This window comes from Pholcus phalangioides, unplaced genomic scaffold (genome assembly GCF_987345545.1).
Source record: "Pholcus phalangioides strain wild (caught in Gottingen) unplaced genomic scaffold, Ppha-v1.0 ptg000015l_1, whole genome shotgun sequence".
In the NCBI taxonomy this organism is placed as follows: Eukaryota; Metazoa; Arthropoda; class Arachnida; order Araneae; family Pholcidae; genus Pholcus; species Pholcus phalangioides.
This window is the reverse complement of record NW_028301608.1, coordinates 59781305-59853393: the sequence shown is the minus strand read 5'-3', so window position 1 is coordinate 59853393 and position 72089 is coordinate 59781305. Positions and strand designations below refer to the sequence as shown.

The 72089-nt window shown below is 34.4% G+C and overlaps 3 protein-coding genes across 3 annotated transcripts in view; 1 reads left to right on the top strand and 2 right to left on the bottom strand.

Annotated features, from left to right (window-relative positions):
* The first annotated feature begins 14396 nt into the window (after positions 1 to 14396).
* On the top strand, positions 14397 to 27417 carry LOC149076335 (uncharacterized). Its single transcript, XM_089245525.1, has 3 exons — positions 14397 to 14450; positions 16925 to 19300; positions 26506 to 27417. Exons 1-3 carry the CDS (start codon positions 14439 to 14441, stop codon positions 26566 to 26568), a joined length of 2451 nt encoding a protein of 816 aa, XP_089101651.1. The 5' UTR covers positions 14397 to 14438; the 3' UTR covers positions 26569 to 27417.
* A 4288-nt stretch (positions 27418 to 31705) lies between these two features.
* Positions 31706 to 41919, bottom strand: LOC149076334 (uncharacterized). The gene is made up of 4 exons (XM_089245524.1): positions 41825 to 41919; positions 35305 to 35641; positions 34473 to 34677; positions 31706 to 32346 (listed from the first exon to the last, which is right to left on the bottom strand). The coding sequence occupies exons 1-4, from the start codon at positions 41834 to 41836 to the stop codon at positions 31908 to 31910; spliced, it is 993 nt and encodes a 330-aa protein (XP_089101650.1). The 5' UTR covers positions 41837 to 41919; the 3' UTR covers positions 31706 to 31907.
* A 27307-nt stretch (positions 41920 to 69226) lies between these two features.
* Positions 69227 to 72089, bottom strand: part of LOC149076333 (uncharacterized) — a 15470-nt gene continuing 12607 nt past the window's right edge. Inside the window, exons 2-3 of the mRNA XM_089243911.1 lie at positions 71511 to 72089; positions 69227 to 69685 (exon numbers count right to left, since the gene is read on the bottom strand). The exon at positions 71511 to 72089 is cut by the window's right edge and continues 1607 nt beyond it. Of these exons, the coding sequence (XP_089100037.1) occupies positions 71534 to 72089 (556 nt within the window). The 3' untranslated portion in view covers positions 69227 to 69685; positions 71511 to 71533. The remainder of the gene's footprint in view (positions 69686 to 71510) is intronic.

The window sequence follows — 72089 nt, the reverse complement described above, 5'->3', positions numbered from 1 at the left end:
AAATAATGAAAAGTGGGTTATGGTGATAACGTGGCAAAAAATGCCGAAGAATTTTGAGAGTGTATATCTACAATGTGTAGTCAATAGGGGCATTCAGATTCCCTTTTTAAGTGGAGTTTTGTCAGCTTTCTAAATACCTGGTCGTGAACTGTTGATCGGAATGGCTGGCATAAATATTTGTATATGCATATATGTCCTATGCACATAAATGATTTCATTTGGTCATTTTTGTCGCACCACGGTCATTTTCTGCACACGAGTGCTAGTTTTTCTTTAGACCGGGACCTACAATTTATTGCCGATTCCGAACGGTAGGCTTGTCTTTATACTCATCGAGAGGTTGGCACGCTAACCCCTTCGATGGGCACTCCCTGCGGTAGCAATTTTTTGCTGCGGTCATGTAGCCAGTTCTGTTGTACCCCTGTGTCAGGAAAGTTTTCTGACAAGGACGAACCAGGTATCGAACTCGCGACACCTCTAAACATCCTTTGATTCTTTAGGCGAGTATCTTATCGACCTGGGCTACCGCGCCCAAATGCTTTCTCATTCAATGAAAGAACGTAAAATAATCGTTATAAACCACAGGAGCACTAAATTGCTGCTGGTGAGATGTTAATTTTGCCTTCTAGGCTAAGATGTAAACTTGAATTTTTTCCCCATTTTGGAGAAAATAAATGATCCCTTCGGGGAACCCCGTATGGCGATATATCTTTGCCAGGACCTGGGTTAGTATATCTTAATTCATTTTACATTGATTGTTTTAGGAATAACTTTTTTTGATTTACTTAACATTCGGTTTACGAATGGACTTCCGGAATGAATTGAGTTCGTGAACTGAGAATTGACTGTATGCGATTTTTTTTCTAGTTGGACGTGAGATTGTTGGCTAATCTTAGAAATATTTATATCAGCTTGATGACCACGCCAAAATATATAACCCGGATGTTTTGTTGATATTCATTACAAAATATGGATGAAAAAAAACGCAGATTATGTATGGAACTATTTATAACTATTTCTTTATCATAAGACTTATTTTTCGAATACTGTACATACGGTCTCTGGGACGATTTTTTTTACAATAATTATACTTATATATGAGTCTAATACAAGAATTCCAATTACGGATAGTTTGTATTTTGCTTAATCGATTAAGAAAGGCCTATTTCCCGGTTCACTGCTCTCCTAATCAGTTGCTCTATTGTATTGTGCGCTTAGACAAGAAAAACTTTAGTTTTGTGCTTCCGCTTCAAAAGAGAACTTTTTACTAACGGGCACAATTGAATTTATTTTTCATATATCATTCTTATTCAGAAACATCTGATAAAAAACACTCAATCATATTTTGAAAAAATTGATTTAATTTTATTAGTAATTACAACTAATTAATTTAATTTTATTATCGTCAACAATTCTTAAAAATTGAAAACTTTATATATCATAGAAATTCATGCCGCTTCTTATGAAATGATGCAGATATATTGATAAGATATTATAATCTATCTAGCATACAGAGAAAGTTTGGGTACTTTTTGATCTAGAAGATTTTGGATAGCGTTTCCATGTAAATTAATTGAAAATCTAAGATGAATCGATCATTTTCAAAGATGAATCGATCCCAAAAAAATCGCTGCACATATTTTTTCAGCACGAAAGTTTATTTGTGTGTGTATGTGTATTTTCTATTCAAATCTGTAATTTTTGAACCGATCTCCGTCGAATTCTGTGTAATGGACCAAACAGGATCCGTAATGGAAAAGCAATGAGCCATTGTTCGTTACTTTTCCATTACGTACTTCGGAACGGTCGAATATTCAACGCATCAACGGAGAAATCCGTGGAGCTCAGGGTATTTCGGCTAATAAATTTGTCTAGATTTTATCCATACTTAGAGTAATTAAAGAAGTATCTTACGGTTTTCGACTAATTTCATCAAGTAACCCGATCTTTGACCACAGTCTATAAGTCCATGATAATCTAGCATTTATTTTGGAAATAAATCTACTATCTTGAACTTTGCTGACTTAACTCAAACGGTAAGCTAACATAAAGTTTGAAAATATCTGAAATCGGCAAAACCGCTTACGAAATATACTTAACTAACTCAAAAACCATGGATTTTTCTCAGAAAATCGCGTAAATCGGGGTAGCATAAGTCGAGTTATGACTGCATAAAACGGGGTGCACAACCACTGTCTCACGGGCCAAATGCGGTACGCGAAGGAGTTTCAACCGGCCTACAACATGTGTTCTGGTAGAAAAGTATAAACGCACACACAACGCGATGAATGACTAATCTGACAATATTTTTTTCATTAAAAAAATCAAGATCAGGCTACGTACACGATATCGCAAGTTCTTGTCAATTCTTGTACTTGTCAAATGCAGATGAAATTACCAATTACAGATTATCAATTACAAATTATATTTGGAATAATAGATTATTACAAATTATCGACGGCAAGTTAGATTGCCAGTTACAGCCAAAAAAAATTGTCAAATGCAAGTAAAGTTTCCATCGGACGCTAAAATTGCTGAAATATCGCCAATGGCGAGGAATAGAAGGTAAGCTATCATAATGTAATTTGCGTCACGAAAATCTATATATATAAAATTGATTTTCTGTGTGTGTGTGTGTGTGTGTGTGTTCTCTATACAAATCTACAATTTTAGATCGATCGTCGCCAAATTTTGCATATATACCAAATGGGACCCGACTTGAACGATAGGCTACTTTAAAATTTCGTCAGACCAGGGCAAATGCCCCAAATGGGCAAAAAACCGTAGGGCAACAATGGTTTTTGGGCCTCAACAATCACTTTCCGAACGTTTACTTTGGTTACCGTGGTTCCCTAGCAATGCGTTTAAGACGTGTATATGCCTTTACAATGGTTTGCCGTTTCTTTAATGATGTACGTATATGTATAATATTTATGCCTTTATAATGGTTTGCCACTTTATTCAATCCTCCCAGTAATGAGAGCTTTTTGAATAGACACCATCATCAGCATCACTTTGAGGGTAAGGCAAAGGATGATGCCCCACAGAAATCAGTGTTAAAATTGCCGATTTTACTGTAGAAATGCTGAAATTTTGTGGAGTTTTCTGTCACATACATAATTTTAAAAATTGTGTTGAATTCTAGATTTCTGAAATATTGAATTTGATTAGAGATATGCGAAGCCCAGGAGATCAAATATGAAGTAATTAGCCGGACCTACTTTTGAGTTGGACATTCATGCAATAACATTGATTTAAACTTTTTATTTATATCTTCTCAAGCGAAAATTAATGTCTCTGTAGTGTCTTTTGATATTCAACTGCATAAATTCATAGTTTAGGATGTTTTAAAATTAATTATGGGCCCGTAAAGTACATCGAAGAAATTCCACAGCTTCAATTAAGCATTTTTGAAAGCTGAAACAGGCAGATGGAGAACTTAAAGTTCGGGGGGGGGGGGGATCGAAATACCTAGCACCCCTTAAAAAAGAAAAATATATATATTCGTTTCTATGTTCCTTTAAATCTAGATTTGTTTATATCATGAAGTCGCGCAGGAAGTCGTCATATTGGTTAACTTAGACACGGTTTGCATGTCCCTCAAAGAAAGAGGGAGATATCGCATGATCCAAAAAGCCTCATTGAAGAAAACCCGGGCAACGCCGGGTATTGTAGCTAGTAGTCTTATAATTTTCGATTGCAAAAATTAAAGTGAGTCTTATTAAAAAAAAAACGGGAAACGGGACATTTCATAAAAAAGTTGGGACGGCCAAAATTACAGGAATGTCCCGTAAAATGCACGTCATATGGTCACCTTCCCCTGCATAGAAGTTTCTGGCCCGCGAGCGGCAGGAATACCGCATATTTGACCCGCGGACTGAAAAGTTTGTGCACATCTGGTATAAAGAAAACCCGCTCAGCGTGTCGTATTTTCAGCTAGCAAGATCATATCATATCATATCAGATATTTATATCACAACGAAAATATTATTGATTGCGCGAAACATACAATATAACAAACAGTAGTGAAATAAAATTTTCGTTTACATTTCGCTTTCATTCATCTGTTAATCGAAACTGCGGGTACAGTTTCTATTCGTGGTATTAAATTCTATGGTCATGAAACAGAAAATAAGTCGAATTTATTTATAATCATCTTTCAATAACACTCAAAAGAGATTGTATCTATGCGGTAGCTATAAAAAGGTACCAGAAAGGAATCACGAATGCCCGGTAGAAAAAGATGGATGTTCAATTCTCACTTTCATTGCGTTGAACGTACAACGAACCGACACGCCAAAAGAAAGCACTGCGAGTGGAAAAAAAACAAGTGAAACGTAATGGATTGTTCGATATTTTTCATTAATGTTCGGAATCAAATAATGGGAGAATCTTTCTGATCCGATTTAATGGTCGATCGCTCTTCTTGTGTTGGTGGCCTCGATTCAGCCTTCGAGAAGACGTTTGTTCCGAACACATAAGTGCGTGATCTCTCCCATATTGTGTTTAATGAGTCCCATCCATGAGCAAATATTAAGAAAAACTCTTTAATTCTTTCTCTCTCTCCGTCCCTCGATTCTATAATCCATTGTTCCATTCTAACAATGCGAAATCGGATTCCACGTTAGATTTTCAAATGTTTTCTTTAAACCCAGTCAGTTCGTTGTCTCTTACTCTCATTTCTCTTTGTAATGTGTGTTTTCGTTTGTGTCACTGCGTTTTTGTGTACCATTGGGGTAGCGAGTGAATACAATAATTGTACTACTACTACTAAACCACACATGTACCTCGTTCATATTAATAATTGTACTTGATTTTCATAAGTATGTGAAGTTTATGAAAATAATGCAGAAAAAGAATTAAACTTTCATCAATTTATGAAAAGAAAAACAACTTGGCATTCAGTAAATATTCTTCAGATATCTACTCAATTCAAATTCAAATAAATGCATATTTTACTGCGAGATCATGGGGTTTCAATAAAATGATCCATATCACAATGCATGTGCTATTTAATAACTGAATCTTTTGTTTCTGAATATATGAGCACTGTGGAAATTCAAGAACTAAACTGATCGCTCAGTGACATTCAGACGTGAGTGACAGAATTTCAGTTATATTGGGTAAAGTTGACAACTCGCTATAAACGAAAAAAACAATATTCGCTTTCAAGTATTAAAAAATGATTTTATTCCTATATGATATATGCACAATATGGTAGAAGGTTACTTATTTAATCAAATTCGAGATTTCGACAATGGTTGAAGCCATGATGCAAATACTACGACAAAGGCCGTAACCGGCAAAGGTTCAACCCTAGAAATGCGTAGCTTTGCATATGTGCAAAGGGTTCTTTCAACGTTCATTTCTGCAGCCAGTTTCGAGATAAAAATTCAAAATGGCCTTTAATGCTGCAGAGCATGTGTGGCTGCGATTTCAGTGATTTGTTAAAATGTTTTGTTTGCATTTATTTTCACCTTAAAGTTTGATATTATATTCTATATTTATATTATAAATATACATTATGAACAAAAAAAATTTTGTCGAAAAATTTAAGCTATGTGAAGGCCAGGAAATGCTCTCAGAAACGTTCATTATGCCAATGTCAAGGTGCTCCTCACTGATGAGAGCCCAAGACATTGGCTATGGCTTTTTCCCTTTTTGAATTCCTTTTTGAATTTTCATATTTTGCTATATCTTTCCAGTTAATATAATTAATTAATTTGTTTGCAGTATTTCATTTAAAATATAGAAATTATATATATATATATATATATAATTTTTCAATTCGAGTTATATATATATACGAATTTTTTTCTTACTGTAGTTTGAATAATAATGAAGTTGATTATATATTTGGAAATATTTGGAATTAATAAGTTCACTTCAATACAAGTATTTTATGTACATGTTTTGAGGCTTTGCAGGTCTTCAATAAGACCCTGAATAAGGTGTACGATACGAAACAGATTTTTTAATGGTTTTTCCGGCTTTTTATACGTGTTATTAAGCATGGAAAAAAATTATCAACTCGAAAGAGAATTGAGCATTTAAGGGTTAAGAATGTGCACTTAATATAAAAGTGAGCTAAATGAAAATGGTTGTTTTTCTCCACTAGTACTGTATTTGAGAATGACAGCCATTTCGTATATGAACATTGTTGATGTACATACACTCATGCATTCATATGAAGTCTCATCTACGGCATCCCGATATACGAGAGAAGGATCAAGGTTCAAGTTTTCCTATATGGACAGTTTTCTGCTATCAATCAACTCGCTGAACTTGATGCCTTTTGTGGTCTAGGTTTTTGCGTTTGTGTCATTACACGACTTTTACTATGGTAAAAATAACAAAAATACTATATATATAAACGAATTTAAATTTTATACAAACATCAGGTTTTGATCATCATTTGATTCATCACTGAACGTCTTTCAAGGGCTATTTATTAATTGCGTGACAATTCTGAAAATTTACGGTAAATAAGTAGCATCTATAAAAATAATAATTGCAGAAAACAGTTTTTTTTTGGAAACGCTGCGGCTTTTCCAACCCACCACAGCTTCGTATAAACCGTGCATAATTTATATTCAAGAGCTAAAAAAAAAACAGCAACATTGTAAACCGGGGTAACTTTGAGACTCTGTAACTTTGGAATAGTGGATTATTTCCTGCTTTTGAATTTCCAGACAATGCCAATGCGTTTTATCGGTAGGGCTGAACCGATAAAACGCATTCATTGGCTAGATATGCGAAAGCCGAAAATAATCCTCTGTTTTAAAATTGTACCCTCAGTCCCAAAGATACTACGATTTACGGTTACTCTAACTTTTCGACGTTTTAACAAACAATAAGCCTGCTTTCAAATGTTTTATAACACATCACTTATTATCGATTACCATTTTTTCTTTCAGAAATTTCTTCCCGTAAGTTGCGAGAAAGCCTGGTAATATACGGGTTTACACCCGGTATAATACGGGCCCGGTCATCCCTTATTAAACATTAGACATTGTCCTGGAGTAATGAATTAATTCTTGACCTGTAAAGAAATGCATGAAATTGTTTATAATTGTTTACAATGCTCACTATAATGAACTTAGAATGAACAATACAATTCATTAGAATGCTTCAGAATTTCAGGAAAAAAATGTTTATTCACTGCGCCGTGGATTTGAGTTAACCACAAGAGCTATAAAAATTAACTTTTAACAATATACATATACAATATAATTTGCGGCTTTATAACGGGGAAGTACGGTACATTCATTCAAGGCAGAATTTAAAAAAATTCTAACTTATCAAGAGTGTAACGCGTATAATCTGAATATATTAAATAAATTTATTTCCTATTCAAATTGACAAGAAATGACTTGATTTGAATTTTTATCACCTAGTCTCTCAGTCATTCACCTTATAAAATGCTCAGTTCCAGTTTTTTTATTTGTATTTCCGAAAAGATGACCATACTGGACACCATTAATGTATACGTATGGTATTACAGTATAGTCGTAAACCATACATAATGTACGGATAATGCTAATTTCGAATATGCGTAGTATAAGTGGTAAAATATATCACCTTTAACTGAAAATGCACACAACTTCCGTACAAAAAAAAAGAAATAAATTTCATTGCTAGTTATCGTCATGTTCAAAAGCCCCGTCAAAATTTATTTCACCGTAGAGTCAATGACCATCTCAACCGTAGGCGTGTTTACAACGATGCGTACGCGTACGCCAACGCATCAGACGACTTACGATATATGTAAATCTTCGTGGCATCAGCAACTAAAATTTCGTTGTCAAACTGATAACGTATATATTGTTCATTTTTTCCCATTAGTTGTCCAAAAATAACATCACCACCCACGTCCATCCAATCGACGTTTCCGACGAGAGAAAGTAAATTCATCACATCCATTCGAGCATATCCAAATGAACCAATACTCAAATCAGAATATCTAAGACAACAGAGAATTAAAAAAAGATATCCGTAGGGTAAAAAATACTGTGAATGCTTACGGTACTAAAAAAAATAAATAGAACGATATTATATAATATATACGAGAACGTTTTTACGAGTGGGAGAAAAAAAAATGGCATAATGGCGTAAAAAAAAAGGAAAAGTGATGCCAGAATGGTTTCAGTATTGGACGAATGTTTCAGTTCCTGCTCCATTTTTTAATCTGTTTTCAGCCATGTTTTCTCCAGGTGATATAGTAATGTTTTTTTATATCCTTCCTTTTCCCAACAAACGCGATCTTTTGTTTGGTTTGTTAAAGGCTCTCGCTCTCTCTGCGGTAGAAATTCTTTTCAGAAGCGTAATAAGTTTTGCCTTTTGTTCTCCAGCTTCTCTATTCATTTGCAAAACTGCCGATCGCCTTCAATAGATTAGGAAGTAGGGTTTATTTCGCTCCATACACAGTGATCTATGCTTGTGTGTGAAGCGGGTTACCGTAATGTAGTCCAAAAAAGATCGAAAGAGTTGTTTTTATTATTTTTATTATACTCCTGCTGCTGGTGCTTGTCAATACGTGCTATTGGTCATTTAAGAAACGCGTGAAATTTCTCACTCTTTTAAAACTGATTATGGTCTTAACTTATACACACACAAAAAAAAATATTTTTTAACTGATTATAAGTCTTAGAAGTTATGTGAGACTAATCAGCAAATCTCAATTCCAGACCGTGGAAGCCAAAATGAGGCAAAGTCCAAACCCTGTTATATGAGGCTAAAGCAAAGTTGAGCAATGCACTTGGCCCAGTGGTTAGACTTCTGGTTAGAATGAGCATGGTGTTGTTTTGCATGATAGAGATTGCTCACGCAATCTAATGATCATTTTTTCTAGATGGTTTGCAGCTGACATTTCGTAAAATAATAATTGAATTTTTCTAGGCTATGCTATGGAGATTCATGGCATTCAGTTACGAGAATATCATATACATTGAGAGAGAGAAAACGATATTCTTTCAATTTCTTTTCCCTCTCAGAAGTAATTAAATAACGGTAGTGCATCAGAATTCAATGCTAAAATTATTCCGAACTGCGAACGTATGAAATTGCTAAATAGACGGAAATAATACTGAATTTTCAAGGAAAATTACTGTATACAAGATGTACAAGAAAAACATTGTCTCAGTATCAGACATTTTTCGAAAATTGGTTAGTTTAAGTTGCATGACGAAAATTGCGTATTCAAATTCACATTCTATGTTTTGTTACGAAGAAAAAACTGCTTATTTTTAACCACAATTGATATTTTCTGAAAAGAGTTTTCTAGAATATCTTGTTAGGCATAGGATAAAATGGACTACATTTCAACCACTTTTCATTTTCGAGAAAATAAATTTTTTTCTAAAATACGTTGAAAATATTGGTTATAACTTCAACTTCACAATCGTCTTGCAAAAAATATTTTGACATTTTATCATATACTGCTCGATATAACTTATTGCTATTCCCCCCCCCCGTAAATCTTTAAAAGTGGGTAATGCTCGCAACAGATAATTGGCTGGCAATAAAAAGTGGGAGGGTATGGAGCTTTGTCTCTGTTATATCTAATTTCATTCGAACATGATGAAAAATACAAGCCATAAATTTCAATTTTTTTTATTAATATGTTAGATGAATGATAACAATGCATTAGATTAGTGAAAACCACCAAGGAGACACCAAGGTCCCATACTGGTTGTTACAATGAAGTTAATTCAATAACATTTCAATTATCATACAGTGTAAAATAGTCACTATGTACTGATTTTTGAGATTGAAAACGAAAAATCATGAAAAAAACATCAACAAAGTAGGAAGGGGGGTTGGGGGAAATGTGATTACACAAACACATATAATACATAAAATACAAATATATATAAATAATGAATAATGCAACGGTCACAGGGGGGTGCTTTAGTGATCATAAAAAAAACAACTATAAATCAACATATAATTATGTATGAATTGGACTGGCAGAGCAGAGTTGACAGCAAGGGTATTTTAATGAATAATTCGACAGCTGGAGGTGAAAAGACAGTAATACACACACAACAGGGAGTGATTGAGATTCCGTGGATGAAATCAGAAATAATTTTCAATATTGAAAATTTGTAGCATGTGTTTTTTGAGGTTTTTTCTGAAAATTGAAAATGAGGGGGACTGTATGAGATCATTTGGACGGCTATTAAAAAATTTAAGAATGAGAAAGCTAAAATGTTTTTTGAGGATACTTTTATGAACTGAAGGCATTGAGTAAATAAAATTGTGTCTATCAGATGTTCTTGACGAGTTCAGAGGTAAAGAGAATTGGTTTTTTTTAATTATAAGTATGGATCGGTAAAAGTATAGATGTCTTAAAGGAAGGATGTTTAATTGAAGAAAAAGTTCATTTGTTGGAGTGATGTAATTGCTTGCCAAAATTCTAATAACTTTTTTTTGTAAAGAAATAATGGGTGCAATATTGGTGACATAATCACTTCCCCAGAGTGGCAGACCATAAAGTAAGTGTGAATGAAACATTGAATAATAATTGGTTAACAAGAAAGATCGGTTTACATATGGTTTCAGGTTGAAGAATTTGTATAAAATGAAACGAAGTTTTGATTTTAAATGATTACAATGAGATATCCCTTTTAGATTTTGATCAATATAAATACCTAGATATTTTATAGAGGATATTTGTTCTATACGTTGACAGTCACATGGATTATTACTAGTACAATTTGGTTCATGGAAAATTATGTCATAGTCAATATGTGGAATATTGTGTAAGGAAAAATTGATAAATTTACTTTTGGAAATATTGATATTAAGATCATTAGCAATAACTCAATTACGAACTGTTAACAGATCGGTATTTATATTGTGGATAAGTGTTGGGTAGGCATCTCCTGAATAAAGAATTACAGTATCATCTGCAAACGTGATGATTTTACCATTGATATTTAAATTACATAGATCATTGATAAAAATTATAAATAATAATGGTCCTAAATTAGATCCTTGTGGGACTCCTTTGATTATCTTCATGGCCTTACTTAAACAATTATTGCATTTAACTTTTTGAGTTCTATTAGTGAGATAAGAATGGATAAAATTAAAAGTATTTCCTCTAATTCCATAGGAGTACAATTTTGAGAGCAAGATTTCATGATTCACGCTATCAAATGCTTTTCTTATGTCCAGAAAGATACCTATTGTTTTTCTAGATTGGTCAATATTCTTGTAGACATATTCAGAAAAGTTTAAAAGAGCAGATTCAGTATTTCTATTTGGTAGGAAACCATGTTGATTATTGAAGAAGAAATTATTGTTATTTAAAAAAGAATAAATCCTAGTTTTAATAAGTGTTTCAATTATTTTCTAGGTAGGTGACAATATTGAGATGGACCTATAGTTGCTGAGGTTATTCTGATTACCATTTTTAAAAATAGAAACAACTATGGCTGATTTGAGTGATTCAGGAAATTCACCCCTTTCAATGCAATTATTAATTAGGTCAGCCAGTAGTTGATACATGCATTCAGGAAAGTTCTTTAAAATTTTAGTAGCCAAGGTATCATAACAAGATTCAGTGTCTTTAAGAGATTTTGCTATTTTGTACACTTCAGTTCGATCTGTGGGGGCCAGAAAAATTGATTTGTCACTGCGAGTAATATACTGCTCAAAATTTCCGTATTCGTGGGTTTGTTGTGTAATATTTATGAAAGGGTTATTAAAATCATTAGTCAGTACATGCAAATTAGTTTCCAAAGGCAGAGTGTAGTTTTTTTTATCACATCCAAGTATTTTGTTAATTAGTTTCCAACATTCGGATGATGTAGAGCAATTCGAAAAACAAGTAGAGTAATAATTTTTTTTTATCGCTCTAATTTGTTTTTTCAGATATGTTGCGACGTTTTTGTAAGCATTCTTGACTATTATGTCAAATGGGTATTTTTTTGTTTCCAAAAAAAGTTTTTGTTTAATCTTGGTTAAGTCAACTATGTCAGAGGTAATCCAAGGTTTATTTTTTTTATTTTTCGGTTTGATCTGTAAGTATGATGTATGATTGTTAATTATGGTTTCAAGTTTAAACCATGAATTCATCAAAAACCAATCCTGGATTTTCATTTGTAAAAACAAAGTTATAATGTTGAAGATAGGTTACGATTCCAGATAAGTCAATTTTTTTAAAGCGTTTCCTGTCAGTATCATCAGTTCTTGGATTAATCAATGAAAACTTGAGTGTACATGGAATTGGATAATGATCGGTCAAATCTGTATTAAATATAGATGAAGAAATTTCCTTGTTTCTAAATGAGTTACGAATAAAAATATGATCAAAACAGGAGTTAGAGAGAGGGGTCTTGTTATTTTGAAAATTAAAGGGGTAAATCCATGACTGGTTAACATGTCCTGATAATCTGAGTGGGTACCAGAATCAGTTTTAAGGATGTCAATATTTATAAAGATATGGAAATTAGTCGAATGATATACTCTAGTGAAAACCCGAATCTTATTGCATGTCAGATGGGCACAGTGAGTATAAGTAAACACTCTAGTTCATTTTTTTTACACGAATCCATTGTAAAAAGCTGCACACAGCTATTTTGAATCAAAGAAAACAATGCAAATGTTCTTTTCTGGAAAGCTGTGACACAGGTTCAAATCAAAGTATATTGAACGAGCCGAGAGAGAGAGCCGCATGTAAATTAGGAAGATTCATAGATATAGACCGAACATCTACCTAATTTAAATTTAGATCTTCCAGGGCTCTCTCACATATACCGTATTTATTTGCAAATTGCAATATTGCATTTTCTAAAACATACTTGTAAATTAGGTATGTAACAAAATTCCATTTGGATTGAATGCGGTCAAGAGCGATGAATCATTATCTACAGGGAGTTCTCATAGATCACGATACAACGGAAAGTCGAAATTAATAAAACACAAAACATAATTCACTTCAAAATGTAACGAGAATGTAATTTTTCGTATATAATCTGTATTCTCTCAAAAAAATCGACCTTTTTGAAGTACCTAGCGATTTTCGCTCAAATTTACTCATTTCAAAAATTTTAACGACACCTAATATTTTCAACACCATCGACTTGCTTATCCAGATTTTTTTATCGCTAGATACTGTACATATCAGAAATGTCGATTTTTTTTTTTTGAGATATACAAATACAACGCCACCACAACAGGCAAAATGCCCAACGAGGTGACTGAAAAAAAGATGCCCATAACAAATATGGATGTCATATATTTAAAAAATACAGCAACCCAATTAAAAACACTATCACACAAATTGTAAACAATATATACACATGATAAAATATTATACAATGCCCATAAAGAGTATTATGGTTGTCTTATTCTAAGTATGGATAGCTTTTCGATTTACCCCAACATGTCTATCGTATTCCCCTTTAAACGTGTCAATTGAGCTACAATTCACCACCCCCGGGTTGTGAATTGTGAGTATGAAGGCATAATTTTATTTGAACGCGTATGGATGTTACTAATATTTATTACAACGGGTGAAAAGTGTTATCAAGTCTGCCTGCGGACCACCTATGCCACCGTCGCGGACCCATAGATTGAGAAACGCTGCTCTACACAAACACACACTCATGCTTTATAGATGTACAAACTTGTCTTTCTTCTTCACTGCGCCTCAGAAAAGGCTGTTTGTAAATCGTCAGACAGCCACATTGGGCTGAGAAACGACGAAATAAATTAAATTCTGTTCTGTTCTGGTGATAAACAGATCAACGGTCAGTTTAATCAAGTGAACTTGAATTCTTGATAAAATGCATTTGGAGATGAAATGAAAACAAAATTAAAATATAAAATGAGAAAATATGTTTCGTAAATTTATCTGTTCTAAATACAGTAATATCTTCCTTAAAATGAAAATATCGGAGAATATATTGATTGTAGCGTCAAATGTATACAAATAAGAGGCATTCTAATTGAACGAAATATGTCTCAGGGCCAATCCTTACATTTTGGAGAGAGGAGAAGGCAAGTTCACTATAATTCCAACATCCATCCTTTTGTTAAAATTTGGTTTTTCCTCTCGTCTTCTAAGATTAATGAACCGCCAAGAGAAATGTTTTAGCAGATTCGATTTCGGTACCGTTCGAGCGATAATAATGATAATAATAAATAAAAGAAGAGTTAGGGAAAGAGGAGGAGAAAGGAAGGGTCAAGATAACGAAGGGGTTGAATGGCGGTCAGTTGAAAACAAAAGCATCATAATGCTCTTGCTTACGGAAAGTGTAGGGGGAGAAAAAAAAACAGACCATTCTCTGCGCATGCTCCTAGTTAAAGGGGTCAGAGAAAATACATAGAGTCAATTTTAAACATTATGAAAAGATGAGTATTATGTTTTCAAGAAGTCATTCCTAGTATGGCATTTCATTGAGCTGTTCAAGACGAGGACTGTCAAAATGATTGGCAAGGTAAAGCATCATTTCAAAACTCTCTCTTTTTTTTCATTTTGTATATACAAGTATTACATACCGAAATCTTCAATGATAACAAATTACACTGTGCATCGTACTGAAGATATGCGTTTTCTAGAGAAATAACACGCAGTCCTTTCTATGATTCTATGACGGTATTTTTCTATAATTCATATGGGTATAAGTGGAGTTAAACTCATTTTGATGCTTCTATTCAGCTGAAGCTTGAAGATTAAGCCTTCAAAAAACTTAACGATACTTGTCATCTTGAATTTGTCTTTACTCGAAAGGAATGCTGCCTGAGAAGAAGTATCAGACAATAAAAACAAATAATTGCATAAGATTGTATTTCTACGATTTAAAAAAAATTACAGAAAATATTGATAATATTATATACAAAGAAAATATTGCATCATGCACTTATACTATACTAATAGAGTGAGAAAACTAACTTACTGTACTAATGAGTAAATTAAAAAAAAGAAAAAATTGCACGGCCCGAAATATTTCCCTTACAAGTTGATGGATACAATGAATATATACGTAAATGTATCATATGCATCCGTATATGTAACTACAGTCGAATCCCGTTATCACGAACTCAAAGAAACCGGAGAAATCACTTCGTTATAATGAAATTTCGTTATAAAGGAATTATAAGTTTTTGAATTGTTCCTATGTACCAGTAAACTTATCTGGGGGATTAGAAAAGTGTTCGTTAAATCTAAATTTTCGCTGTAACGGTATTACGATAAGACGCGATTCGACTGTAAATCATGAATTTAATGCAGTGGAATTCACTGTATGCTATTATTGTGCTTCCAATAGTCATTTCATTCAGTAGAAACAAAAGTTTCAAAATGTTCTTGGATAGCCTAGAGTTCATCGAGTTGACAACTGACGAAATTTCATGTCAACGTAAATCATTCGAAAGGAACGAAGTTCAAATATTTGTTCAATGACTCTTTTTCTTTTTGTCAAAATAAATGCATTATCATCTAATTCTCGATTATTATCAAAAAAAAAATCCTATTTGGAATAAATTTATTTGAAGGCCATTCTTTATTGACGTTCATTTGACTCCAGTAAAATGTATCATATGAAATTAATTATGTTCCAATATCTATGTTCTTCCTCTCTATATAAAAATTAATAGTCTATGATGAAAATCAAAATGATAGAACATAGCAAATTATTACCATTTGGATTCATTTCAATTTTTACGAAATTCAGCTTGATATTTATCTCTATTGTCATTACCAACACCTTAAAATCTGCATTTTGTATTAATTGCATTTATGTAAAATCATGTTTTTCTCCTCCTGAGGGATTTTTATTCAGGTTGCAGCCGAAGTTCTTAAAATTATAGGAAATTTTATTGTATTTTAATATAAAAATTCGTTTTGCATACATTTATTGGAAGCAAAGTTTTGCTCAAAAGATTCATGTGCTGTTCGAGATGACCGCTTACTCTGAAAATTGGCACGTATGATGGAGAATCATACACTGCCTTTGTGTAATTAATATCGAGTGCCCGTAATCAACTTCAATGATAAGAAAATTCATCATGAATATTTTTCTCAACATAACAAATAAAATTTATTCTTTATCAGACGAAATCACTAGAACAGTGGCTAACATACAGGGTGATCAGCGAATAAGCCCTTATTTCAAAATTAAATATCTCTACAACAAATATCAATAGAATTATGCGGTAAACGGTACGTTTATTAGCAAAACTGTAAGAATGTTGTACAGAAATTTCGAAAATATATAAGAGTAACCAATGCATTCGTCTAAAGTTACTGCATGGGCTGCTGTATGAGCCATGTGTGCTGACAAATTGTTCCAAAATTGTAACGTAACGTTCAGTAGTAATCGCTTCTCGCACGAAGAAGGGGCCGATAATGCCTCTGGCGCATACCGCAGCCCATGCAGTAACTTTAGGCGAATGCAGTGGTTTCTCTTCACACAAATGAGGATTTTCAGAACCCCAAAATTTCCAGTTTTTTTTTTTTTTAATTAAAAAAAAACTAAATTTTCGAAATTTCTGTACAACATTCTTACAGTTTTGCTAATAAACGTACGGTTTACCGCATAATTCTATTGATCTTTGTTGTAGAGATATTTAATTTTGAAATAAGGGCTTATTCGCTGATCACCCTGTAGATAGACTATTTAATGACGTCCATCATTGTAAATTATGACTCTTTCCAGGAAAGAAATCCCATGTATGTAAACCCTAACATTGAGTTTTTAGGGCCATTGAGAATTCAGTCTATCTTTTACTATATCGCTAGAATTTGGGTGCAAATTTTTACTATCTATAAAAAAGCTAGTTGTTCCTATTTCTGATTGAGAAAAAGCTTGTCGTAAGACAATGTGCTGTTCCCGCGTTTTTTCTCCTTTTTATGATTTGCGTAATTTATGATCAATCTGATAATTATCATTTTTGAATACTCTATTTACAGGTATTAACGCATTTATTAATTTCACTTATTCTTCTGAAATCCATCGACTCCTCGTCTTATAGAAGGTCTAGGTTAGCTATATATTCGAAAGATGCCGAAAATATGAAGAGCATATGGGAATCCATAGCCGAAGCATCGTCACTGGATGGCGGTGCTGTGAAAATGGTGGCACTACCTGTCAATGACGACCGAATATTTTACAGTGAACCGACAACTCCAATGCCGAGATTGAAATCGCATGTCGAGTTTGCGACAAGTTCTGAGCCCATAGAACAAACCACATTGTCGTCGTTGCCGCCAAAGTCAACTGAGATGAATGACGAAATCACGACGAGAGTCACAGAAGACAGGAGTACTACTAGTGCTGCATCCGACTTTAAAGAGAGCTTCAAATCCCGGAAGAATAAAAATGAAGAGCAGTTTTTAGGGCCTACAGAATCAGAAGGTAGGGTGTTGAGCAGCAAACGTGGCCAAGAAAGGGAAAGGAACACCAGGCCACCATCATTCATAAGAAAGAGGCAAGATGGAGGTTCAAATGACCCTTCGCATAACGAACGTCGACCTGCTCTACTCCTGAGATTATTCCCAGATGGTACAGCTGTACTGATATCAAGGTTCCAGGTTCGATTGCATGTTAAGCCGAAGGAAATAACGTTCGATCCAGAAGAGAGGAATTCTTTCCAAGAGGTGTTTCCGTTCCCTCCGGAGGTGCTTCTGAATGACGGCAAAAGCTACGAAGTGACTTATAAGAGAATCGAAGACTTATCTTCACCGACCGATGAATATGAAGAACAAGTCACGGGGGAGAAAGCTAACATAAAGCGTCCAGACACTCTTACAGATAAATATGAAAATGAAGAACACATACTACTTAGTGGTTCGCGCGATACCAACAGAACCAGAGAAAAAGTAAGTGAACAAATATCTGCCAGTACGGATGCACAAACTACAAATAATCCCGTAACAACTACACCGAGTCCAGAATCAACCACGACACCGACTACTACCACAGTTTTGCCAACATCTGCTCCATCTACAAGGATTGCGTTGACTACGTCTTCAACGTCGACGACAATAACATCAACGACAAACGACTCTCCGGTTTTTTTCATGCACAATGCTCAACTTGACTCACTACAGAGACAGTACGAGCCAGTGCGTCCAGCACCATTAGTTCAAACTACAACTTTCGGACCGACAACTGCCACCATGGAGTCCGAATCCGAGCCTCCGAAAACATCCGACTCATTAAAGGAATCCACGACGATGGCAACCCCGACAGCAGTCCCAACGGTTTCGGTTCCTACGTCCCCCGTCACGAGGGGCGACAGTTCGAACAACACCGTTCCAGATGTGACTGAAAAAACCAAACCAATCGGATGTCTTAGTTTCAAGAAACAGCTTTTTTTAGCACTTTCCACTGAAGACAACATCGGAAATCCTCTGTTAAAAAGAGGTATACTTCCTCAGAAGGACTGCAACAACAGTGACGGTTCTTCACAAACACGATCTCAGATTTTAGAAGAGCAACGTTTCACCACGCCGTTACCGATTCTAACGACGACACACAGGCACCATTCTCTATCATCTTCAACTTCGCTGCCAGCAAGACTTGAAGAGCTTCCCATCCCACACCAGTTGACAGAGCCCAGCTTAGCCAGAGAAGTGGAAAGAGATTCTGATCCGGTTGTGGTAACTTCTTTACCTATGATGATTCTTTTACAAAGGAGAAGAGACACGGTCACAGACGTATCCGCCTGGAAAGAGGTAACCGTTGGAGTCGTTCGTGACAGACAAGGCCATCCTATCAAGCCTAAAGCAAATTACAATAACTGGACTGCGCACATCAGAAGTTTCAAAAACAAACCCCAGAACTTCTGGGATGATTACACCAAAACCGATCCTCAGTTCAGGCCCCTGAACGTTAAACAAGAAACTTTGCCTCCATATTTACAAAACTACCAGGCTTCACCAAGTGACAGCTACGGTTCATTCTCCGGCAACCAGCCCCAGGGATCAAGCAGAGATACTAGCAACAACCATGTCAATAATGGTGGAAAGACCTATGGGTATGGTAGCAACACCCAGAGAGTAGGGGGAGCGCAATTACAATCCCAAAACCGTAACGTGTATAACCAAAATCAAGTACGGAATTTCGGAAATAATAATAATGGACAGCAGCAGCAGCAGATAAGGCGAATGTCTGATGACGCTAGTGACGATTACCATACAAGTGATCATTTCCCCAACCCAAATCACCCGAGTCATAGGTACCAACAACAGCAAGTACAGAGTAGGCGAGATTATTATCCCAATCATACAAGGCACAGAACGTCAGAAAGCCGGCAATCTGTCAGACAACATGCCAATCCACAGGTAAGCAAAGTATAAATAGTCGTTACCAAATACATATATGTACTTCGTACGTATGATACACATTTTTCCACAAGCACGCATGTTTGAAACCCATGATTGGACTCATAAATCAATAGGCTATAGTCTTCCATTTTAAAAAAGTGTCATTTGGTAACAAATGTCCTTGAAAATAGTCAGTTAAGTTGTAAGAAAGAATTCGATATAGGGTGTTCTAGAACTCTACCACCAGAATGAGAGGGTTAATAATGCTCTCTCGTCAAGACAAGCAATTTTGCAATGTAACACAGGGGATAACAAACCACTTATTCAATGAATATCACCCAACCAGAATGCGCCAAAATATAGCAACCTTGCTGATATGAGAGGAAAGGAGATTTCATGCATGTGTTGTTGCTTCCAGTCACAGGCAATTGCATCGTTCATCTTCTTCAATACGGTATTATATGTGTGTGGAGAGAAATATTTTTCTCCTCCACCCTGTGGTTACTATAGGGCTTTTTCTTCCTCTTTTTTTCTGGCTTGAATCGCCTGTTAACAGGCGCTGAACAGAAAAGTGATTTGCAACCCCAAGTTGTGAAAATTGTTGTGGTTCCTGTGTGTACCATCACCCCTCTCATTTTGACAGTAGATTTGTGTGACACCCTGAATAATATTAGTTTTACAGTATATATACATAAAAGGTTATCTTCCTGCTCATGAGAATATTCATCACAGTATATGATGACATGTATAGCTTGTGCTGCGTAACAAATAGAAATTCACATCAGTTATCTGTTATCACTGTCTAAAAAAACGTAATTTCATCCACATTAACATAAAATACTCATCATTATGCGAGCAAGTTTTTACACAGATTCAGTAATTAGAAAATACGTTTAAAATTTAAATAAAAAATTATAAAAGAAAATATCGAAATTTTTTATATATAATATATATGAAAGTCCCTATTTTCTTTTTAAATTCCAAAAGCCTTGGCTTGTTTATATGATGATTAGAACTGAAGTCAAGTCTACTTTAGTTTTTTCATTTGTACATGCAAGTAATCTGTGAATAAAAAAAATTAAAACGTTTTTTACGAATAATGCTATATTTTTTACATTTTACTTGAGTTTTAAATATGATATCTAAAAATCTATTGATTGTATCTTACAAAATTTTAACATATTCTGTCGTGCATTGTTGAGGTTATGAACTAAATTCTAAGGTTTATCACCTGTATTTGTTTAACTGCAGTGTCTTTTGCAAGTTATGTAGAATGAAATTTCAAAAAATTCACACGTGCATCAACAGATTTGTGTGTAACTCATAAGCACACCATACCTGCTTTAAATTTTGATTCATAACCTGCATTATCACTAGCTGAATGCACTGTGAAAATAACAAAGCATTTCGTTCACGAAACTTTTTGCAATCGTGTTTCGAAAATATTACATGAATCTTGTTAGAAAATTTGACATAAATTTGATATTTTCACAGAAAATGGCATAGGTAGTCCAAAATTTATTACTGTTTTCACCATTTCAAAACAGTTTCTACGGAAAAACCCAAGAAAGGTACTGCAGTAGGGTACCTTAATGAATACAGAATTAGTGATTAATAAGACAGAGAATCTATTATAAGTTTTAACTGGTAAATCTAAAAATTTTAATCGATTAATTGACTGATTCGAATAGATTGAGAAATTAAGGCTCCACTCTCGAAGAAATGCTGAACATTTTTGTTATACGAGTTGACCTATTACTGACTCGATTGATCGGTTAATCGGACCAGTTAATAATCAATTAGGAGTAAAGATTTAGTATAACTAGGAGTACAGATTTAGTATAACTAGGAGTACAGATTTAGTAATTATGAGTACAGATTAGGTAATTAGGAGTGCAGATTTAGTAATTAGGAGGGCAGATTTAGTAGTTAGGAGTGCAGATTTACTAATTAGGAGTACAGATTTAGTAATTAATGATGAGTGCAGATTTAGTAATTAAGGATGAGTGCAGATTTAGTAATTAAGGATGAGGGCAGATTTAGTAATTAAGGATGAGTGCAGATTTAGTAATTAATGACGGGTGCAGATTTAGTAGTTATTGAGTTCAGATTTATCAATTAATGAGTATGTATATCGAGTACATTGAAATTTTGGTGATGCAAGCAGTACAAGAAAATGTGAACATCTGAAACTCTTTTAAATTTCTTTGGCCTCAAATTCCAAAGCTGGACATTTCGATTACAATCAATTTCAGAGAGGAATACCGCGACATAAAAAAAACGGATCCATTGATTTCAAGTTCTTGTTCCCTTTCCAATTAAAACTGTGTTCCTGGCGTTTTAATTCATTGAATTACTTTTCTCTCTTCTTTTCAACTCAGTGACCGTATTCGGAATCACACTCGGTCTTTCTTGGTATTAATCGTGTGAATAAGAAAGGCTCGAAGATAGAAGGGTTTCACTGGCTTCTAACGAGCTATTGCTTAGTTATAGCATGTCAGGAAATGGCGCAAGTCACTCAATGGATCGTGTTTTTTTTTTTTTTTTTTTTATCAAGAAGCCGCACTTCCTGCTCATAAAGACCAATAAGCACGGCCCTAAAGGAATAGAATGGATCCAACGGTGCGTAAATGGAAAAAATCTTTTCAATAATTCTGTTGTCATTATGACCGATTTAAAACATGGCAAGAGGTGATTTCTTTGCATTACATGACCAAATTTGCAGTGCATGTTCAGAGGGTGCTATCCGTGTATGTGACCGCGTAAAAATGTACAATAAACCGTTTCACTATGATACTTGATTCTGTTTTGCTTAGCTAATCCGTATCATTTATGAAATTCCCTATAAATAAAAAGTACCATTTCCTGTCACAATATAAAATATTCTTGTATTGGATATGTTTGTCATCTTTCACATTGATAAGATTAAAAAATATTATTTCCACTTGAAGACTTTTTTAGAATTTCTCTATCATAAAGAATGAATAGTCAATAACTGTTATTTATTGAATTTTAAATAAGCTACCAATATCTGGTTTAAATAATCAAATAAAATTCAGATCCGCTAGAATCAATCTACAATAATTCAATTTGCAAAGAGAAAAACAGTGGATTTCGAACAGTAACATATTCAGCTAAAATAAACCACCAGAATTTAGTATTAAATAAGCTTTTATAATTAAGTTATGTACTTGCGTTTAGAATTCAATTTTAAATTCGCTTAAGAAGTAAGTTTTAAATAAGCTATTAGAATTCAATATTCATATAAGCTTCTAGAATTAAATTATATTAGGCAAAATATTATTTACTGTTCCATATATTTTAAATAAACCACTAGTACTCAGTTTTAATTAAGCTATTACAATTCAGTGAAAATTTAAATAATTTCGAAGTCGTATAAGGTATAGGAACTTGGTTTTTCAGGTTAAGTATTAAATAAATGAGCTGATATAATATTCAATATTGAATGAGCTATGCAATTCAGTATTGCATAAGCTATTACAATTTGGCTTTAAATAAGCCACTAGAATTCTAATTTAATGTTTTAATTATACTGGTCAATAGTTTTTAACTTTTTTTTAATAACATGAGTGAAATAAATCTTCCTAGACTAATTTTGGTGTGCGCTGAATTCAAATATGATTGCGAAAATTGTCCATCGCGTACAATTTTTTCTGTATGCATGACGGTCATTTTTTGAAATACACATACATTATGAAAAATTTACACATCCTTAAAATAGGATAATTGGTATATTCTTGATAATAAATTACAATATATTTATTACGATAGTTATTTTATCATATCCATGTATCGTTATACAGGTTTGGAAAAAAGTCCTTAGAAACTTTAAAAATGAATAAAAACCGGAAAAATGACCGAAATAAAAACGGTTTGCAGGGTTAGCATCGCTAGATCATGGGAATTTTTTGACAGGAAAAAAATAACTAAAAAAAACAGCCGATAGGTGGCACTGATACCAACGACTTCAGTGGAAATATGCAAATGAGACGGTTATAAGAACTTTTGCTCTTAATCTACAATCAGTGCACCGTTGGAAACCGTGTATGTGGACCTGCTGCACTCTGTCGTTGCTGGATTTGTGACTCGCAATGTGGTATCTCCTGTGGTGGTGGTCATGTGGAGCATACTGCTGTAATAAACGATTCGAAGGCATTTTGTTCGTTATTTGAGCATCTTTTCTTTGACTTGTATACGTCAGTGCCACCTATCGACTGGTTTTTTTCTGTCAAAAATTCTCGTGACCTGTTACGATTGCAAACCGTTTTTTATTTCGGTTATTTTTTCTGTATTTATGAATTTTTAAATGTTTCTACGGACTTTTTGCCCACCCTGTACATGAAATAGCAAAAGAATTTCTCTTTTCCTTCATACACATACATATAATATTCATAGAGTGTAACACATGCATGTACACAAAAAAACGAAATTTATACTCACTTTCAAGTATTTTATAAAATTAATTCATTTTGTTCCTTTATGTATATATCGTGCTGCCTTCTTTCTATAGAAACCAACACTAATCGCATATCTTTGAAGGGCTCCCACCTGCTTTGATTCGCTATAAACCCCTGCGTTGCAGATGTGAATGATTGCCATGCAGAGAGTTCTATGTGAAAACAAAAATCACTCGATAGTTTCCTTATATTTGAGGATTTACAAATACTCTTTTTATAGTTTTGTCTCATTTAATTTCGGGAAAACTTTCTTTTACATACGAGAAACCTGAGCAATATTTGTCCATAGCCCTCATTATGTTTTCCATCAGCCCGAAGAACGTAAGCAGGATCGACGTAGGAGAGGGGTCACAAAATGTTTTCTTTTTGGGGGTCACAACGATTTTCTTCTACATGAATTTTTAGTTATTAACCTTCAAAAAGTCTTCAGAAGCCTTCACAAATTGATTAAAATATCTGATAATGGTATTTCAATAGTCTTTCAAGACAAATATTTTACTTTTTACAAAAATATTAAAAAATATTTTTGAATATAATATTTTTGAAAATATTTAAAAATATTTTTAAATTCAGATCGTCTTGGGAGGGGCACAAAAGTCCTCGTGTCCTCCTGCGTATACATCTGATCAGCCCGCGATTTAATGTGAAGTGGTGGCAACAAAACGTATAGCAATTTGTTTAGTACATTTGTATAGTAAAGTTATTTGGAACATTAAATGCATCTGCGACATTGGCTTAGCTCCATTTTTTGACTAAAGGGTTGTACATAAACATAAAAAAAAAAAGCCTGTGTTTTTCTTTCAATTAAAAAAAAACCGGAGAAACCAGTTGCAATTAGAGATAAAGTCAGTGTTGCCATTCCCCAAGTTTTAGATGGCAAAAAATATAAATATGATTTCCAGTACAATTTCAGTATAATTTTAAGTGTAGCCTAAATAACTAAATTTTGAAAGATATTCAAAATTACATATCAAAAAAAAAAAATAGACGTGATGACTTTTTTAAGGTCAGAACTGGAATCAACACCCAAAAATTAATTAAGAAGAGATAAATTTTTCCTTGCTAGAAAAACCTTGTAGACTAGAGTTATTATTACAAATTTTATGCAATACATTTTCTTTTTATTCGAATAATTGCAATACCCTATTGCCATATGTAAACAAGACCATGGTTGATCTTTTATTGGAAAAATAATTTTGGTCGGTAATGACGCATTTATATATATATAATACGTGTTCTTCGTTGCATTCTTTTCCTTGTTGAAAGTTCAGTGCATCAGTAAGATAAGTTTTAGAGTGGTCAGACATTATTGGCCAGAAAATCTACGGTTTTTGTCTTTCCTTCCGCATCCTTTTGAGTTCAGCTTGTTAGCGAATTTAGCAGTTTATAAGATTGGCAAACTTGATCAAATGGATGAAAAATCATTGACGTGTCGCATAACCTGGTGTTATAGAAACATGAATAATTCACGTTCCCTCGCGTGACGCTGCTTATAATTCGGATTGATCAAAAGATATATAAAATGAGGAAACTGACTGCACATATAATATATATACATAACAACTAACTGCGCCAAGTCCTCGGGAAAAGACGGAATTTATTTGATTGTTACGAACAATAAGAGATTGATGAAGAATGCACGAATTTTTCTCTGATGATTAACGAATAAGAAAATGTTCATATTGCAATTGATACACTAAGCTTCATATGCAATCCAATTGGAACAGTGATTCTTTTGCATCAAGGTATTGACTCTTTGTGAGTTCAAAAATTAAGATCGGTTCAATCCAATGCGTAACGAAGGATTATCTAGATGTCACCACTAGAAAACAGACAGGTTTTAGATGTTTATCTCGTTTTGCCTGCTTTAATATACATATTTATAAAGAATTTATATGTAAATGCATATATGAATTCCCTGAACGTGAGAATAGATTTATGGTTCACTCAGTGTTCAGGTAAATCAAAAGTTTTCTCACTATTTATACAAATACAAATACAACGCCACAACAGGCAAATTGCCCAACGAGGTGGCTGACTTAAGAACATCATGGATCCCCGAGCCCCTACCTACTACTGCTACACCACACATGCACCCCCCCCGCGGAACCCCCCAACGAATCGGTACATGCGGGAATGTGCGTGTACGTGTAGTGCACCCTGACGTAAAGTTTGTTTCTGTGTAATGCTTGTTATGTGTAGTGCTGTCATCTGTCCCCAGTTTTACTAACTATAAGTGAAGTGTTATGGTTGAATGATTTACCGTTGTAGGACTGTTGCTCTCTGTGGCGAGACTTTTTAACGGGGAGATCGGCTCGCATTTGCGCCTTGAAGTTGGGAACCACAGAAAACCAACTTCAGCCGACCACCACTGTGGGGTTCGAACCCGGATCCTCGCATCACGAGTCCGGCACTATAACCACTCGACCACCACAGCGGCACGATTATATATTTTGGAACATGTCATGTCACTGAAACAAATCACCACCAGTAAGGGTATATGCGAGTATTTTTGGTGATGCCAAACACTGATAGATTATGTATTGCTTAGTTCCATGTAAGGTTTGAGTGGGGCTCAAATGAACGTGCAACCCCACAAATTCGATAATGTTTATAATTAATAGATATCGTGTTTTGAAAGCTAATTTTGCATATAACTGATTTTTCCAGTTATATCATTTGATTTTACTGAAATTTTCTCATATATTCAATAATAAATTTCTTATTTATTTCTCACGTCCTCAGGGACAGCAGCAACGGCAATGGGAAAACAGAAACAGGTGGAGAGCAATTCCTTCGAAGATGTAATTCCTTATACAGCTCAAAACAAAGTCGAAGTTAGCGGTGGATATTAGTAATTAAAATATCTAGTACTCGGAAGGTTTTGTATGAAAATCTCATTTGCTGGAGCAAATAGCTAGATTTTCAACTAACAAATGAAGTCCTGTGGGGGCATGAAAGTCCTTCGCTGTATACAATTATCATGCATGGAAAGACATCGCACTTACAGTTCTGAAAAAAATGTTTTCAGAGTTTCATGTTGACCTAAGTTTATGTGGGAATTGAGACGTAGACTCCTATCGCCTTACAACGAAGTAACTAGAAATTTAACGTGAGAAAAAGATATGTTCCCAGAAATAACGAATTAATCATTGTGAATAGAAGTATGTCAAAATCAATTGATATTTATTAGCAGAGATGTTCAGTGTTATGAGCTCATCACTGCCAAAAATAGTGTTTTAAAATTTTTTAGTTTTTATGCATGTGTATAAAGTTGTTCAAAATATTATATTCAGTTTGTTTAAAGAAACCCCATAAGATTCTTCTCTATTAAAAATTCAATTTTATAAAAAGCAGGATAACATTTCCTAATTTATTTGCCAAATTTCAGGTAGTGAAGAATTATACTGGCAGTAATGTGCCACTATTGGTCAGATCGGATATACAACCACGAGATATTTTGGTGTTTGTATATAATTGTCTTTTTTACTTGCAAAACTTTAACAATGTATTATTATGTGTAAATATATAATTAAAAAATATTCTTTTCATTACTCCCGTGGATTAACGGGATGCGCAATAATAGTAACATAAAATGAAAAAATAAATACAAATACAAAGGTCACAACAGGCAAATTGCACATCGAGGTGGCTGAAAAAAAATATGGATAGCAAATATAATCAAAAAACTAATAAATAAATGTATTATCTAAGTAATAAAGGTATGTTCAAGAAATTAGAGCGAATCTTAACGTACATTTCGGTGATGAGCCTGAACCCGTTACTTCAATATCTGTAGACTGCTCTAGACTGAGTGCTGAATTCAAATATTGGAATGAGATTTAAATTGGATCTTTACTTGTAATCTATTACTTTTATTCGCTGATTTTAATCAAATAACAAAACAGTGAATAGTAAGAGAAAAGGAAATTCGTTGAGGGAATGTAGTTATCATATACATACAGGGTGATCATAAAATAACTTTCGCGATATACGAGTCCCTAGCAGCCTCAAAAATCAACAAATGCAAATGAAATCCCAGATATAGAAACACAAATACACCAATATCGTGTTTCAAAGTATGCACTCAAGTGCATACTTTGTGTAGAGAATAAAAACCTAGCTTTCGCGGTTACGGATACATTAACAAAATTTTGAAAAATTCAAATGCCAACAACCATTTTTGCAAAGTGATCGGCGCAGTAAAAAAATCATAAATGACGATAGAGCTGTACCTGTTGCACCGTAAGCGACGGCGCTAGACGAAGACAAAGAAACGTGTAGAAACAACCTATTCTGATCTCATTTCTGTCGAAGGAAGTTCCCCCACTAACCCTCGGAGGATGAAATGTCCTTTGTCTGCGTCCTGAGCCGGCGTTTATAGTGTTACAGGTACCGTTTTAATACTAGTCATGGTTTTCCACAGCGCCGATCTTTTTGCATTTCACAAAAAGAAGTGTTGCCATTTTGTTTTTCCTTACCCGTAACCACGAGAGAAAGTTTTTTGTTTTTCTACTCATTCTCTCGAGCGCATACTTTGAAACACCAACATTTGAAATTTCGTTTGCATTCGCTGATTTTAGCGACCGCTAGGGACTATTTTATGACCACACCCTGTACACATATTCATAATGAAGTATGGACTTCCTTTATCATAGATCAAAAGTAATTATATATAGATCTATACTGCAGAAATAGTGGCACATTTAATATTAAATTTCCATTTACTCAGTAGAAAAAAAAATGCGGATATGTGAGAGAAAAAAAGGAAATGAGCAAATCATGATATAATAAGCAACTTTTTTGAACTCGAAATTTTATTTATCTTGAAATCTTGGATGGTGGGACGAGGTTCTTCGCTGACTGTAGGCTAAGCACATTTTATATATTTTAATTCATTAAGTTACAGTTTTCTAGTTCACCTTGGATATTGAACCTTCATTCGTATATCGGGGGGCCGTAGATGAGACTTAACAGCTCATACCCGCTCCATCATCGCTCCGCCAATTAAATGTACTAGTTCATTGAAGCCAAGGTTGGTAAAAGAGAATAGAGATTATCACAATTTATAGGTCACCTAATACCATCTCTAAGATGACGAAACATTCTGAAATGTGGCTGTGGAAGTACATCTTTAACTCGGGGATTACCAGCCTCCTCCACAGGAACTAATGGATATGATATATATTGATGGTAGTATATATATGATGTTAGCTAATTACATGTTATAATATATGTGATGTAATATGAATAAATGATAATAAAGTCACCATAGGATGAGTAAGGCTGGTATTACACTGTAAAAGTTTGATAAAATTCCTTTTATAAAACTTGAAAAATCTAACCAATAAAGTTATTGGTTACATTCTAGAAAATGCAATCGGTGACTTTATTGGCAGCATTTTTCAAGTTTTATAAAAGGACTTTTACCAAGCTTTTATAGTGCAATACCGGCCTAAGATTATGACGATGCAACATGTTAATAATTTGACGTGATTAATGCTATATGAATATAACATTAAACACATCACTATTAACATTTTGATGACAATAGGGATGTGATTAATGCTATATGAATATAACATTAAACACATCACTATTAACATTTTGATGACAATAGGGATGTGATTAATGCTATATGAATATGATAATATAGATAAAAAAATAATAACGATGAATGATATTTAACTTGAGGGAAAATAGGGAATATAATATAGGTAAGTCATAAAATATTTACAATGACATATGCAGTGTATCAATTCTGGCAGCACCTGAAGGAAAAGACTTAGCCGCATAATACAAGTACATGTCAGAGACCCGGAACATTGGGACTGGACACCTCAAGAAAATTTTTAGCCTTGTTAAGTCTATAAGTACAAGTGCTATTATAATTGAGAATTTCTCGCGAAGATGTCCATATTCAGAGTTTTCTTGTTCAGAAAAATTTTGATTTGACGTTGGTGAAATAAAAAATTTTCAAACCAATCAAGTGCTGATAGTGAAATTTAAAAACAAATTTGATACCGAAAGTAAGTCGAGTGGCAGAAAAAACGAATCGACAAGTTATTCATGTTCTTCGCTATATTTAACAAACAAAAATCACTACAGATGGCAGCACCATATTTCCTCTATTTAAGGTCGTAATTTAAAATAGAACTTGACATGTTCTTAAATAATTTAATCATATTTTGATATTGTCCGTAAATTTCATTAAATGTTTGGATATGCACAATGCAATACTTTTACAAAATAATTAAGATGATAAAATTTGCCCAAGATACATCTATATATTTTTTGGTGAAGTTCCTGTTTTGAATGTAGAAAAATGTGATTTTGAATTGAATGTGATTTTTTTTTTATAAATAATTCTTTTTTTTTGTCTTTTTCATCATCTACCTCATTATCGAATATCATTCAAAATTTACTTCTTTTCTAGAAAAGAAAAACGAATTTTATGTGTCCGTTCTATTGTATTTTCTTTCGGAATATTATGTACAGGCACGAAATGTATTTTTTTTTGTAATAAACTTCACTTATATTGTATCATAATTTCAGTTCCTCGTACTTCAAGCTTTCTTTTATTTAAGTTAGGTATTCTCGAACTCATTTAGTTAATTTTGTATGATTAATTCGATCTCTTCATCCTCAAGTTTTTTTATCTATCAGATTTCACTATTTATTTACGAAAGACATGAGGCTTTAAAAAAATAACAAAAAAAGTCCATTTGAATTACAAATGAATTAAGAAGATAATCAAAAGGTAATTTCTTTAATATATATTGAAATTGCCTAGATTGATAGTTTGATTTTAAGAAAAAAAATTGTAATAAAATTAAGAACATATGCCTGCGGTGTGTCCCGTATCTTTATGAACAACAGCTGTGCTAAAGTTCAGTTTGGTTTGCACCTGCATGAATCTTAAGCTCTCTCTCTCTCTCTCTCTCTCTCTCTTTCTTTTATATCACGATCACCGTCTATGCTATCATCAGCAGTGCACTCGAGCAGAAATCAGCACAATGCTATTCCTTGTATGTAACTCGAATGGGATGTTTAAATCTGCAGCAGAACACGAGGGAACGCTCTTCAGAGCCGAGTACAAAATTGAACAAGTCTTTAGTAGAGAGTGACCACTCAATATCTCTTCATTCTCACCACCTCGAGGGGAGGGGGTATCACTAATGATGACTACAATGTATCCACTTCTGCGCGTATAAAGGAAAGAGAAGCCCGCGTGTCTCCGTAGTACAGTATATTTGTTAGGGCACTTGCCCAGATTGCAAGAGGACCGTGGTTCGAGTTCCGACAAAGAGAAAGAAACTTTTTCTTTCCAATTTTGTCCTGGCTTTAATATGCAGAATACAACTCTCTTTTCCAGGCAAAAAATGTCAATATGTCTGGTAAACGCAATAATCTTTCTCGGTCCTTTCATTTCAGAAATCCGGTAAATGATCAGACATTTGTGTGCAATTTATGCTCGTGTACGGTACAGTTTGAAAGTTTGAACTAAATTGAGATGGTACAAAATTATTTGCGCAAATATATGGTGTGCATTCATACAATCTGATTGCATTTGGGACCATTTTACTCTTCCAACACAAGTGGTTGGCATAATCAGGAGACATTAAACGAGGCATCACCAGGAGATATTAGGGGATGCATCATTGAGAGATACTAGGATAGTCATGATCAAAAGATATTTGGCGAGGCATTATAGGAGATCTCTTAATATCTCCTAATGATGATAACTACTAGAGTTAGCGTAACGTTGTGTTGATACTCGAACTGACGACGGCCACTTAGTAGAGAAAACCTGATTCGAAGAATGGACAACTTTCTTACTTTACAATTTTTCACATTACAATTTTTCAATGATATAACTGTTCATAAATAATATTGATAAAACAAAAACCTTGCTAAAGAAGATTTTTAAGAAAATCGTAAGAAATTCTGTATTTATTTTCTTTATTACGAGATGAAACGTCAATAATCCACCATTTACATATCCTTAATGCCGATTCACTTAAAACATTTAAAAATAGTATTAAAGCCTGAATAAAAAAAAATATGTATATGAGACGTCACAGTGAAGACGTGTGATTGACATCTATAAATAATTTGTCATCCGAGTTGGAGTTTTCGGTCTATCCTCAATAATAATAACCCGCTGGAGCAACGTACGCAGCTGGAGCATGAGCGTACGCAACTGCTGCTTTAGGGGCAACGTATGGTGCTGCTTCGTATACGACTGGTGCTTGGTTGTATACGGTGGCGTAGGTAGGAACTAAATGTCCACCGCGGGCTGTTTGCTTGGCTTGGCTGACTGCACCGTAATTGCCGTATGGATCCCGAGCAGCGTGTCTGGAGAACTCGAGTTCATTCGAGGATCCGAGTCCTACCCTGGCGTCATATGCCTGCTTGAGGTCATATCCGGCTTCGTTGGCGGAAGCGTGTCCGTAAGGGTCATAAGCATGGGATGCTGACTGGGTGTTGTAGTGGAGATTTCCGTAACCATGACCGTCGAAGCGGTTGCTGGTTGATGCTGCTGCACGGCTCACGCCACCGATCGTTGGACCTTCTGTGTAGCTCCTATGAGAAAAAGAAATTCAAGATAATATATGTATATACATATTAATTAATGAAATTATATGAAATAACTTCATGCTTACAAACCGATCCATGAGGTACTCAAAAAAGTTTCTGCCGTTTCTGATCAACAAAACATACGCTCAAAAATTATTGCTGTTGCGAAAGATTTCTCCCAAAGGAAGTTGTCCAGGAAATGCAAGAGGTGATATTCTGTTGATGCAGGGTCCGAGGGGACAGTCCGGTCGGAGACATGAAAACGGCAAGAACATTTGTCAATTTCTTGTATTTACAAGTTCAGAAATCGAGGACAAAATTTGAACGTGCAGTGTATATTTGTTTGTCCAGACAAGCTCACAACAAGTTTCAGGACCAATATGACGCATCTTGTCAAAGAAATCAATGAAGACACGACACGTCTGCTGTGCAAATATTTGTTCTTTGCAGACATTGATCGAAACCTTTCATATATATACATATATATATATATGAGTTATGAACGGTTTCGAAAATTGTCTGCAAAGAACAAATATTATACATGTCATATTGGTGTCCTGAAACTTGTGAGAGATTAGTTATATATATATATAAATGTCTAGCCCTCGAACGACAGAAATACCGCATATCTGAACTGAAAAGGTCGTGCATCCGTGATGTAAAGTATAGGTACTCATCTTCGATCTAAACCAGGGGCCCGCGGGCCGCATTTCGACCTCGGAGCTTTTTGTCGTGGCCAGCCGATCATTTTCAGAAAATGGTCAAACATTTTTTGGTCAAACAAAATTTTCACAAAAACATTGAAAAACAAATAACTTTAGAATAAATGAAATAAATAGTTTCGAAAGTGGTGAAAGAAATAATTTTCTCGAATAAAATACAAATAATTCCAGAATTGATGAAAATTCTAATTTCTGAAGGAAATAATTTTAGAATTTCTTTTAAACATATAATTTCAGAATCAGTGAAGAAAAATAACTTCAAAATTAATGAGAGAAATAATTTCGTAATTTGTGATAGAAATTGATTCACAATTAATAAATGGATAATTGCATGATTATTGAAACGAATGATCTTAAATCAAGATATATTGAGAACCAAAACAACTTCAGAATTACCAAAATAAATACGGTGGAGCCCTCTTATAACGTTTTTCAGAGTAGCCTACCCTCATGAAAAAACGTTGTGAGCGGGAAAACGTTTTAAACGGGGAAATTTCAATGAGAATCAATCAGAGTTGGAACCACGAAAATACGTCGTACTAAGCGGGAAAACCTAAGTGGAAACGTTATAATAGGAATCGACTGTAATTAAAGATTCGTTTGAAGTGATTTCAGATTATAATTAATCTCAGAATTGATTATTTTAATTAGTGACTAATCAAAAACTTTTTCAGAATTTCTGAAAAAGTTATTTAAGAAGTATAATCGAAATTGATAATTATAATAAAAAAAATAATTTTGGGAAAAATAAAAATCTTAAATTTTTTTCCCCTCGTTTGACTCGAGTCGTTGGCCCCTATTAAGATGTCACTAAATTGCATGAGTTGGTGGCCCTCGAGCTTCGCGGGAAGTTTCAATTTGCTTCCCCCGTACCCGAAGTTTGAAGACCCGTACTCTAAACCGTTAAAATTCAACGTCTTTCATCTAAAGAAAGGGTTCTTAACGTTTTGTGCTCTATAGATCCCCCAAAGGAAACCGTGGAGAAAGATTCCCCCTGACCTATAACAACTCGGGAATTACAGCATCTGCCCTGGAAATAGGTGCAAAAGTTTGTATGTAAGAAAGAAGAGTTGTGGCTCAAAAGAAGCAATAGAAGATTTTATAACTTCAAAGCCCTGTTCATGAACTTTTTGACCTAACAATGATCTCGTGTTTATGCGCGATTTATGAGATCGTGATTATGTCAAAAATGAAATAGTGTCATTCGTGCTAGAAGGCCATATAAAGCATGCTAATTTTTTTTTCTCCCTTATTACATATTTCTAAACAGAAAATAATCTGTTCTTCTATGATAGAGAATTTTCAGAACCTCGTTTTTTTTCACGATTCTTGAATTCGTTGAGGATCGTTTTAGAACGTTAGTTTAATGTACAGTTGTGGTTTAAAAATAGAATTGATTCATCAATTTACCTGTGTGCAGTGTGGGCACTCTGTGCTACACCGTCAACCAAGACGTCAGTTCTCGCTGATAGGACATCTTGACTGGCGGCGTTGGCTAATGGAGACACCGCTGCAGTATTAGCTGCATCGAGCACAGAGGCATGTCCTGGGGCGATTTTTGCATCGTGTGTCTTTTGCTCGAAAGTTGCTGATCCCAAAGCGTGATTCAATGAACCTATCATACGCACACAAGGAAAAAAATATGTAGGGAAGACCATGAGGTTTGAATAAATTAGTATACAATATGTAGCATTTTTGGTCATTTTTGAAAAATCAAGGATATATTCGAAAAAATACACTTCAAACTATCTTGCAAATGATACGGTAAGCTAGTAACGAAAAATTAACACTCGGTATCATTTATCTTAGCACTTTTCTTTTCGACGAATTCACCGTAGTTTTTAACCCTACAAAGGGCAGATATTTCTTCAAAACCCATAGAAAACAATGTGAAAAGTGGGACACTACCACCGCTCTTCAAAGGTGTATGAATAATCGTCAATTAGACATGGTGGCGCTAACAGTGTCTCTGTAGGCTGTGCGCGGTACCCAACGCACCGAACTTGGATTATTAGGATCAAGTACGAACACTCCAGTTAGTCTTTTCATAAAATTTCCTTGGAATTGTATGTTTCCCTCTTTGTAGAAAAAATTCCATTGCATCGGAAACAGCTCGAGTTCATTTTTTGTTTCCGTCTAAATGTATCTCACCTGCGACGCTGCCAATTACCATTTTGTTGGCCCTTAAATGGCAAGTTGGCCATCCCTACTCTATATGAAGATGTATAGGAAGAATACGTACCCTCTGCATTGTTTGTATGGACCTCAGCCTGGCCATAGTAAGGGTTGATATGGAAAGCATGTTCGTCATGCTTAACAGCTGCTTGCCCGGAATGTGGGTCTACATGTGTCGCTTGGGCGGTATGGCGGATGGAATGACCACCGAGAATATCTTTGCCAACAGCGGTCTGCTGCTTTACAGCACCGTGAGGGCCTTCGATATCAGTAGCTGTGTAGCGGTAGTCACCCTTTGGCGTCGAAATGTATTGACTGTACGCGGGTCCGATTACGCTTGTAGCCACTGGTGGGTTCGCAATGATGGTGCCACATGATAGAGATACCAAAGTGAATAGAGATAGCTGAAATGGAAAGACCAGTGTAATTATTATTAACTCATTCAAGCATATAATCCCATCGAATATAGACATAGTTTCATTCTTCACACGAAATACACCAGTGCATAGAAGAATAGTTCATAGTTCATAAAAATTCAGCTTAGTTAGGAAAAATTATATATATTAAACCTCTCACACTCTAGTTTTCATTTAATTCTAGAAAACTTTTGAGTATATAAACAGGGTTTAATAAATCCAGGCCTTGATTTTAGCTGGTGAAAGCTTTATTTCTCTCTAATGTATGCTATATAAAAAGTATGAGTCTTACGCTTTATTAACAATCACATGTCCAAACTTATAAATGCTTGCCGCTCTCCCCACCCCGCACTATAGTACACGAATGCCTCTTCCTCCCAAATCTATTTCAGAGAGAAAGTCCATATTGATTTTTTGATACATTTATAGTTATAAAAACGTGAATCAGGTGGTGGAAAAAAATTCAACTAATGATAACGTGATCAGTACGTGTACGCAAGAGATTTTTACGATCTGTCCAGGGACATTGTTAAGTACAACTGTAAAATTGCCATACTTCGAAAACTAGGGGATGTAAATATATGAAAACTTTATCGTGATAATTACAAGTAGAACTAAAAATTCTCCACTGAAAATAAATTTGAATAGTGCATCACTGTTCCAGAATTGTTTTTGAATGTTAAACAAGAACACTCCTTCTTGTTTATATTATAGTAAAGGTCAGTAGCTTGGAAATTGCCACACACCAGACCAGAACATGGTGCGTACTCTATCCCCCCCCCCCCAGGGGACTCGAACAGTTGGATAGACCAGCAATTTTATCGGTCATACTGGGAGAACTTCCCAGCAACAGTCCGGGCAAGAATTCCCGCAGGCAACTACAGCACTACTGAAACTAAATTGAGCGCGAATTCTGGAGAAAAAAAAAGCTGTTAAAAACACAGAGATGCCAAATTCAAAGGCATGATAGAGAAATATTATTTGGAAATTGTGAGTAAACCTGGGAAAATAAATATGAGCAAATGCGTTATTTTTTCTGACGTCGGAAAAATTTGAATTTTTCTCACGTTGGCATAACACCCGAGACTGTTTTTATCAGTCATGCGCAGTTTCATCACCATGCAGTAAAAACCTAAGACTGAAAGAATTTCCAGCCTTCTTTTCAAGTTTTCCTTCACAATCTGTCATAAAAATCATGCCAATTATCGTTAATTGGAAACTTAAAATCTTGGTCCTTTTACGAATAATACCATTCCATTCAAAAAAAGCTGTGTGACGTTTACAAATGTTGGACCAGTGTTATTAAAATTTTCCATACCCCATTGTGGCTCTCCCTCGCTCTACACTTTGAGTAATTAATATTCCACACATCACCATACTCATTAACTTCAAAACCCCACAAACAAATGATCCATAATTATCTAAAACTTTTTCTTTCTCTCTTGAAGTAATTTTCACAAATAAACTCATCCCGTCCAATTAAAAAAAAGACAAAGAGCCACATTAATCACCGAAATTCAGCTCGAACCAGTTTTACTCGTTCGTTATTTTTCGGCCACACAATATTTTCTATTACCGAATATCATAATGTCTATACTCATGATCTTTGAATCATGAATTGATATTCACGAAGCGGAAGTAGAGAGCCTTGAGATAACACTTATATCGTGATGCCACGCCCAAGTTACGGTAACATATGAGAGAACAGAAACGACCTCAAATCCCGTTCGTCCAGAAGTACGACCTTCGCCAGTAAGTATACACGTATAACCAATAAATGAAATAGTAAATATATAATATACTCTCATAATTTTTCACGCGAGAAAAAACACCGGCTCTCGATACTTACGTAAAGTTTCATTTGTAAGTCTTCAAAAAAATCCTATTGGAGCGTGGGAGTCTCAAGGATTGTCAGGTTATACTAGTAACATCTTGGGATTTCTCTTTACCTCCGGATAATTGGACATATCGAGTATGGGGTGTGCGTATTAGCTACAACGAAAAAAAAAGGTTTGGTTTTTCCCGCCGTAGTCCAATCGTTGCAAGCGTTGATTCCCACGCAATGACCTCGAGATGGCGAAGGTGTTTTGAACTCGAAACGCTTTTAATTTCCGAGAGTTCCTTATTCGCTTTGGTTATCAAAGCAACACATCTTTTCTAATATTACAATCAACTGTAACTAACCTCTAGGGTTGGGTCGAGCATGCATTCAGAAATTAAATCGTATAATTTACTGTACATCAGCGAGGTAAATCTCGTGTAGCACTTTAATTGTTTTAATTTTTACAGGAAAAGGGCTGGTTTTCATGCATTGTGTTTCTTATTACTCATACCAATGTTAAGAACTACACTTTACTAAATCTGTATACACTTATCGAAATCACTTGATAATATTACACAGAATATTTTGTTTCTATCCCACATTAAAATCGGAAAACTTGAAATACGATTTCTTATCTTTAAAGAGTTTACAGAAAAATCATTAAAAAATTGAAACATCTGTAAGAATAATTTAAATTTAAAAAAATTCATTCCAATTTTTTCCTCTAACTTGTTACTTGTTAATCTGAAGATTTAAATTTTTTATATATATATATATATATAAAATTTAAATCTTCAGATTAACAAGTAACAAGTTAGAGGAAAAAATTGGAATGAATTTTTTTAAATTTAAATTATTCTTACAGATGTTTCAATTTTATATATATATATATATATATATATATATATAAAATTTAAATCTTCAGATCAACAAGTAACAAGTTAGAGGAAAAAATTGGAATGAATTTTTTTAAATTATTCCAAAAAATGAGAAAAATCATTATATATATATATATATATATATCTGATTTTATCAAACATCTGAAGAAGCTTTTATGAAATTGGAAGATATACAGAGAAAATACAATTATTTATTGAGTCTGAAGTGCCGTAAAAAAATTTTCTACATTAATAACGAGAAGCTACAATTGAATTCCTTATCAAATTATTATTCATTAGCTACACTTTTCTTTGATGCCATACGTTTAAACGCCCGAAAAAATTCGAAATGGTCTCTTAAATTATTGATTTTCTATCCAGTGCCCATCACGCATTCACTTAATCCTATTGCCTATGAATACCTAGTTCCTATGTAAGAATTGTAACAACTATATTATAACTATATACTGTTGATGAAGCAGCAGTTTTGGCAATAACATTGAGCATTTGTACCTAATGGCTTAAAGAAAAAATTCTCAAATTCTCCCTTATTTACATGAAGAAAATATGCCACTGCTCTAAATATGTAATTTTTATAGTGGTTTTAGAATTTACTTAGAGCTTAATTTTAAATCAAATGTTAGAGGAGATACCCAAGTTTATTAAATAATCAATATAGCCTGGATCACAGTAAAAAAATGCAGTAGAACTATGCAGGACGTCTTGTAAGTACTGATGCGGTCTTAGTTTGTTTGATAAATGCTGAAAATGCGTTCAGAAATCTCCCGGTACCAGTTTTGAGAGTGAAAATACAGTATGTTACAAAAAAATATATAAATTTTTATATGGATACCCTGTCAAAAAAATCCCAAAGAATGTTGTTGCCGTGTCTCTTCTGAGGCCAAGAAAAAGATTTCACGTTTCAATACACTGAGATATTTGAAATCAAAAATCTGAGAATAGTTGGGGGGGGGGGTGAATTGAGGGAATAGAATAAATTGAGGGAATAGAATAAATTGAGGGAAAGAATCGTTGTGCATTAGTTTATGCTATTCTTTCTCAACTTTTCTCAGGTTTTTGAGTTTAAATATATTAGCGACACTTAGAAATATTTTATTTTGCCCTCAGAAGAGAAAAGGGAAACAAGTTTTTAATTGGATGTTAGACTACAGGAAGACCATATATTTTGTAGCACACTGTATTTTCGTTCTCAAAACTGGTACAGAGTGATCCTAGAACACATTTTCAGCATTTTTTTTTTAATTGGATCCATACCTCTACGACGAACGATTGATGAGATAAAGGCCACTTCAGGAATTACGGGACACAATATATAACGGACTTACATAAAGATGAATTTTCCTCCTCAGCGAAATATTTGCCAGAATTCTTCACATATATGCTATTCTACAGTGTGTAATGAGAAAACTCGTGAAAAAATAATTGACTGTTCGATAAAATCGATGCATTACAGGATTGCATTGTATATTTTCTGCAGATAATTTTTTTTTCTGGGTTACTGAAACAGTTTTTAGTTAGGGAAGTTTCACATAGAAACACATTCAAACTCGTTGTTTCAAGTTCAGATACTTTTTAAAAATTTAGAGTAGAAGGAATGTTTCATGTGATATGGTGTTTTTTTTAAATATATGAATGCTTATTATTAATTACGACTATATTGGGTATCTGAATGGTTGTACGTGCGAATTATCAATCGGGAAGGTAAAAATAAAGGAAAATGAATATTTAACTTTTATATTTCAATAAAAATTGTTTGGCCAAATTTTGGATTTTCTGGAATCAAAAATAACTAGTTATAACCTATAGAGTATACTCCAGACTATCCGGTCTATCCGGAAGGGCAGGTCGGGTAGAAAAAAAAAGCCGGATATGCCAGAGTTCTATAACTGCTCATTTTCTACCCCCACCCATACCATTAAAGACGCTTTTTATACCAAAACCTGCTGTTATTCATATTTTCTAACCTCTAAGTACAGGTCAGTACTTTATAAATGTTTGTTACTTTGGAGGGGGGGGGGGTTAGCTTTTTTATATTATTTTTCAGTGTTTCATTTTTTACTGCAAAAATGTACCGTAATCTCGACTCTAACCATCCCCCCCCCTCTCTGGCGTACGCCTATGGTAATGTACGTTTTAAAAATTTATTTTGTGTGTGTGCAGAAAAAGGAACTCCAAGAATAAAAATATTGTACATATTTTAAGATAAATTTGATAATGTCTAACTTATAATTGGAGGGAATATAAAAGCATGTAAATTGAATGGTATGAAAAATATGTAAACTTCAATAATGAACAAAATATCAATGTTATATCAAACTGTTACTGTTAATTAAGCATAAATTTGAAGGACATGATGATAATGTTGCCCTCTGTATAAAAGACAATCCCTCAATATCCTCAACGTTATTTCCTCTTGGTCCGCAGAATATCGTTGTATCGAGGTTTCACTGTATTAATGTAGACGTAATTCTTACAAAAATTATTAAAATTTATTTTACTGTTCATTGATGAACAATTACACAAATTGATATAATAATTGGAACGCCTTGGCAAAGTAAGTTATTTCCTCATTTTATAACGGAGAATTATTGTTATTTAAAACTAGGCCGGATAGTCTACTGTATTTCCGCTTGTTTATTGTGAAATATTTTCGCCCTATTTGTAGGCTGCAAGCAATCCTTGAAGTCTGCTTCAACGTCTAGACTAAGCGGTAATGAATTGATGACTGATCTTGGATCGTCATTTCGCGAAGGACGATCGACGCTATACCATGGAAATTGGAGGAATGAGCTATCATGTATGAATCATGAATTCCTTTTTACGGAAAGTACGAATTATTTTAAAAAAACAGTTGTTATAAAAACTTAATTCTCACAAATAAGCATCGGACCCACATCCCTAAAATAAAATGTGGACTTTTATGCAAAACACTTGAAGCAAACAATGCAAATCAACAAATTTCATTTTATGAACTGCAGATTATATATTTTTTCCATTATATGAATTTTTATTCCATTTATCTATCATTACACCAAAACGCTATCTATAGTGAAATCATGCCTCGTTAACGCAAAACCGAAGGAAATTAATTCACGTTTACCCTCTATCTACCACATTATGAAAAGTAGGAAGGAGAAAATGATAATAAATAAAATATAAAAATATAATGATAATAATGAATGCACATCATGTAAATTAAAATTGCTACTGTAAATAAATTCGTTCAATTTACAGTTGCAAGACTAGGACTTTGTAACATTCCTATATAAAACTTACCTGAATTTATCTATATTGAAAAATTAGATATCTAAAAATTTTATGATTGGGACATTCAAAGGTTAAACTATCATTATAAGATTTTGATTATTTCGTTACTAATAAATCTTAATCAGCGCTACCCCAATTAATTATGGATAGTTTTATAAGAGATGTGTCTTTATATACACTTACCAGTCCAAACATTTTCAGTTCGTAACAACAAACACACAAATGATAGAGGAAACAACTAAAGGAAATCTACTCGATTATTTTGGAGTTTAATTTGGCAGAGATGGACATAACTCACGTTTATATACTTAGATTTTATTCGAGGATCGGCTTCGACCTTCAAGAAGAGGCCTACACCGACCGCCCCACCTTCTACCTTTTATTTTCATGAGAAAAGAAAAGCAAAATAAAAAAAACCCATAAAAATTACGTGCAAATTATTCGACCCATCGTCCAGAAGTACTTGACCTAGTTTCCAACTGTGGACAACAACCAGGGAATCTTATAAAGGGCGGCAACACTTTTTTTTTCCTATTCTATTCTCCATTCCCTCGGACCGAAATACAATATGACGGACTTTCACGATATGCGTCATATTTATTATCATTTAGAATTATCACTTTTTTAATAAATATATCTCCTTTTATTTTTGCCCCGATTTTCATTCGAATGTATTCTTCACAATTAAAATATACAGAAATAAAATAATCTATTGTTCGGCGAGAACATCAATTACGCTCGACTAAATTCCGTGGAAAATCTCCGATTGAATGTAATCTAAAACCGCATAACTCACTCACACTACCAGTAAATGGATGAATCTCTGAGATTTTAATACATTCGTGGAATATTTATCATTGACGTTTCTTTCGTATTTTGAGGTTTAATTCACACTGGCTAGTTCCTTTTAATTGTCTCTGTACATGTCACTGACTGCGGTTTCTTTTTCTCGGTGATTAAAGTTTCTTTCTTCTTCTTCTGGTCGATTTGATCATAAGGACCTTGAAGTCACACTGAGTAAGACGCCTTGGTGCTTGGGACGATCTGATCCATCTTTAACTAAAACTTGACCAATGCTTGACTCATTGTGAAGAAATAGGGTGGAGTAAAGTTTCTGATTGTAGCCGATTAGGTTTATAAAGATATGGGAGAAACAATACTTGGAGATTTTATTTTTTACATGTCTTCATCTACGTATGAATGTTTAGTTATTTGATTCAAAAGAACGATTATTGTTGAAGCCTATGTGTGGGAAATCCACAGAATTATTACCAAAGAAATCCTTCCCTTATACCTGTCATAGAATTGTGAAAAAACTAAACTACTCTTGATGTGTATACGAAAAACACACAATAGCTCAGTTCAAAGAACTAACTACGTTAAAAAACGTAGGTGGATTAATCTGATGTGATCCGAATCATTTTCTGTTAATAATATGATCCACTTTATAACATAGTTTTCTGTAAAACTCTGACGTCCAAATACCTTTATAGGGGAACAAGGAACGTTAAAAAAAAGTAGAATTATATTCATTCAAGGTGATGTGTTTTTGAATGAGTCAGTAGTCTGTAGTCTAAGCCACACAATAACTGCATTTTTTGTGCATCTAATGAAATTATTTGGAAAAATCATACTTTTAATAAACAATTTTTCGAAAAATAACCGCAAAACTGAATCGAGCTATATTTAACACGTCCCCCGTGTTTCCTATTTTGATGAAATACATTATTCTTTTTATTTTGCTTCCAAAGACATACACAAACATTTATAAGCATGCATTTTAAAGTGTGCCCAACTGTATGCGATGAAAAAAAATCTTGAAAAAAAATAATGGCAAACGACAATTTTTTGTATTTTTTTTAAGCAAAATTCAATAATTATTTATGTTGTAAATATTGATGTATTCAAAAATGGATGTTGTAACAGGCAAGCTGTTGACAAGGGCGTATAGTAGTATATACTTTTATTTCTCGTAGAAAATCATGAATTTGTAACTATAAAAATCGGAATAGAAAATTATGCCGGGATCACACTGGCCCGACACGATAAGCGATACAACCCGCAACTCGACACGGATTGGCAAAAAAATTCAGGTTTCCGTGTCTAGTGGCGGGTTGTATCGCTTATCCTATCGGTACAGTATGATCCTGGCCTTAACTACCGAACGAATTTTAATGTGGTTTGTTATGAAATATTTACGCGATCTTCACTATTTTTTAATGTAAAAGACAAATAATTATTTTCATGATTTGCACAACCTGTATTTCCCTTAAGTGACCTGTTTTTTTTTCACCTTAAAACTTTTACAAATACCTCTCTCTTCTGAATACAAACAAATTTTAGTCAACTATATTTTTAGTTATATTAATTAGTATCAGTTCCTTTAGGTTTTTCTTCTTATTTTTAATTATCATTTCATTTATTTTATTTATTTTTATTTTATTTATTTATTTATTTATTTTGCACTCAACAAACGGTTTACGTTGTTCCGTAAGAAATATTTCGAAATTTATGTATAAAATGGAATATAATTGTATTTGTAGAAAACGATGATGTCCTCTCTATTTGTTAGTACAAAATGTTCACAGAAAACTGGCTAAATGTAGAGATGCTTTCCAAAAAAATCAGCATCACTGCATATAGCCAGTTTTCTGTACATCTTATAGTATAATTTTAGTATTTATTCCTTGATAAAATGATATATTCTCATTTACCAATATCTTGATCATTTTGTTCTTAGAAAACTTCATTACTGTATAATACTTACAAAACTGTTTCAGACTAAAGTTTTCTGAATTTGCTTTACCATAATTTAGATTGAGTCATAAAATATTCTTTATTAATTAAGATGTTTACTAAATGCAACTGAAACTGCTACATTACCAGTTTTTAAATTTCCAAATTCAAATAGACATTTTTAATTCATTGAAAGTACATTAAATTGAAATGAAAGCGGACGTATTTAAACTTCGTCAAGTTATGTTGATTTTCTCGTTTAAAAATGAGAGGATAATAAAGGGACAACTGATCTACATGCTGACAAACAATTTACTTTTTCGAAATTTAGCAAACCCAATAAATCTCAATTTTACGCCAAGATTTTAAGCTAGGAAGTATGGATGAAACGATATTTCTCTTCTTTTTTAAGAAAGAAAACAAATTTTTACATAAACGTTATAAACGTTGGATCTATCTATATGTAGTGGGATGGTATAAGAAATATTTTCTGCTCCTCCAGTGGAGAAATAAAAAAATAACAAAAATTTGCAAATCTAACTCAGTAATGAAGCATATGGGAGGGGGGGAATGTCATACGGAATTGTACAGCACTTTCAAATTATGTAAAATGGTCACTAAGAAACCGAAAAGCTGTACTATAGCAAATTATCAGAGTAATTGGCAATGACTGGTTGCAGAGACAAATGCAAAATTCTAAAGCTACAACAGGCAAATTTGTTTGGAAAAAAAATGTGGCTGGAAATGAAAGAATTTTAAAAAGAGGAAAAATTAGAAAAGGCAAGTTAAAAATATAAGCTTTATATGTGTGTAAAGAAAAAATATTGATGAAAAATATCTATAAAAATATCGTTGCCATAGCCTAAATACAGCAGCCGAAAGACAGGAATGATTCAGGGAAAGAAACGGAAAAAACTTAAAGGGATGCCTTTAAAAATATGGTTTCCATCATCCAAAAACTGGTAGTTTCCCGAATTCGCCCATCATACTTATATTTCTTTTTAAAAGAAATCTCTTTATATCTTAATATCTTTATATCATGGAGGAATTTACGAATAATTTCATCAACGTATCGCAAGAGAAAAGAAACATGTTTTTACGGTACACTTTATTGTAGCTTACGAAAATGAATGGAAACTATCTATCAATAACATGTTCGCCACATGTTCCAGAGGATTAAATGGTATTAAATGGTTTTTAATGATTATTTTTTTCAAGTAAAGATACGAAATACACATATGTTTATCGAATTAAAATTGTTCTACTGAAGATATTGGCCCAAATTAGTTAACCAATTAACTAAAACATTTTCTCTTTAAGAGTATCTTGACGTGCAATAAATTAAAATCAATCAAAAAAATATATTATTTTTCAAGTTTTGGCTCGGGGTAAAGACGTTAATGCTGTTCTATCTAATAATTACTTTATGTAATTGTCTTTCTACACTATATATGGGGGTATCATTTGGTGATACGGACTCTATTTTAGACCCTGTACTCAAACAGGCGCAACTGAAAAAACAAAATGCTCATAAATTGCACTTATAAAATCAATACTTTTTCCATGGGATCAAACAAGAATTATCATATTACGTTCATTCGTATCGTTGTTCAGTTTCTAACATTTCGGCTGTATTTTGATTCCGTATGTTAAGCCCATGAAAACCTTTTTAAACGTGATTTAATTCAACCTCAGAGGCTGATTTAGAAAAATCGATGAACAATAGTTTCAAACATTTAAAAAAAATAGTTATTATTATAATCATAACTATTTTTTTTACCAGTTGTTAAGAGCAAGAAAAACAGGAAAACTATATCTCAATATCAAATAAGCAACATCAACTCATAAAGGAACTTGGTTTCATTCTTTCGTTAGAAACAAGTTCCATTTCTTAGAACCTTTCCTTTCGGATTTCCTTCTTGACTTAAGGTTTTTTTCTTATTCTCATTTCTTATTCTTCTCATTCCTAATTGAAAAACAATAGATACATAGACCAAATGTGTAGATAAGACTATACATTTTTTGGTTCCTTAAAAGTCTAATGGTTGTTGTTGTTTTTTTCTTGCGCTTGAAACGTATACAAAAAAAGAACAGAAAGGAAAGAAGTGAAAAATGGAATTCCTTTCAAATTTTTAATTTGTGGAACCTTGTTAGCGGAAAGTATCTAGGAGATTACTTTTTTCCCCCTTTCTTGGAATGACACTGGAATAACACATATTGGAAACAAAATACAACTGGTGTATAATAGTATATACAAGTTCTGCAAATTATTTTTTACTTTAATGGACCCCATAAATCTACCGTTAATTGGATAATACTGCTTTGTGATGTTATCTTAAAATCAAGTTTGCTGAAGTGAAAATTAAGTAATGAAGCATTAGAGTCTGTCGATATATTTTTTCTTTTTCATTTAATTTATAATTATCAATACGCCGTGTTCGTATGTAATTTACTTCAAACAAAATTATGTGTGTTGAATTTTAATTAAGAAAATTGTTTGTTCGCTCTGTGAAACATTTACAATAATCTTTATACTTCGTGACGATCCATAATACGAGAGAATTTCTAATGCATGAAAGAATGATATAGTAGCAATAAATATTATCATTCAATGTGTCCATAAAATTTTCAGGAAGATTTTTTTTACGTACAGTTGACGCCGCTTATTAGAATCATGGATAATATAATCATTCCGGTATGGTTATCACCTCTGCAAAAAATGGAGCGGACCAATATCATACCATAGAAATAAATTCGTTCTTAGTTACCGGGACATCGGATAATGTTATATTTTTCCTTGAAAAATATTTTTTTGTACATTCTGATGCTAAAGGCTGTTTTCTCACTCACTTTTCTAAACTCATTCTTTCCCCGTAAGTTATCATTATCAGGTTGTGTAAGACTATGCAGGAGGCTAGAAAATGTTCTCTCCTCCTCCCCCTCCGCCCCACTTGTTGACAAACATTTCTGTACATAATTTCGTAATCGATCCGTAGTATTCGCTGTGTTCATGTACGAGTGGAGCTCTTTTTGCAATGGCCTTCCTATGGTAAAGGCGAATGTATGACGTATTATACAGTTCCATTCAAATACCTCGCAATCGCTGAATGACAGAATTTTAGAGTTTCAGAAAAGAATAGAAAAAATTAAACGATTTTATGAGCATTTTACAACTAGATATGTGGGAAAGAAAAACATAGTTGTCCCGTTTTACCAATACCAGTATACCACACGTCCTGTTCTACCAAACGGGATGTACGGTCACCATACTTACAAACAAGACTTTTTCGGACGTAGTTATCATTTGGTTATTATAATCAGAAACATCGAGCTCCGATGCGATCACATTATGTGGCCTGAATTAACTAAGGAAAGCCATAATGGCATATAAGACCTGACTTATGTAAGATTACTGGGAGCAATCATTGCGGCCGTGGACCTGGTCAATCACAATCCAATGATCGTAAATCAAAAATAATGTCTCAATATCCAGTTGTTCCCTGATATTTACATAGTTACTTACTGCTAAAATTATATTAATAAACTTCTCGCTTTTCACGTAAAAATTCAAAAAAAATTCAGTCAAAATCAAAAATTACATTTTTCAAGTAACATAAAGGTTGTGTGCGTGTGTGTGTACGCGCGTGCGTGCGTGCTAAGTGTAAATAAAAATATCTTTACTGAGTATTATGTCACTGATAAATTATTTTACTCCTTTTCTTTTGAACAATTCTAGGAATCCACACCTTCCTGCGTTAGTTCCAATGGCAAGTCGTCTTTGTTGAGACCAATTCGGACAATAGTACAAATAATTATCAGATTTTATATCTCGATCAAATATGAAGTAAACAAATTTTTACTTTTCAGTAGTGCCGTATTTCATTGCTTACCGTTGCAGGGATGCTTAAGTTTTGAACACATAATTTTGGTGGTTTGAGATGCGTGCACGTTAATTTTTTTAAATAGTATTTGAATGAAAATGAAATTTCACAATTGTGGTCTATACACTGATGCTGTGCTTACTATATGCTCAAAAATATAATTTAAGGGGTCTCGATTGGCTTTTAATATGATAAAAAACTTTCTTATATGGAAATATTATTAAAAATGTTATTTGTAAATTGATTTATTTAAAATTTTTACCACTTTTTTGATTGTGTATGCTACCCTATGACAGTACAGAATTTTAACATTATCTCTATGATCTAATTTTTTACAAATTTTCAAAAAAACGCAATAAAAATAGCTTGCGTCGTGATAAAAAAAACATGATATCAATGAAAATGAGTAAAAATTGATTCAAACTAAAGGAAACTGTTCAATTCAAAAGTGAGGAAAAATATTTCAGATCCATTTATAAATACTTGGGTTATAAAAAAAATTTAAATTTCAAAAATTTAAAATCCAGTTTTGAATAAGATAGATTCGATATAATCTCAATCTTTTTCCTTATTTTATGAATTGAACAGTTTTCTTTATTTTGGATCCTTTTTTTATTCAATTATATTTATTTATATAGTATTTATATACAGTATTTTTGGTTAATTGTCATGCAGCGTTTATTCCGAGAAATACGACAATATTCATTTCGTGAACCGAAAAATAGTTAAAACTGAACACAGTAAAATTAACAAATTTTAGTTTATCAGATTCAAACATTTTTATGCGTGTGAAAATTTTGGTTTTAGAATGGAAAAATTGTTCAGCGCTTCGGTAAGTATACTAAAGCGAATTGAAGACATATTCGAAATACGAAGGCTTTTTAACAACTATCTGTTGCGAAGATATGCATATTAAACCTTCGTATGGTAGCGGAGAATGACGTCATCCTTGTATAAGTCGCCATCTGGTGGCAGCGTCAGCAGTTGTGAGCTTGGCCTGAGTCTGGTCCGGCCGTCCATGTACGGTCCTCCTCAGTGTACACGAGCTTCAAGGAAAGATTGAGAGATTCGGTGCCTCTGTAGTCTAGTGGTCTAGGGCGTTCACCCGGAAAGTGAAAAGGCGTGGGTTCGGTTCCCCGCAGTTGAAAAAATTTTCTTTCTTTCCAAATATATCTTCGCAACAGCCAGATGTTAAAAAACCTTCGTATGGTAGCGGAGAATGACGTCATCCTTATGTGTACATTCGAAATCATCTAAAACTAATCAATATCGTGCTTGATTCCCAACTGCTGGCTGAGGTTTCCTTCAATAAATTCCTAATCTTGAAGGGTAAATGAAAGCTGGCTTATCGTAAAAAATAAAGATATGCTTCACCGCAAAATTCCAGAGCTATTCATTCATTCTGAAATTATATCGTCAACAAGTCATTTGAGAGATAGGTAGTATCACGAATAAGACCTATTAAACAAAATCTCTACACATGTGTTCTCCTAAGTAGGTGAAAGAACGTGGTTAGGCGGTAAGACAAATTAACTTGGAAGACTGCATACAGTACGACCCCGAATATCCAAGCCCCGATTAACCGATTTCGGGTTATCTAAGGTACTTTTCATAAATTCATTTTATAAATTAGGGGAAGTAAAATTTCGTGCTAAACGCCCAGTATCGCGAAAAACTCGAGAATGCCGCAGTGTAAAACAGCTCCACGGGCTGAGAAGTTTTCACTCTTAAAAAAAACGCCTTTTTCAATATAGATTATAACCTGATCTCATGTACACCCAAGAGATCCGTATGCTCTGTCCAAGGAATTTGTTTATGTTAGTAGATCACAAAAGAGAGAGAAACATCATCTTATATATAAATGTGAAAGTATGTATGTATGTATGCTCTTTATACAAATCTACAGTTTTGGACCGATCGTCGCCAGATTTTGCATATATACCAAACAGGTCCGGGATTGAGCCGTAGGCTACTTTAAAAGTTCGTCAGAGCTGGGCAAATGCCCGAAATGGGCAAAAAACTGTCGGGCAACAATGGTTTTGGGGGCCTCAACAATCACTTTCGGAACGTTTACTTCGGTTACCGTGGTTCCCAACAATGGGTTTTGAGACGTGTATATGCCTTTACAATGGTTTGTCACACCTTTAACGCTGCCATCATAACAGTTTATTCCTTTATAATGGTTTGTCACTTTTCCAATCCTCCAAGTAATTGAAGAAAAACCCGGGAAGCACCAGATATTTTTGCTTGCATGTATACAGGGAGTCCTGCAAGTGCTAATGTGGCCTTTATCTCATCAACCACCCATCGTTGAGGTATAGGTTCAATTTAAAAAGTGCTTAAAAGGAGTTTGAATAATATTCGCTGCAGAAGCTGGACATATGGCGTCACTAACAACAGAGAACAACAACTACGGCGATAAAACAGGGAATAAAAATGTTCAACGCCAGCTGATGAACACAATGCTTGCCTCAAATCATCTGCACTCTACTTCACCAAATACCAACTCTGGCCATATCGCTACATTGCAATTTACTGCCATTAGTGAGATGGTTCTGGAAGTGAAGGTGCTGTCTATCGGTGGTCGCCTCGAGTTTGTTAGGACATCAACACTCTGGCACGAAGCTAAAAAATTATCATTATCCACCAACATGCGAGTTCAACTGCAAAATAAGTCAGTACTGCTATCATTTTTACATCAGTTGATCAAACTTGGCAATGGAAGAATTCCCGTAGACCCAAGCACTGGACTGATAACGTTCCCAAATGGATTTTGCCAGTTATTATATATATAAACTCAGTTCAAGAACTTGCAGACAAAGTCTTCCCAAACATTCAACAAAATCACCGATAGCATGAGTGGCTTTGTGAGAGTGCGATTCTGGCACCGAAAAATGAGTGTGTACAAGATCAACGGAAAAATCCTAAAAATTATTCCGGGAGACTCCACATCTTACAAATCGGTTGACACTGTCACAGACACAGCGCAGACAGTTCTGTATCCTGCAGAATTTCTGAACTCTTTGGATATTCCGGGTGTGCCACCACACAATATGACCCTCAAAGTCGGATCACCTATAATGCTTTTAAGAAATTTGGAGAAACCGATACTCTGCTATGGCAACAGACTCTGCGTGAAGAAATTGCACAATTGCATCATTGAAGCAACGATTCTAACTGGATGTTACAAAGAAAAAGAAGTCTTCATTCCACGTATCCCAATCATCACCGAAGAAATGCCATTCACTTTCAAGCGATTACAGTTCCCGATTCGTTTAGCTTTTGCCATGACAATCAACAAAGTGCAAGGCCAGTTGTTAGCAGTGGCAGGTATCAACTTACTTGAGCCCTGTTTTTCACACCTTTTCGTCACCTGTTCGCGTGTTGGTAATAGCAAAAATTTGTACATCTACACACCAGATGGAAAAAGAAAAAATATTGTGTATCCACAAGCGATTGCCTGAAGTTTTTAATTAAAATATTTAAATATAAAAGTAATTTTCTCTTACTTGATGCAGAATTTTTTTTGATTAAGAAGTAATTAATAAGCTATACATATATAAATTTTTTACGGGGCGGGCAACGTCGCCGGGTATCAGCTAGTTTGAAATAAATTTCATATTTTTAAATGCAATTATTTATAGAGAAATACAAAATCATATAGAAAAAATTCAAAATCACTGTTTTTTAGCAATTTGTCACTATCTTGGCAACCTTTGATTGGCTGCAAAGTTATCATTTTCAGGGACTGTATACAAATGGACTGAACATAACCATTCAATTTTTTCACAGTATATAGCAAATATATTTTTTTGGCAATACAGGATTTTTAAAACTTTGTGAATTTAATTTACGTTTCCCAATTTGCGAACTACAATCCCTCAACTACAACCCTTAATCATTGGCGACAAATGCTAAAAACTTCAAAGTCGGATATATCTGTTAATATTGCATTCAAAAATATGAAATTTTGCGAAAGTGACTTCTCAGAGCTGTATTTACATTTCACTAACTGGAAGCTTTAGCGCACAGGGTCTAAATTAAAAGTTAGTTTGTCTATTTTTTTTTATACGACCCCTTGAGAAATTTTAGACATTTTGAGTAGCCGCACGTCATTTGAAGACTTTTTTGTAATTGAAAGTATGTTTCTAAAGTCAGGGGTTGCATAAAAATCAACTGAGCAAACAATTTGGGACAGCCTATGTAATGATACATGTATTAATAATTAATTATTATTGTGTAAACTATTTGGTATATATATATATATATATATAGGTCATTTTAGTTTCAATTAAAGACAAAAAAAAACAAGTACTGTTTTTCAAATTTGTTAGTTGATCATTTGATCATTTCTGTAGTAGCTTTTTCATACTCATCGAGAAGTTTACGCGCTAACCTCTCGGTGCGGGACTTCCTGCGGTAGCAATTTTTAGCAAGATATTATTCCGTACGAAAATTATAGAGACAGCTATATTTATTTATTTATTTATTTCCTGTGTTTTTCCCGGATTCCTGGTAATATAAATTGATTCATAATGCTAAACTTCTTTACTTATTAAAATGGGAAAATACATTAAAATGCAAAACAAATTTCTTACAAGATCACAAATAATTTAAATCTGTGGATGACCATTCGCTTCCCTTAACAAACGAAACGGATCTTAATTTTCTTGTTTTTCTGAGAAACTCTCCTACTTTCTTCGTTTCTATTTATCATCACTCATTTCTAATTTTCTTTTATAATGATATTTTCCTGACTCTCACTACAACATTATTATTTCACCCGGCCTCACATTATAATTCATTCGGATGAATTAATCTTATAATCAATTACAATAAACTCATATTACGCAAAATTTTATAACTTAATTAACACAGCATGAGACTTGCAAACACTGGTAGACGTGAGACAACGCCTAGAAATTCATCTTATTCTTATTCTTTTTAGATTGTAGTGATGATGTAAACGAAAATATTCAAAAATACATGGGAAAAAAGTAGATTTATGGGTATATTAAAATATATTTTCCGCACACAAAAGATACCGTTAGTTCCGTTTTCTTCTATTATCCCTTCATTGTACGTCCGTGAATGAGTAATAAACCTTGAGGTTTTTCCACATCCGTCAATTTAATTTTTTTTTTTCGTAAAATATATGAATAATCGTTGAAAACTTTTTTTCATTCGAACGTTCAATGACTTTATCATTGTATATTAAAACGAAATAAAAATAATTAGTTTCATTTTAAATATTAAAAACGAATGTATAATAACAAAATTATTATCCATATATCTATTGTGGCATCCCAGGTAAATAAATGGTCTTGATATTTGTGAAATATAGAAATCATTGACAAATTATCGAATTTCAAAATAAACCCAGAAAATAGAACAATTAATTAAATATTGATAATTACTCTGTAAATCAACTTGGCAAGAGTATGGAGAAAGACGACCGGTATGATGAGAAAAAAGAATGTTTAATCATCATGACACCGAATTACATATGTATTCCGAATGAAAATATATACGATCCGAAATAACAAATTGTTCTAAAGATCAATGACGATAAGTCACCGTTCGCTGAAAGCAAGAGCGTGATATTTTCATATGGCTGGGCAGTTTTCCAATTTTTAAAGTGTAAACAATGTCATATTTTTTTTATACTAAAAACTTGATACGGTATGAAAAATACAAGGTCGAATCTTTCAAATCTGGGACAAAATAAACACGAAAACTTTCTTATGTGAGCTGTAGAAGTAGGTTCAAAAAATATAGGATTCATTATTTTTGTTATAAAATATCACTGGCGGGAAACCCGAACTTGCTTTTGCTAATAAAGTAGGTTATGGGAAAATTTATTATTAAATGTATTATACCTTATGCCGGTCTATACGTTATGCTGTTTTTTCTTTCTTTCTTTCTTTTTTTTCAAGCTTCACCTATGTTCGATACTACAGATTCGCAGATACACACGGCCCTGCTTAATAGGATATCAGCGATTTCAGCATCTGATATCATTTGAATTGTCATTTTACAGCATTAGTATGGTTAAAAACTGATTAAAGAATAGTATTAATGAAGCTCTCGAATAAATCAAACATCAAAAATGAAATGAAAATTATATTCAATTATAATGATCACTATACCTAAGGTTTTTACTTATCATTGGGAAAGTTTGCACCCTCTATTGGCTCAATAGAGAGAACAAAAAATAATTAAATGTACGTATAGAAGACACGGCAACCATTTCTCAACATAAGCTGAGCAGCCACGCTACGATAGATGTGAATACGTTCATTGGTTTTATGTTAAAGATCGTTTGCCGTGTCTTTCAAGACACAATGAGTATTTGTAGATGGGAATATTCGTTTAAGAGGGGAAAAGTCGCTGAAATTAGGATATTAGGTGGGTCAATTTTTAACGTTAAAATTGTCTCTATAGAAGAAATTTTGCTGAAGGAGGATATTATCCATTGTAGTGGGGGAGGGGTATTAGTTTATCCATTATCCGATTGAGCGGGGCTGACTGTATGATGAAGTATTCAGCCAGTTAAATGTGATTATAAATTAAGAAGAGTGACCCTCTCCCTCACTTCTGCTAAGAATTTTGTCGGCTATTCCACTCCAACCCACCCCCGTTGTGAAAAATGAAAACGAATTTCGAATAAAAACGGTTTTATTTGTAAATTCTCCGAACAGCACCTTCCCCCCCTCCACACGAGGTTGTGATCTAGACTTTAGAAACTACTCTCATGTAAAATACAAATGTAGTGGTACTTTATTATCTTCGCGTCAGCCAGCTGTTGAAATCTTCGTAAGGATAGCGGAGAGTGGCATTATCTTCGGATAAGTCGACATCAGTACCAAAGGGAATTGTCAGAGAATTCTGAATATCCCTCGAAAATACCGAAATTATAGTTTCATTGAGATCTTTTTCTTTAATTAAAACTCAAAAGGTGTTGGTTAGAGAGATCTGGTGAAATGGATTTCATCGTTTGTCAGCGATATTCCGTCAAACTTGATCTGCCTTATTTTAGCCTCAACAGGATATCTCGTCTTCTAAAAACGCGTTGAAGTTTTTACAGTGTGAATCATGTGTTTGCCATCCCCTTCTTTCTTTCTTTCAAACCAAGCACAGCTCTGATCTATTGCCATGGGCAATTTACTACCGAGTGAGTGCTGCCAGAATTTTGAGTGTGTTTACCTAACAGCCTGAGTGCGAGGGACAAATCCCTTCTTCCACTAGTAATTCGGAAGTAGAATCTAAAACAGATGCAGATTCAGTATAAAGGGGATGCACTTAGGCTAGGCTCCTACACGGTAATATTTAAGTAATACACACTGTATAATTTATAATTGGGAATCAAGGACGCGTGTATGTGCTATTTTTGAAAGAATTAGTATCCTCACACACCCTATCATAAAGGCGACACACTCGGTGAACCTGTCGTAAACAATCGGAAAAATGAACAAATGTTTTTGTATATACACTTACATATTGTGATAATAATTTTGTAACCATCAATATTTGTATGAGCTCATGGTGATATTTGTTGCCAATGTGTATTACTTTCATAGTAATATTTATGTGTATTCCCAATAGTATAAATAAAGGAAATTTTTGTAAGGAAAAAATATATGTGAATAATTCAAGTGTGAATGCCCAGAACTGTGTCAACGGAAGCTCTGTTTGAATATTCCCGTCGCAGATGGAGGGTCTGTGTGTTTTCTGTGTCTGTATATTGCATATTCCGTAAAAGGAAAGGGAAACAAAACTGCCCAGCATTGTGGACGCGAGGCTTTGCGTCTTCGTTTCCCGTCACAGTGGAGGCAGTGTGTACATATTTTGCATACATTGTGTATTTAGACAATTCTCAAATCTCTCCCACTTCAACATGCCAACTTCTTGTTATTTGCCCCACAAGACTTTTGGACACACACTTCTTTTGGAATCCCAGGTTGCTGTCCCCGGTCCTTATGTGCCACTGGGAGCACGTGCAATTTTTCTCCCTAGTCATTGGGTTCAGCTATCCATTTTATTCAAATGGCTTGTATGTTGCATCGAGTTGATGGCTGTCTTCACGGGGAGAACAACACGGGTGATTTGATACCTGCGAACATGGGTAAAGGGGAGCCACCACTATAAATCTTTGATAAATTTTTCCGACACAACTCTGCCTCTTTTGAGGTAACGAAAGTAAGGTGCTTTGCATCAGTCCGGGGTTGCGAGCGGTTCAATATATCTATCTATATTTCAAAAGCGAAATTTAATGATTAAATATTTGTGTAGGCCTGTCGCTCTCTGTGGCGAGACTATTTCACGAGGAGATCAGCTCGCATTCGCGCCTCGAAGTGTTGGGAACCACAGAAAAATCCCCCCCCCCCCTCCAATGAATAACTGCCCGTGGGCGATTGTCAGCTCCCTGTTTTAAAACGCAGTAAAAAATTCTAAAACTTTTTTTATTTTAAAACATTGTAAAAAACTCTTGAAGCGATGGAACTTATTGGATTTGAAGAAATAGTAGACTCTCACATATATATATCAATACAAAAATACACACTCTATTCTTTCTTTATACCAGTACTTCTTAACAGAGAAATCGCCCAGGAATAAGGCAAATATGGGGAGAATACAAAATTCATTTTGGCATTCAGTGGCTGACGTCTACAGAGGGAAAATATATTACCACTAATCATGCTGCCCGAGGAACCCACTTGGGTTGAATACTAAATCTCAACTTTCGATTGCTCAGCGAAAAGAAAAACGTCCGTTCACTTCAAACGCCATTCGTAATTTCTGAGTATTCTTGGGATGCAGTGCTACCATCTGCCACCAATCATAGTGCGAAAAGTTGGTGGCAGATGGCAGCACTACACATAATAAGCATTACACTGAAACAAAACTTCACGTCAAGTTCACAACATATGCACACACACATTCTAACATGTACCAATTCGTTAGAAGTTCCGCAGAGGAATATGGACGAGGTGCATGTGTGGTTTAGCAATAGTAGTATTCTTGGGAACGGTTAAGCTACTCTTCCACAGTACATCTTTGTCCAAAAGAAAGAAATGTTTACAAATCAGTAAAGCAAAATGTACAAACAACCTCAATCTTATTTCAAGTCTTAAATAAGTACAGTACAGGACATTAATCTTTGTATCACAGTCTTTCACAGTCCAAAACAACTGTGAATTCATGGCTATGCAATACTCACCGAAAAAAAAGTCTTCTTTTCAATAATTTTGGAAGTTTGATATTATATCATTTGTAAGAAAGGGTGTCTTTTTTTTTACCACTTCCAAGGTGTTTAGGTGTTTTTCTTAATTAATTAATTTATTTATTTATTTATTTATTTTGTAAGTTTTCCATGTAATGCACACACACACAATACTACCAGTTCCTCCTACATTCTTAAGCAGTCTTGGAAAATATTTTCCCTTTTCCAAGAAACTGTTATAATATTTCCTTCTTCCAAAGTGTTCTTTAGAGATTGCGTTTCCACAGTTTTTGACAGAGTTGATCCCAATAGCCCATTTTCTTAAAACTGACTTGTTATTAGTTTTAGAGTACCACTAACCAGTTCCCGGTGTTGGCTCAAGCATTTTTCTCTATTTTGTCCCACTTTTTTATTTGGACAAAATAACCCGTTTTTTGGAGTTACCAGTACCGTTTATTTTATCTATTCATACAACCATAAAACCATGATATAGAGAATTCAACAAAATCATTCTATCATTCTATACAGTCTTAATCAGGATGATATTGGCTTTAAAATTTGTTGCTTACTGACACTAAAGAATGTACTGGATTCCTTTCGCGAAACAGAATTTTGGCATCAGCAAAACATGTGTATATTATAACTCTGTTGAAGGTGGACTTGCCTAACTAATCATGTGGCCTGGCATAATCACCAATTACTATGAGAACCTGAATTGGTCTGCGGGCCTCGTAAAAATATCGAATGTGTTCCGGGCAGTGTCTTGCTGAAGATACCTACCCTAGGAAAACGTCTCATCAAATCGGATACAGCGAGCCGAATTTTGAAGATTTACAGGATTAGACTTATACGTAAATGTGATAAATCCATTGATTATGCATGCAGTAATTATACGGCGATTATTTAATGTTCAGCTGGTTATTGTGCAGAAACACCGGTATTTTGGCAAGTTAGATAAATATTGTGGATTTATCACATTACACGTGTATTTATCACATTACCTTTGATTATGTATAATCCCCCACTTCGTATTGGTAAATATAATAAATCGTCAATGAATTAACTTGAATTTACCTCCTCCTCCTAATCAGAACACGCTCGCTGCTCTCTCTGTCTCAACGAAGAGATATAAGCAGGTGTTCAAGGACCTGGCCATGCTGGAGAAAACTTGAATTTACCGAACATTTCGCTCAAACTTCAGCCAGGGATGATGGATTCAGTCGGTGCTGTTGATTATGTTTAAAAATATCGAGATAAGTGTGAATATAGCTAACATTGCACAAGACTGATAATAATTTGGGCGCAATAGCCCAGGCCGATAATATACTCGCCTAACGTACCAAAGGATGTTTAGAGGTGTCGCGAGCTCGATACGAGGTTCGTCCTCGTCAAAAACATTCCTGACTCAGGGGCACGACAGGAACGGCGACATGACCCACACAAAAAGGTTGCTACCACATCAAGTGGTTAGCGCACTAACCTCTCATGTTGGCATTCGGAATTGGCAATAAATTGTAGGTCTCTGTTTGATTAGCCTTCGTGTGCAGAAAATGACCATGATGAGATAAAAATTATCAAACGAATGATAATTTTATATGTTCTTATCGTTATAACAGTACCTTTCATTGCATTTAATTTCTGTAGCAAAAATATGTGTAGAGCACCCATCACATGCGAGAGATAGTGATAAGTGATCGAATTTAGAAGTGATATTTCCTCGTGATTTCTTTCATATATCTATGATACTTAACAACTTCATTGGTGAATTATGCATAATCCCGACAAAAGTGATAAATGTAGGAAAGTTTATTAAACTTACAAGACACGGTGCCAGAGGAGTCTCATGAATTTCGGGGCGCAAAGTATGTTTAGGTGTGTGTTAAATTATGTTTACTCGTCGCCTTAATTTTTATATATCTTATAGTGGAGGGGGAATCGGCATCCATCATTTCAGCATATAACGGAATACTATGAAAAAATATCCGCACAAAAAGTTTCGAAAACACGATCAAATGTAGATTAGCACAAAAACAAATGCTGATGAAAATCCAGCACTGATGATAATTTTAAACTAATGAGAGAAAAAATTCGCAATCCCCTAATGAAAATTTTAGAATTAAAAATAACTGTAAGAAATAATTCCAGCACCAATGAAAATTCAGAATTAATTATGGAAATGATTCCAGAGTTCATTAATTCGTAATTCAGAATTAATGCAAGAATAATTTATGAGTTGGTGAAAACCTCCAATAATTTGCCGTGAGTGCGGGGCCCCCAGTGCGACACGGCCCCTAACCGCCGGTAATTATAAATATAAATGTAGGGGTGTTCAATAGGTGCGGTCGCACCTATTGAACACCCCTAATTGCTGCTCTATAATGTCAATATATTTATAATTACCGGTGGTTAGGGGCCGTTCAAGTATTACGTAAGCAAATTTTTAGACATTTTTGACCCCCCCCCCCCCCCCCCCGTCAGCAAAATTTCGTCATCAGCTCTGCCCCTCTGAATCCTAACTCATATTTTCATAAAGGGTGGTTGATGACATAAGCATTATCCAAACCCCCACCCTTCCCCCCCTTGTCATCAAAAGTCAGCAAATGGGAAACTCCCTCTTCTTCCCCCCCCCCCCATCGATGGTGACGTAATATTTGAATATGCCCCTTATGGATAGTCACCGTTTCATTACAATTTTTTTTCTATGTACAAGATATTGTCAACGCCACATACAATTTTTTTTTATGAATATATATAAATTAACTTGTTTGTAATGGTAAAATTTTTTTCAATTCAATTTTTCAAGTTTATTTAAAAAAAGTTAGAAATTTTGCATTTAAGAAAAGTTATCGCCATCTATTGATTAATATTGAAAACGTTCTCTTTCTAATTTGAGTTATGAACGTTTCATACTTCAGATATTTAATAATAGATGGCGCTCAAACGGAATTATCCAGAGATTCTTATATTTACGAGTAATTTGATATTCAATTAGAACATTTCGTCGCGAAATTTCATGGATAAGAAAAATGTATAATAAAAATTAATTGAAAATAATATAAAATTCCCGTTTTTCATACCACGTAACTTATCTCTTATAAAAGAGGTAACAGAGATGGTTCTCTGTCAATGTTTTTGTCAATGCAATAATGCTATTTTTTTAATTTTCACTGAAAATTTTTTGTGTGCGGAACATTTTGAGTTGTTGAAGTGGTTATTTTGCCAATTCGGGATCCGGAAATTTTTCCCCCGGGAGCATGTCACTCATTCATCATCGGATAATCCATCTGATGCCCAGATAATTGTATTCAGTAGTAATCTCGTGATAGCGCCCGATATAAGACTGGTTTATTCGGATGACTCAAAGACCCCCGAAAGAACCCGCTGTGCATTTGTGGTCTTGCGGCGGGAATGACTCACGTAATGCATCTTGGCAGAGAAGGCTTGCAACTAGCAATAGTGTCTTTCAGGCTCAGGTATATGTAATTTTAAAGGCATTTCAAACAATGGGCTCAATCCGAGCAGTATCAAGTGCTTATATTTTTGGACAGTGTACCAAGTCTGTGGACAAGTGCTCAACTCACTGTGCTTGTAATTGTGGTACTTTGGAATCCCTTCCGATATTATGCAATGCGGTGCTCAAAGACGGCCTAGTTCCAGTTCCACTGTAGTCTGGAAGTAAGTACCGTTGGTAGTTCTATGAACTTCCACCGCCTTATAGATCTTGTCAGGTTCCTGGACCAGAACTTGCATGAGCTACTACTACTACTCTTTACCATACACGTACCTGTTATACATTTCTAACGAACTTGTAAATGCCGGAATGTGCGTGGTGTTGTAAATCTCATGTGAAGTTTGTTTCTGTGTAATGCTTGTTATATTTGGTGCTGCAATCTGCTATCAGTTTTTCTAACTATGAGTGAAGTTGAGTGATTGAATAATTGTGCTGTTGTAGGCCCGTTGTGCTGTCGGTTGCGAGAGTTTTTAACGGCGATATTTTATTTAATTTTCTATTTATTCAATAATGTTTGGTCGAGGGCTATACAAGAGGATGCGCAAGTTATGTATGATGAAAATTACGATTGAGATGATACGGGAGAATTCGGAAATCGTAGTACAATCTACAATATTTATTTTTTGTGGTAGGTTGTTCCAGTCGATAATAGTTACAATATTAATCTACAATATTTATTTTTTGTGGTAGGTTGTTCCAGTCGATAATAGTTCTTGGGAAGAAGCTAAACTTGTGACAATCTGAAGAGGCGAAAATGGGCTGCAATTTTTGGGAATAGTTGAGTCTAAAACGGAGAAATGTGAGGGTTTAATTAGAAAGTTGGAAGTGTCGATATTGAAAAACCCATGGAAGATTTTGGAAAGAAAAGTTAAACGAGAGATAAGTCTTAGAGAGGAGTTGGCGGTTGGATATTGAGTTGGCTCTTGAGCTCCGAAACGGAGACAGATGAAGACTAACAGTTAAAAATGAAGCGTGTGAACTTATTTTGGATATATTCTAATTTGTCTATGTTGGTTTGGGTATGGAGGGGGGGGGGGTCCCAGACTTCACAGGCATAGGAGAGAGCAGGGAGGATATATGTCTGGCAGCACAGGTCACGCACATGACGGGTGGAGTTTTTCAGGTTGCGACGAAGGAAAAAGAGTTTTTGGAGACAATTACTAAAAATATAATCAAAGTGAAGATTCAAGCAGAGATCAAAAGAGATTATAATGCTTAGATATTTATAATGGGAAACCCCTCAGAGATCAAAGAATTGTTTATCGAATAAAGGAAATCGTGGGGAATTCTTTTGCTGGTAACTTTCATAAAAACTGTTTTCGAGGAGTTGAGGGGCAATTTCCAGGTTGAGTACCCTTAGGAAATAATGTTAAGGTTGTGTTGGAAAGATTCTTGATCGGATATATTTGACACTGTTTGTAAATGACACAATCATCTGCGAAGAGTCTGATGCGACAGTTTATGGAATCGGGTAGATCAGTTATATAAATTAGAAATAGTAATGGCGAGAGGACCGAACCCTGGGGTGTGTCAGACTTGATATGTAGAAATGGGGAGTTCTGGCCCTTGAATGAGACAAACTGGCTGCGGTTAATGAGGAAGGCCTCCACCCATTTAGATCAAGGTTTGAAACTTTTAGTAGAAGTTTATGATAGGGGCACCCTGTCAAATGCTTTAGATACATCTAGGAAAATGATACCGGATTGAAGGTTTTTTTCAATGGTGTCTGTTAAGTCATGTATAAAAGGAGTTGACTGGGTAGATACAGATAACGATGATCTAAATTCATGTTAGTTAGGAAAGAAAAAGTTATTCGAGTCGAGGTGGGCACGGATTTCCTTCGTAATTATGTGTTCAAAGAGTTTGCAGTACGTGAAATATCACCTCGATTGGGAACCACAGGAAACCAACTCCAGTCGAACTTGCATCAGCTGCATGACAAGACTAGGAGAAGCACGCAAACCGAAAGGAGGTGCCGACTCCACGTATACGCCCTGAACGTCATTTATAATGGGATAGGAAATGATAAATTCCGTAGAACGTTGCTGGACGTGTGAAAATATTTCTAGGAAGGTACCCTTCAATTTTTTATCATTGAAAGAAATACGCTAAGTATTTTAATTAAAGCATTATTTTATACAAAATATTTTACAACTGTCCAAAACTTTATTTATCGCGAGAAAAATATGGTAGACTCCGAACTTTCTATGATGTTGGCTATCCGATAAAAATGGTTATCTACACTAGAGGTTCTTAACCTATGGGTCTCAAGGGCTCCTCAGATGGGTGTTAGGAACCCACTTACAATCCAGGATTAAGAAACATTTTATAATTAATGGGAAATATTTCCTTAATTGATGAAAAAAGAACTCAAGAATTAATGAAAAATAATAATTCTAATATTAATGGGAAAATATATGAAATGTAAAAATATGTGAAAAATATATTATTCAAAAATTATAATTGAAAATTAAATCAAAAAATAACTCCAGTATAAATGTAAATTCTGAATTTGTAAAAGAAATAATTTGAGAATTATTGGAGGCTTTCAGTAACCTGACACCCTCCATATTAGATCAAGGTTCCCGAGCCCCACTTGATTAGACACCATGCACTGGGTTTTCCCAAGGGTTCGAAAACTAAACGTTCTGTTAATTAGAAGTTTTTAATGAGAATTTCTAAACTAAAATTAGCCGATGGGTCGCGAAGTTGATCACGTTGTTGATTTTTGGTCGCGACTGAAAAAGGTTAAGAACCCCTTATCCACACATATACTGTATGTATCTCCGTGTACTCCCCAGACTCGTAGAGCAACCGCGAAGCTTTTGTTGATGCGAACAAGTAATTAGATGAAGAAAATAATGACAAAAATAAGGCACATAATGTTCCGCGTTCTTCTTGAAAGAAGAAAAAAAAGAATCACAGACTTTTCTATAAAAAGATTCTCCGCTGACCGGATTAGAAAGCATATAAAAAGATGAAAAGCTGTTTCTCTTCTATAGAAAAGACGAAAATTCCTTGGAAAAAATCTATAGAGAAGTAGCCTTCACTCCAAGATGTTGCCTTTCTCTTCTGTCCGTGTTGATGTTTTTACTTTGGTTCCAGTTAAATAGATGACTTTCGATTTCCTGGTCTATATATAGTTCATTATCTTAAAGAGACAGCCCTAATCAACTGGAACTCGATGAATAGAATCTCCGATTTCCGAACATCTATCGAATGAGTTTTTTTTCTTCTCTCTGTGTCTGTCTATTTTTCAATTTTCAAGAAACACGGAAGCCAAACTTGTGTATTTTACGTTTAACTGCCGGAACCTCGTTAAATACAAAAAAAAAAAAATCAAAATTACAATTTAACTGTCTATCTGTGATAGCTCATACTCATTATGCCAATCGATAGCACATATTAACTATGTGCACAATATAAATCATAGCATGTTTATGGTTTTACCCGTATTTAATGCTTGCTGTTTTTTCCCAACTTTTCTCCGTTTTCGAATTTGAATATCTCAATGAATATTGCACTTCGAAAAGTGGATTTTTTGTATCAGAAGAAGGAGAGCAACAACTTTCTAACTGGGTTTTGAGACACATGGGTACTGTATAAAAAGCGTTTTATTTTATTTTAATAACTATACAACTATTTGAAACATGACTGACATATCTGAGTACTAAACGTTATTTGGATATTTATTCTTAATTGCAAGTATGCCTCTAAGATCAATGGTTCGCCAGTAAAATGTCATACGCCTGTTACCTATGCATCCTGTGTATATGAAAGAACATATACATGTGACCTGCCACCTAATTTCGTGTTGATTTACCTTTGAAATGCAAAAGATTTGTCTCGTCATTAAATTGTTGGTCCTTGGCAAATATTCAAAATTCTACCAATCTGCAAACACAAGTTCAGTGATTCCTTTATATTACGAGTAACTGGAAACGAAATCTGAATTGGCGTTTTGGTACATCCAACACGGGCTCAGTAGTTTCGAAATGCAGTGAGTTAGGAAGGTTGTCAATTGTTTTCATTCAGCGAGAAATTCGAGCCAGAAACATGCAGGGTGTCCTAATAAGATACCCCCGATTTTAAAATAAATTAATTCGGGAACGGTGACCAATAGAATAATATAACAAGCGGTATGTTTATACTGAAAGCCGTAAATATCTGATACAGAAGTTTCAAAATTAGTTACAAATTGTTCCGACAGGGGGTGCTGTATGCTGTAATCGCAGTTTAGAGTCCGAGGAATAGACTATAAACTGTAATTTGCGAGCAGTCTTTGCAATCACATCATAATAGATTTTAAAAAAATTGCATTTTTGCAGCACAGGGATGGCACAAACGATCACCACTGAACGGCACGTTGCAGTTTTAGAACAGTTTGGTGCCTAGGCTGGAGGATCAACGAGGCACTTCGTGATTCATGCAAGATTGGGCCCAACCACGCCGAAAAACAATGGTTCTTGTCTTTCTTGATGAACACTTCGGGAATATAGTCACCATTGAACTATTCCACATTTACTGGAACAGGCACGGATTGACCTCCATGGTCACTTGATCTGTGGGACAAATTGAAGAACACTATTTTTGGGAAAAATCCTGTAACACTGGGTGGCCGCTGTGGTGGTCGAGTAATCATAGTGACATAATCGCATCGCGAAGACCGGGTTCGAACCCTACCACGTGGTGGTCGGCTCCTGTCTGTTTCCTGTGGCACCCGAGTGGCACAGTGATAAGATGCTCGTCTTCCACTGTGAAAGTTACCGTCAAGTTCCGTGCGTTCGAATCCGGGCATAGAACGTCAGAAGCAAGTTCTTTACCTACCGAGCCTAGGGCAACCACCGATGGATGGAACCTTCATCTCCCACCCAACTCCACTGGTTGGAAATTGCTATTGAGCAACAGGCCTACAATGGTACAAGTATTCAATCATTACACTTCAATCATAGGTGTCAGCACTGAAAATTCAAGGAAATGACACCGGATACGCACTCAGAGACTTAAGTACCTATACACACACATAATTCTCAACACAACTCAATCGGTAGTAAATTGCCCACGACGACAGACCAGTTATGCTCGGTTTGATTGAATGAAGATTTGATCTGTGAGACACGTGCGTTCATTTCCGTTGAGGCACTACAGAGAATGAATAAAAATTTCAATCTTCGTTTGCGCTCAATTTTCGCACTGCTGCAAAAGGTGCACATTTTTCAATCTATTGTGATGTGATTGCAAAGACTGCTTGTAAAGGACAGTTTATAGCCTATTTCTCGGACTCCAAACTGCGATTACAACTACAGCGATTCCTGTATATTACGAGTAGCTTGAAACAAAATCTGAGTTGGCATTTTGGTCGGCAATATGTGTAACTAATTTTGAAACTTCGGTATCAGATTTTTACGGCTTTCAGAATAAACATACCGCTTGTTATATTCTTCTATCGATCACCCACCGTTTCCGAGGTATTTCATTTTAAAATCAAGTAGTTCTTGTTTGGAACACCCTGTAGCAGCGCTTATATTAGTCCGTTCCAATTTAAATATGAAGCACTTTTTTCCTTGAGAATTTCCATGGTTGATACAAAAATAAAAGTAACACATGAACATATACCCATAAAAAAATTAATTTTTTTTCAACTGAGGTAGTTTCACTCACGTTAAATAACAAGTGACAGAAATTCAAAAACTTAACATTTTCAAATCCAAAAAAATTTTAATAACTAAAATCTGTGCCTTTGAATTATATTGAAAGAAATTTTGTCTCACAACATTTCATTCAAAAATGAATGAAAATTTGTCAAAATGTAGATAGTTGAAATTCTATATGAAAGTTTATAAAGGAATTTTTTTTGTTACATTTACGTGCTCAAATGACCTTGTCTCAAAAGGAAGTAAGGAGATTCTCTCATAAAGACGGGATGAAAAGCAAGAATTTCAAATATCGATTTCTCGACCAATTTTCATTCAAATATCATTAACTCTCGCTATAACTTGAGAGGCAAAAATTGCACCTTTTTTGAATTATGGAATGTATAAAAACAGATTTTAGCATTTTCCTCCAATTAGAATTTTACAGGACCGAAACTATCAAAACTTCACTTCTTTTATTAACAATTTCTTAATGTTTTACTTTATTTTTGAACCAATTTTTTTTTCCTAATTTGGAGCCGTATAAAGATTACAATATTTCCTTTATTTATCAATTTATAGGAGTGAAACTATCACTATCACAGCTCATAATATTTCCTTTTTTTCATTTGTTCAACCATAGAGTTTTTATTTCTTTCGGACACTGTGAAGCATCCTGTGAACCATACAATTTGACTACATTTTTCTTGAGAGATCTAATTGATGCCTACAAATTAATTTTTTTTAAAAATCAAATAAATGATAGAGAGAATAATCAGTCAATTATTTATTAGTGATAAATGCTATTCATCAAATTTGTAGGGTTTGGTGAACGGTTGCGATGAACGTATATATATATATAATATTATATATATATATATTATATATATATATTATATTATATATATATATATATATATATATATATATATATATATATATATATATATATATATATACCTATGGAAAAATGTGAAAATGATGAATGAGATTGAAAAATTGATAATAAATGTAAATAAATTATTTAAAATTAAAATGTAATTTTCGGCCTAATAATAGAATAAGAATTTTTTTCTCACGTTCATATAAAAGAGAAACGAATATGAACATTTTTTTCACAAATCAACAAATCATAATCTCACCACGGAAATTAAGTTGGAGATCATAATTTGCAATTACAATTTCCATGTAATCGTAATGTAAATTCCAAACATTTTGTGCTGCTCTCAGCGTAGAAACTAGTGTGTGTGTGTGTGTTTGTGTGTATGTTTGGTTCAGAACCTTTTTTCCTTCCCGCACCCTCAGAGAAAAATACGGCTTACTTTCTTTCCCTTGGATAAAGCGTTTTTGTTTTTGTTGTTTTTTGTTGGAAAATTCAGGATTCTTTTTCTGTAATTGATTGCATTAATTATCCAATAATTAATTTCTATGAATAATTTTACTTATTTGTCAATGATTTTTTTGGCTATGGCTGATATTTAATTTGGACTCAAAAACGAAACTCGGAAAAACGCTGTTTCTTAATATGTTTTTGAGTTTTGGAAAAAAAGATTTGTGGAAGAGTTCTGTTATTGATTCCAGTCACAACAACTATAAATTAATGTTTCTTTGACACTTGACTGAAATTTTTTGACGTTTTTCCTGAGTCATGTGTGTTTACGTCATTCAGTATCACATTTAAGCACAACATGCTAATAACACGAGGTACCAATGTAAACCAACCACGAAATAGTTCAGGTAAATAAATATTGGTATTTTCTTCCCAACCGAAATGGAAGACACGTAGAATCGCTTATCGAAAAATAAACTTTTACATCGCAAAATTCGTATGGCACATTTCTGCGAGTAGAAGTCAGAGGATGAGGTGTCAAAATTCATATTTTTTTAGGAATTGAAAAATTCAATTTTTATCATTTTAATTTTCACGAATAACCAGTCATGTTGTAATTTCTTTTCCGTCTCGCTGCCCCAAAAATGCTCTCCCTCACCCCCGTTTTGGAACCACTGAACTAGACAAAGAAAATTTTAGGCGCCGTTGTCAATTTTTTAGTCGCTATGGTGACCTGGTGCCTGAGATTTGTCCAGCGCTCTGGTATTTAATATTATAATATTCATATTTAAATATCAGTCTGTTAATAAATTCACGAAGTATAATTATTTCTGGTGTGACAAAAATGAGGAAATGGTTATTTCTGCACCGAATTTATTTGATTTGTAGAGATTATTCGATTTTTTTTTTAAAAATTACTTCTCAAATACATTACATTGCTTGAATTACACTAGATCAAAAAATGGAGTTAAATTGAAAAATTACGAGATTTATATATTATTTTCAATTATTATTTTTTTCTGCAATCATCACTATTAACAAAAATATAATTACGGTGGTACTTTTTATAGCCTTTGAGAATTCATATTCTTTTACACCACAAATGTAGTTTCTTAAATGATTTATCAATTATCTGAGCCATTTTTCAACTTAATGATCGATATCAATTACTTATAATTTATCACTAAATAACCCATTTTAAATGTCACAGATAAGTTTATCCTAGATTTTATAATGTCAGCAGTCAACAAGAAATAAGATAATGAGGAAACTTCTTGTGAAAATATTTTAATTACAATGTTCAAAAATACAATTTCAATTTTTTGTTCTTTTTTTTTCCTCCCTATCAACAGTTCCTGATCATTAAGAACATTGTAATCGATGACGAATCACGATGTTCGATATGATGGCACAGTTGTGGTAGTTTTTTTTTATTCAACGTGATTTCTCTTCTCGAGTGCATTCGCCTTCGTTTTTTTTTTTTTTTTAACATCGCGATCTTGATATATGTCACACTTTAGAACAAGAAGACTCAAAAAATCGCGACGTGCAAGAAGAAAAAAAATAGGAAAATCGTTGTTTCTTTGTGTGCTGATTCTACTTTTCACATTTGTTTTGAGTCCTGATGAAGACATAATATGGGCGCAGTTGGACGAGACTGCTTTTGAAAAGTTCTCTCAACTTGGCATCAAATGATGGAGTTTTTCTGTACAATTGGCGTTAAATTATCACTGAAAAATAGAATATGAAACTTAGTAAAAAAAAGTGTGGTACATTGAAGCAATGAAACATACTATAAAATAAAGAAAATATTCTTTAGAAAAAAATTGATGCATTAAACCAGTGACGTTGGAAGTTTTTTGACTTGTGGGTACTGATCTTGAGCTTTATGGGGGGAAACTTTAATTTCAGATTAAATTCTGGGGGTGTTCTCTCCGGCCCATGCTACAAAATACTGTGGGTTCCTGAAGCACTCTCTGCATCCCGCCAATGCATTAAATTAAACAATTACAGCGGGAAAAAATCTGAAGGATTATTAGGCAATCTGAATCGATGTTTTTTGGCAAGTTTTGCCCCAAATGACGTGTGATTGGATTAATTGGTAACCACACAACTGGACCAGTAATTTTTGCTGTTTTTGTCCGTCCCCATTTTAACGAAAGCTACTTGCATTTTTTATCATTTACTGAGATTCTGGATGCTAATGATTTTTCAAGAACTTTATAAACAACAGATACAAATTCTTTTTTAATTACTGATATTTCATTTATTATTTATTTTACTTTTTTGCTTGATACGCAGATATACACCGTGATTTGTGGCCTTCACTTTCAATTTAAGTGGATTTTATAGCCCCTTATTCCCCCACTGATGAACGATTGCTGCGATGGCAGCTGGCCTTTCCGTTATATCTTGAAATTCTTCGGAACAATTGACATTTTTCCAATGAAACATGATCTCTCCTTGGCTTGAATTCACGAACACAAATTAAAACTATCTGAAATACCATACACGAATGTATACGAAGACCCCTCTCCCCCTACACTTGAGGACCACCAAAACCACTACGCGAGAATTGGTTTTTCTCCGCAGAAACTGACCCGTATTTAAGTCGACCACCCCCTCCCGTCCCTTATTTTGAAAAAAAAATTTTAACAAAAAACTCAAAGCGAACACATAAAGTTCATTTCTGATTGAACTCAATTCTCGACCAGATGACCAAATGACCAAAGTGTATCTCGCTTTGGAAACTCCGGCTCCATAAAAGTGGTTGCTTCTATTAAGGATCACGCACGACCAGTTTACAATGCATAAGCTTTCGTGTTGAGCATGACCTTTTAAAAAGGTCTTTATTCTCTCTTTGCCTCTTTCACTTTCATCTACTACCGTCTGCCTCCGAAACTACTTTTTATTTCCTTTCTTTTCGAATCTGATGTGAAACAAGCTCTGTTGCCGATTGGCAATGTCATCCATTGCTAGTAAAGGAACGAGACCGCAACTCACTGGCCCGGTCTATGTAGCTCTTCTCGAGATGTTTCATGAAATAAACTATACTGCGTAGTTCTCATTGATAGTTCATCTGTGTGTAGTCACCATTCAACATCTATTTTTCCACGTTACTCCCGAAAAAAAGAGCAACGCTTGACTAACCTTTCCTACGCTTTGCAGTCTATCATCGAATGGAAACTTTCTATTATTCTTACTGAAATGTACAAAAATGATTAATTAGTTTTTTTCCCCACACTTACTTTGGAATAAATTGCAACTTCAATAAGAAGTAGGGTGGAATAATGGCGTAGTGTTTTTTACCAAAGTATACAAAAGAATCCTGACTTAATTTTCGTACGAATCTTCACACATGTTAGATCAAACATACTAGTAGAAGGACGTTTTCTTTTTTCCCAGAAATATGTAACTTATTTTAAATTAGCATTACATTTTATACTCATAACTGATTCTCTTCAACTATATACAGAGAAATTTCCTTCCGATACGCTAAGTGTTATGAATTTAGTGTATATATGAACGGTAATAAAATCCCTACAAAAAGCTTACCTAAAGCTTCGTTATCCTTCTCCTCAATATCCTCCTTTTCCTCCAGCACCGCCTCCGTATCCGCCTGCAGATCCACCTTTAGACTTGCCGGATCCTCCACCGTATCCACCAGCCGAAGAGCCACCTCCATAGCCTCCTGAGCTAGCTCCACCACCGTAGCCACCTGCTGCGGAACCACCGCCATAACCTCCAGCTGCTGAGCCACCGCCATATCCCCCAGCTGATGAGCCGCCACCATATCCTCCAGAGGCACCACCACCATATCCTCCAGAAGAGCTGCCTCCGTAACCGCCAGCTCCACCACCTTTACCTCCTCCTAAGCTGACTGTATTCAGTTTGATACCGACTAATGTGATCCCTTGAACACCGCTACCGCTACTTCCTCCATATCCTCCAGCTCCTCCGCTACTTCCTCCATAACCACTGGCCCCACCACTGCTTCCTCCATAGCCACCAGCACCACCACTACTTCCTCCATATCCGCCCGCTCCACCACTACCTCCGTATCCTCCACTGCTAGCACCTCCACCATATCCACCACCACCACCACCACCTGACTTACCCTTACCGCCTCCACGC

Bases quoted from the DNA above. Each gene is read 5' to 3' on its own strand.
- LOC149076335 (XM_089245525.1), top strand. The intron at 19,301-26,505 runs GTAAGCAAAGTA...TCACGTCCTCAG, and splicing joins GACAACATGCCAATCCACAG to GGACAGCAGCAACGGCAATG.
- LOC149076334 (XM_089245524.1), bottom strand. The intron at 34,678-35,304 runs GTACGTATTCTT...TGCGTATGATAG, and splicing joins CCATACAAACAATGCAGAGG to GTTCATTGAATCACGCTTTG. The intron at 32,347-34,472 runs GTAAATTGATGA...TTTTTCTCATAG, and splicing joins AGTGCCCACACTGCACACAG to GAGCTACACAGAAGGTCCAA.